Source organism: Bufo gargarizans, chromosome 9, assembly GCF_014858855.1.
Source record: "Bufo gargarizans isolate SCDJY-AF-19 chromosome 9, ASM1485885v1, whole genome shotgun sequence".
NCBI lineage: Eukaryota > Metazoa > Chordata > Amphibia > Anura > Bufonidae > Bufo > Bufo gargarizans.
Genome location: NC_058088.1, coordinates 22,450,071 through 22,522,159, shown reverse-complemented (window position 1 = coordinate 22,522,159; position 72,089 = coordinate 22,450,071). Strand labels below are relative to the sequence as shown.

Sequence of the window (72,089 nt, the reverse complement as noted above, 5' to 3'; positions counted from 1 at the left end):
ATTGACATACCCTGACGAGGGAGGTCATAGAAGCCCCAAATTCCTAACATACATGTATAAAAAACACGCCAACCCAGCACTTCCATCTTGCCTCCAGCCGCAAAACTCCAGCTCGGAGACACCAACTGATGGACGCCTCTCTGAACGAACCAAAAATGCCCCAACTATGAGAGTCCAGCCCCCCTCATGGAGGCCCTCCCATTTTCCACACCATCCAAGACCACCAGCTTCTATGACCTTCCCCCGCCAACAAGGCGCAGCTTGACTCCTTCCTCAAGCCTGCGCGTTCCTCCACATACCCTCTCAATGCCACCCTGCAGGCCCAAGGACCTCAAATCAATTCCCACCGCGTTCAAATGAACCCCGTCGGCCCTCCAAAATCCTCCGGTGCCCGCTTCCAAATCCACATGCCGCACCACCACCACCCCATTCCTGGCCACAAACTTATCTACCGCCCTATTCACTTTTATCCGCGCCTTATTCACTCTCTCAACCGACCTGGCTTCCCGCCACGACTGCCGATACACCATGTCCGACCAGACAGTTATCATCCCCAGGAACAACGACCACAACCGCAACAAGTCGAACTTTATATCCTTGATCAATTCCCGACATGACCTTGCCCCCAAGTCATTACCCCCCACATGCAGCACCAGGATATCCAGGGACCTATCCAGCCGCGCATGCCGATGTACCTCCCCCATCACACTCCCCCACAACATCCCCCTACGCCCAATCCATCTCACCACCGCCTCCTCCTTACTAATCCCCAACTGCCGTCCGTTGTGCCGGACATCGGCCCACAGAGCCCCCCAAAAAACAAACGAATGCCCCAGGATCCAGACTAACGCCGCCTCACCACCTGCAACAAGAAGAGATGAAAAATAAAACACAGACAAACTCGGTATGCATAACACAACTCACAAACCCCCCAAACGCACGTATGACTTGAAACTAACCGATTCCCACCTCCCAATCTTCTTAAACACTTCGTCCCCCAGACCCATTCTTGCAGCCTCAGTCGCCGCCCCAATCCGGAAGGAATGACCCGTGAAACCTCTGGAGTCCATTCCCAATGCTGCCAGACATTTTTTGAACACTGCCACAAATTGGAATCTGGACAAAGACGAACCATCCTCATGCCGCAACAAAGGACCCTCACCCCCCCCAGCTAACCCCCGCCCGATACTCCCTCAAACAACTGCCCGGGCAAACCAAGCACCCTGCTATCGCATACAACGACACACTACAACCCTTGCCCTCCCTGTCAGTCATAGATAACCTAATTCGCACCACTACCCTATCCTCATACAAATCAACATCCTCACCCCCCAAACCCCCCGAACTAACTATGCTCCCACTCACCAACTCCCCCAACCGGAAAGCCCCAAAAAAGGCCAACGAAAAAGCCAGTCTAAACAGGCGAACCTCACTAGCTGATCTACAAACCGACTCAACACAAACCCCCACCTTTAACAACAAATCAAAGGAAACCGGCCTCCTACCGTCCGCAACCCGACTTCCCCTCCGAAAACCCTTCAGCACCTGTTTCACCCAAAAAGTTTTTGTAACATCTGGAAGACCTCTCAATCTAAAAACAAAAACCAATCCAGCCAAACACCGGTTAACCCTTGCCACCGACCAACCCTCCTCCACTATATGCCCCAAAAACAATACGAACGGGGCCTCCCCACCATCAGTCCCGACTCCCAAACTTGCACACCACAGCTCCCAAGAACGCCACGCCTTACCATAGTCCAACCAGGTACCCTCACTTAACGACTGCCTAAACAAACCCGCTATAGTACCTCCAAGAGATCCCAGAGCCAAACCGGGCACTCCAACCCCTCCTTCTCTGCCTCCGGCGCCAGCTGATGAAAACGCTCCAACTGCAAACGAGAAAGAGAATCAGCCACTCCGTTAGCAACTCCCGGCACATGCACTGCCACAACCCACGTGTTCAGAGGCAAACACAACAGCACCAAATGCTGTAACAGCCGAACCACAGGAGGGGAAGATGCCGTAAGACTATTGACCGCCTGTACAACACCCAAGTTATCACAATGCCATCTCACCTTCTTGTCCCTGAACTTATCACCCCACAGCACCACTGCCAGCACTATAGGGAACAATTCGAGCAAAGCCACATTCCTCACCCATCCCCTCACAAACCACCCCTCCGGCCACATACCGCGCACCACTGCCCCTCACAGTACACACCAAAACCTACCCCCCTAGCTGCGTCCGAGAACAACTCTCAACCACCTCCCCCATGACCAATGCCCTACCATTAAGCTGCCCCAAAAACCCATCCCAAACCTCTAAGTCCCTCCTCAACTCCTTTCCCAGCCGGATAAAATGGTGACCCGACACCACGCCCGCAGTCGCCGCCGCCAGTCTCCTACAAAATATCCGGCCCATCGGAATAATCCTACAGGCGAAATTCAACTTCCCCAACAATGATTGTAACTCTTTTAAACGAATCTTCGGCCCACCCCTTGCCGACCTCACCGCGGCCTTCAGATCCACCAACTTGTCCTCAGGCAACCTACACTCCATCCTAACCGTATCTATCACTATACCCAAAAAACACAGCTCCGTAGTGGGACCGACCATCTTCTCCGCCGACAACGGCACCCCAAATGATTCAAACACCGACCGCAACGATGCCAACAATAACCCGCACAACCTGGAATCCGCTTGACCCAAACACAGGAAATCATCCAGGTAATGAATGATTGAATGACATCCCGCCACATCCTTCCCCACCCACTCCAAAAAGGAGCTGAATTTCTCAAAATACGCGCAAGAGACAGAACACCCCATTGGCAAACACCTATCAACAAAATAACCCCCGTCCCAAAAACAACCCAACAGATGTAAACTATCCGGATGAACCGGCAAAAGACGAAACGCCGACTCGATGTCAGTCTTCGCCAACAGGGCATCTGGCCCCAACTTCCTCACCCAGCCAACCGCCATATCAAAGGACATGTACACCACCGAACATAACTCCGGATCAATCCCATCATTCACCAACGCCCCCTTCGGGAACGACAAATGGTGAGTCAGGCGGAAAGCATTCGGCTCCTTTTTTGGAACCACTCCCAGGGGGGAAACCCTCAAGTCCCCCAAAGCTAACTCATCAAATGGCACGTCCATCCTCCCCAAAGCCACCTCCCTAGCCAATTTCTGAGTCACCACCTCCGGGTGCAGCAACGCTGACCTCAAATTCTTAAACCTCCCACCTCCAGACTCTATAGGACAAGACGGAATCACAAACCCCTCCTTAAAAACTCCCCATCCGGGTATCTACTTAAATACTGTCCCATCACTCCCACCCGCACTGGCGTCCGCCCCTTTTCCAACCGCCTCACCGCCCCTTGACCTTGGCCCCCGGAAGCAACGACTGGCCCCGTGACTTCCCCCACACACCGAGCATTCGTGCTTAAACTTACATTTTTGACCGAACTTACAACTCCCCTCGTTGAATAAAAAACACAAGCCTTTGGCAGAAGCTGCCGCAAAACTTGACTGCCCTGCCCCCCCCCCCCCTCCCTGTTCCCCACGAAAATGCTGCCTCTGTCTCCCTGGCGCCATCACCCTCATCCACAACCCTATATCTTTATGGCTCCACCGCATGCTGGAGCGGACCGCCTTCCTCTGACGAAACTGCTCGTCGTATCGCAACCACCCAGACCCCCCATAAACCCTATAAGCCTCCCCTATCGCATCCATGTAGAAAAAAAGAGGAGAACAACTATCCGGCGCCTTCTCACCAATCACACTCGCCAAAATAGCAAATGCCCGAAGCCAATTACTAAAGGTACGGGGGATCAGCCTATAACGCCTCTTCTCCTCCTCCTCTTTCTTACCCACATCCTTCCTAACAACATCCAGGTTAAAGCGTTCCAATGGGAGAAGCGAGAAAATATCCACATATTCCCCCTTCCAAATCCTGTCCCTGATCTCCTGCTTTAAGTGCGCCCCCAACGGGCCCTCAAAGCAAACACATACCTCACCCCTCGCCGCATCATCCACCCACGGCCTATCCTCCTCGCCACCCACTTGTGTTTGCACGGAAACCCCCCCACACCCATCCCGCTCGTCACCCCCCCAGGCCCGACCCCCCAGATGCCAGCCCAGATCCACCCGCCGCCGCCACGCCCCCATTCCCCCTCCCCATCCCCCATGCTTGCAAAGGCCCAGCCCCGCCGGACCCGGACCCCATACCAGCCAGCCCGCACAGCAACCGCCCCAAACCACCAATTAGCTCGGACTGACCACCCCCACTGACCCCCACACCTTGTAATACTAATATTAGAGTCCCCAGTGTTGCTTCACCTGGCTGCCCGGGCGCTGTGATCCCCGCAGCCGTCAATCCGGAATCCACCTCCGACCGCATCGTCATGAACTCTCCCGCCGGCGAAGAACCTTCACTGTTGCCTGGAGTCCCAGCACCCTCAGGGCTGGACGCGTACTTTTCTGACCCGGAAAACGGCCCGTCGGACCCTGATACAGGACCAGCCAGGGGCTGTCCGTCATCTGTAAGAGACCTGTGCACCTGCTCCGCTTCACAATGCACAGCCCCGTATTTCCTGGCGCCGCTTGCTCTCCCACGTCGAGCAGGCAACCCCCCCACCGACAGAGGAGAGGAGCCCACAGTGCCCGGTCCAGCATCCCCGCCGTCAGCTGCCGCACGCGATGGAGGGGGCCATCCCCCTCCCTTCACTGAGTCCCGCCGTCCACCTGGATTCCTCCCGAGCCGGGAGGACTTAGGAAGGGGCTGAGAATGTCCCCCATGGCCCGGAGGGTCCCTAGAGGGGCTCCTTACACGGCGCTGGACTCTGGGGGTGTCCTCTGCTATCAGGCGCGCCGGCGGCCTAGCCCGCCACGGCCGTTTCTCCCTTGGCGGTGGGCAAACTGCACCCACCGCCTCCCCCTGCAACAAGCCGGCTACCTGCTCCTGAAGCCAGCCCGACCCACGGGCCTCCGCCGCTGCCCGCAGCCTCGCCAGGGCGTCATCCACCTTGGACATAGTGAGTCTCCAGATGTCCTCTCTCCTGCGCTTCCACTAAAATGGTGCCGGTCCGCATGCGCCCGCCCCCTTTATAACCTACACCCCCACCACTCATACTCCCGCCCCTACACACTGACCTTAACCCCTACTCGCCCAGCCCTGGCACCCAAAACCCCTCATGCCGGCCTACCTCTAGATTTATGGGGAAAGAGTCAGTAAAAGTTGTATTTTATTCATTTAAATTTCTGCTAATTTTGGGCTTTGAAGTCCAGGGGGTGGTCCTATCAGTGATTGACAGCTATCTCTGTCATAGAGGGAAGACTGTCACTCACTGATAGGACCGCCTCCTGGACTTCAAAGCCCAGAATGAGCAGGAATTTAAATAAATAAAATACAAGTTTTACAAATTCTTTTCCTATAAAACAATATTGGTCTGCTCAGCTCCTCCTGCTTTCTAACATGGTACCTGTGGCTTACATTGATGGCAGCTTCCCTTTAAAGACCAACCCTGGTCAATAAACCCGCGCAATTAATTTTTACGACGCAAATGTATTTTTGGATGCTGTAATAGTAGCCTTGACCCAATTAGACTAGTAGAACATGTAATATGTTAAAACATTAATGGTTTATGCTGACGAACACAAATAAAACGTCTATTTCAAAGTCTATTATTATACAGTTACCACAAGTAATTAGTTAGAATAAAAAATAATTGTACTTTTTTTTATTACTACAAGCCTAACAGTTCTTTATCTGCTAAGTGACTAGCTTATTTTGAGTCATAACCTTTTTATTTTTCTCTGTTTTGCAGGCCAGGTTGTATTTTTTATGTAACAATTTTGGGAGTGAATGTAATTTGTGCTCGGATCGGCTCATTACGAGAGAGTCCCCTACCTAAGCCTATATTCCCCCCCCTACCTAGAAGCAGCAGAGTTATGCCGGAACTGCTTATCGAAGGGTAGCCTAAAGGGGGCCACACCAATGATGAGTCCTGAGAAGAAGGGAGGGCTTCTGGGTGGGTCGAAAGCATTCGAACCGACAAGTGGGGGCAGGAGAGCCAGGTTTAAATAATTAAAGCCCCGCCTCCCCTCACACAAACACGGCACTCTTTAATTGCCTACCACTTGTGCTCGGATCGGCTCATTACGAGAGAGTCCCCTACCTAAGCCTATATTCCCCCCCCCTACCTAGAAGCAGCAGAGTTATGCCGGAACTGCTTATCGAAGGGTAGCCTAAAGGGGCCAAAAGAACCATGCATAGGAGTTTTGAAAGACTTTGATAACAGAAACTACAAAACCAAAACTCGGAAAGCCAGTGACATTTTGTATTAAGGATCCGGGATATAACGCATGGAACACGCGGAACTCCAACGACCCAACCGTTTGATTACATGTACTGGTACCTTATGCATGGACGCCGCAGCTGCTGCGCCCCTGTGGAAGGAATGTCCTGTGATCGAGAGAGGATCGACCCCTGAACCTGTTAACTAAACCCGAATGTGCTGAATACCTGCCAGGTATAGTTAACAGTGCTATAGGACAGGTTTAATTGAGAGTGGCAAAAAACCCGACGAAGCCCAATAGGTGAGTGATAGTCCCCCCGGCCAGCAGCCGGGTAGGTGTTCATATTTCTGAAACAGGCGCCAAGCTGTCTTGTAAGCCCTCAGGGTATTACTGGCCAAGGAATTGGCCATCAGTCTGTTAGCTATGGTGAGATGAGAGACTAGTCCCAGCGCAGCTGGGCCTGGTGAGGAATTGGCATTGGCAACCGATCTGCCCCTGGACAAACCTGAAAGAAAAAGTGGAAAAAAAAAATTTTTACATTTTTTTTTTTAACGGAGAAGCCATGCGTGAGACTCTAATGGCAGAGTCATATGTGTAAACCTAAAACTGAGAAGCCATGCGCGAGAGACTCTAATGGCGGAGTCATATGTGTAACCTAAACGGAGAAGCCATGCATGAGAGACTAATGGCGGAGTCATATGTGTAAACCTAAACGGAGAAGTCGTGCGTGAGAGACTCTAATGCCAGAGTCATCTGTGTAAACCTAAAGCGGAGAAGCCATGCGCGATAGACTAATGGCGGAGCTATGCGCGAGAGACTAATGGTGGAGTCATATGTGTACACCTAAAACGGAGAAGCCATGCGTGAGAGCCTCTAATGGTGGAGTCATATGTGTAAACCTAAAACGGAGAAGCCATGCGTGAGAGACTCTAATGGCGGAGTCATATGTGTAACCTAAAACGGAGAAGCCATGCGTGAGAGCCTCTAATGGTGGAGTCATATGTGTAAACCTAAAACGGAGAAGCCATGCGTGAGAGCCTCTAATGGTGGAGTCATATGTGTAAACCTAAAACGGAGAAGCCATGCGTGAGAGACTCTAATGGCGGAGTCATATGTGTAACCTAAAACCGAGAAGCCATGCGTGAGAGACTCTAATGGTGGAGTCATATGTGTAAACCTAAAACGGAGAAGCCATGCGTGAGAGACTCTAATGGTGGAGTCATATGTGTAAACCTAAAACGGAGAAGCCATGCATGAGAGCCTCTTACGGCGGAGTCATATGTGTAAAACTAACACGGAGAAGCCATGCGTGAGAGCCTCTTACGGCGGAGTCATATGTGTAAACCTAAAACGGAGAAGCCATGCGTGAGAGACTCTAATAGAGGAGTCGTATGTGTAAACCTAAACGGAGAAGCCATGCGTGAGAGACTCTAATAGAGGAGTCGTATGTGTAAACCTAAAACGGAGAAGCCATTCATGAGAGACTCTAATGGCGGAGTCATATGTGTAAACCTAAAACGGAGAAGCCATGCGTGAGAGACTCTAATGGCGGAGTCATATGTGTAACCTAAACGGAGAAGCCATGCGTGAAAGACTCTAATGGCGGACTATATGTGTAAACCTAAAACGGAGAAGCCATGTGTGAGAGACTCTAATGGTGGAGTCACATGTGTAAACCTAAAACGGAGAAGCCATGCGTGAAAGACTCTAATTGTGGTTTGAATTTTTTTATTTTTTTTTAAACTATAAACCGCTTACGCAGCTCCAGTATGGGCACAGCTCTGAGTACGAGCATGAAGAGCATGGTATCACCTGCACGGACTAACTAACATCCTGTGCCTAAATGACCCCCTTGGAACCTTCTGTACGGCCGGCAGCAGGAAGCCAGCCACCGCCTATGATCTGCTCCCCCTTACCGAGCCTGGTACTCCTTCCCCCGATCCCTGCCTACCTAACGGCACGGCGGCCCGTGCCAGACTTTATTGAAGATGAGGAGCGGGGAAACGGTGTCCTGCACCTTTACCCCCAGCCGCGTGGGGAGCTCACGCTGCTCCCTGGCAGAGCTCACCAGTGCGGGGGAGCCCCCCCTCAGCAAGGGCCGACCCACCGCCGGCTGGACACTCGTACCACGTGGGGAGCAGCGCCGCTCCCTGGCGATGTGCACCGGATCAGAGGGAGCCCTTCCTTTACCGTGAGCCCCAGCCCTCGCCGGTTTGAATCGTGTGCCGCGTGGGGAGCCACATAGCTCCCTGGCATTATGCGCCGGTGCGGGAGTGCCCCCCCTAGGGGCTGGTTATTGTGACTGGAACCCGCTGGGAGACTGAGGTCTGACCGGACCTACCTGTGACCGAGAAGGCTGACCCCCCAGGCCGTGGCTGACCCGCGTGCGTAGACGTGACGCAACTACCTGTAGATGCCCACCCAGTGCCTGTAGTCAACGGGAGTGCGACCGAGTCTGTGGATGTGACCGACTGGCCCCTGTAGTCGTGAGGGGACCCTACCTCGGGAGTAGCGGTAACGGACCATCGCCTGTAGACGTGGTAGTATTACCTCACGAGTCTGTTGACAGGAGACTAATGCCTGCAGTCGTGGCAGGGCTTTATAACGAGTCTGTAGTCGTGACAGACTAATGCCTGCAGTCGTGGCAGGGCTTTATAACGAGTCTGTAGTCGTAACGGATTTGTGCCTGCAGTCGTGGCAGGGCTTTAGAGCGGGTCTGTAGTCGTGACAGACTGATGCCTACAGTCGTGGCAGGGCTTTATAACGGGTCTGTAGTCGTGACAGACTGATGCCTGCAGTCGTGGCAGGGCTTTATAACGGGCCTGTAGTCGTGACAGACTGATGCCTGCAGTCGTGGCAGGGCTTTATAACGGGTCTGTAGTCGTGACAGACTGATGCCTGCAGTCGTGGCAGGACTTTATAACGAGTCTGTAGTCGTGACAGACTGATGCCTGCAGTCGTGGCAGGGCTTTATAACGGGTCTGTAGTCGTGACAGACTGTTGCCTGCAGTCGTGGCAGGGCTTTAGAGCGGGTCTGTAGTCGTGACAGACTGATGCCTGCAGTCGTGGCAGGGCTTTATAAGGAGTCTGTAGTCGTGACAGACCTGGCAAAGCAACATTCCAAAGGCCACGACTGTAGGCGCCACCCTGTAAGAGATGCGCCAGAGGCCTGGCCATAATAGTCCACCATCCCCCGTCCCCCAAGCCTATGCAGGAGAAAAGGAGGGGGTTGGCCCACGCCTGCACCACCCCTGACTCACCTGGCGGCCATGACAGCCACAAACCCCACAGTATCGTAAGTTAGCCAACCACCTGTGGACCTGAATAAACAAGGACAGACATGTGAGTGAGCGCACGGTGGCTGGGTGACCCTTCACTCCTGCCACCGCTCCTTTGCTGTCCACCGGATTATTGCGACTGCGCCCGAACCAACCCCCTGACTCGCCGTATGGGCTTGCGGGCGGCCCGGCTGCGTGCGCAAAGTGACGTGGTCAGCCCCCCTTTTTGGAGCCCTCTTTATATTTGATCCTTAAAACATATCCCAAATATATAATATTTTTTTTTTTTTTTTTTGTCCTGCCTTAGTACCTAGCCACTGTGCCTGAGCAAGGAGCCCTGCACCTGGACTGCAGTACCAGTATGGGCCTGTAGGTGTCGCCCTCTATCAAGCCAGGGCCTGCTGGAGCGCAGCAAGCCAGTGAGCTGCGCTGAGGAGCCGACGGCCGGCGTGACCGCTGCTCTGGGTATGTGAAGGACGTGTGACCCGTCGCTGCTGAGCCACAGATGAGGGGTGCCCGCCTGGGGGACGCTGCACGTGGGAGCGGGGGTGCTTGGCGCGGGGCCTGGAGCGGATCGGGGTGCCTGTATCGGGGTGCCTGGAGCGGGGTGCCGGAAGCGATCGGGAGTGCGGGCAGTCGCCAGCGCGGCTGGGGCCCGGCGGCACGCTCGGCAGCCCCCCATGTTATACATAGCGAGACGGGTGTGCAGCCACCCTGCCTACCTAATCACCGAAGCGACGAGCCCGACGCAGCCGACCACCCGATTCTCCAGTGACGCACGCACTTCTCTGGCACCAACCCACGAGCCGATTCGAAAGCATTCGAACCGACAAGTGGGGGCAGGAGAGCCAGGTTTAAATAATTAAAGCCCTGCCTCCCCTCACACAAACACGGCACTCTTTAATTGCCTACCACTTATTGTATAACTTTTATTAATACTTTGGGGAGGGGTGGAAATAAGACATTCTGACATTGTTTTTTGGGGTTTTCTTTTTGCGACTGTGTGGTATAACTGTATTCTGTGCGTTAGTACAACAATAACAATTATACCAAAATTATGGTAGATTCACATTTGCAGTCAAGGATGCATTTGAAATGCATCCTTTGTTTTAATACCAGATCATATAATAAAACTGGATAAAGTCAGATTTTTTTTAAAATGTTTTACTGCTTTTGTACAATAAACACAATGAAAAATAAGTGAATAAATAGATGATTTTGTGTGGCCATAGCCATAACAATTTTATTTTTTATCAACAGTACTATGTGAGGGCTTCTTTTTTGTGGGACTAACTGGAAGCCCTATCATGAGAGGAACACATGTGGCCGCAGGATGTCCTGCACATATCACTGAGCTGTTAGTGTCCCTCGTATCACTACTAGGGGTGACCGACTACCGTATATGATGGCTGCCCAGATCATCACACCAGCAGTTGGGGCAGTGTATAACTCTAAAGCAAGGCAGGACTGAAGCGCTTACCACGAGGCCTCCATACTCCAACCCGACCCTCGTCGGTTCCCAAACAGAATCTGCATTTGTAGGTAAGGACAAAACAGTTCCAGTTTGTAGCAATCCAGGTTTCTCATTCATGACACCACTGGAAAAGAAGTTGATGGTAGCTTGCTTTCAATGGCAGGACACATAATGTTGAATATTGAAAATCTTGTGTTGTGTTCAAATTTCATGGACTTTGTAGAAGTCAACCATGCTATCGAGTTCAGCAACAATAAGACCTCTAGGACCCCTTTATCTGATCAGGAGGTTGACCTTCACTAAACCTGTTCCCAATGGAAACTAGATAGAGGCTCCTTTGGGTATAAGCTCAGCTCTGGTCACCGCTTCCAGGCTCCCTTAAACACAATCCCAGCAGACTCCCCAGAACTGACTCCTCCAAGGCTGGTAATTCCACAGGCTGTGCCACTTTCGCAACAGCCCAACAAGCTGTTGTTTTCTGCAGCTAAGATTTTCCAGCAACCATACTGTAAAATGAAAACGACTTTATAGTCAGCTCTCCGTCTGTTCGTCATAAACACCCTTCAAACCTCGTCCAACAAAGCTGTCATACTGCTGCTTTGCAGCGGTTCCCCTTAGTGTTTCATCTATCCACAGGCTCCATGTCTGACTTCCCGGACTCCAGTCCACTGTTTCTTTCACAATGGACAAGCTGTTCCACCTCCAGTCCACCATTGCCTATCCAGGTGAATAAGGCTTCTTTTGCCTACAGTTTACCAACATACCCTTGATAGACAAGCCCAGGCCTAACATTCTCTCTAGGTGTTCCTACATTCCTTTCTTTATTGCAAACCCCAGTTCTTCTTGCCCTGAATGTCACCATTGTAGCAGGGCACACCATTATCGCCTGTCAATACCTAACCAACATCAGACTCATGCTCTGAGGACACCTGCTCCTGCCCTTTCACCACCAACCTGATCCACAAGGTGCCTGAAAGGTGTAAGGCGATAGACAACACAACACAGCATTTTCAGAGTAGTATGGACCCAAGGATCTCCTTGTGCCACCATACAGCCTCCATTCATATGGCTCTGCTGTGCACCTGAGGGCTATATTTCTCAGATCTTCATCCAAATGCTGTATTGGTCCTCAGCAAAGGGTTAGATCGGTAGACTGGGAAGTTTAGCAGTACATATACAAGGACCTACTGCCATATTGGATTTTTTAATATATGTATTGGAGTCTGGAGATGCAATCTTTGTTACTGCTGCCTTTCTGTATGGGACACTAGAAATGATGATCCAGTGGTTTTTCTAAATACAACCCTGACTTTTGATTATGCTAAACATTTCATGAATCATAATTACCCCCATTTAGTCACAGCAGAATTCTTATTTGTTTTTATTTGCTCTATTCCCAAAATCATGCGCCGGTAATTGGTTTATGTGGGAGATTTTATGTATCCCCTTGAGGAGCTCATTCCTGATAAATGGAGCTTGGATTCAGACAAGACGGAAATCATGATACAAAATGAGCTACAGGAGACTTGCTTCATTTGTGACATTCGTGATTATAATGACCCTCAGCACAAGACACCGGCTGTAGGTTTATACTTAAAAGTGTGCGATTATTTTCTTCCTTCAGAAGTAGTGATACTTTACATTGTATCAGGGGTAGTCGGGAGTGCTGGAAATTGTAGTTCACCGGCAGGCTGAGAGCCACAGATTGATGACCATTCACACATGACTGTTGGAGGACAGAAATATAAGGTTATACATTATAAGTAAGTAAACCATGTAGTTATCAGTAAGCTGGGCTGCATCTGTGCCTCTAGTCTTTGTTGTCTACACTGTTCCCGACTGCATTTTTTCTTACTTCGTTGTATTTTATGCCTGCTCGTATACATTTAATAGATCCAAAGTCATCACCTTAAAAACAAAACAGGAATACAATCACTAATTCCAGGGGTGGACTTCTCTGGGTGGGTGGATACGGGGGTTAGTACACTAGGGAATATTTTTAAAGATCAGATATTACTTCCCTTCTCACAGATTATGGAAAACTATGGAGATGATAAGATGGATTTTTTATAAATATCTCCAGTTGAGACATCTGCTAAGCACTATACGGCACCTCCCTGACTCCTCCACAACCCGCTTTGAGAGTTTCTTTTCCAATCCAGCTTTGATTAAGTGAGGGTTGTCCAAAAGTTATCAGGCGATTGTATCCTTACACATACCAGAGTCACTACCATTCCAGTCTAGATGGGAATTAGATCTGAAACATTGCTTCTCTACAGAACAGTGGCAGTATACACTCACCTAAAGAATTATTAGGAACACCATACTAATACGGTGTTGGACCCCCTTTTGCCTTCAGAACTGCCTTAATTCTACGTGGCATTGATTCCACAAGGTGCTGATAGCATTCTTTAGAAATGTTGGCCCATATTGATAGGATAGCATCTTGCAGTTGATAGAGATTTGAGGGATGCACATCCAGGGCACGAAGCTCCTGTTCCACTACATCCCAAAGATGCTCTATTGGGTTGAGATCTGGTGACTGTGGGGCCATTTTAGTACAGTGAACTCATTGTCATGTTCAAGAAACCAATTTGAAATGATTCAAGCTTTGTTACATGGTGCATTATCCTGCTGGAAGTAGCCATCAGAGGATGGGTACATGGTGGTCATGAAGGGATGGACATGGTCAGAAACAATGCTCAGGTAGCCCGTGGCATTTAAACGATGGCCAATTGGCACTAAGGGGCCTAAAGTGTGCCCAGAAAACATCCCCCACACCATTACACCACCACCACCAGCCTGCACAGTGGTAACAAGGCATGATGGATACATGTTCTCATTCTGTTTACGCCAAATTCGGACTCTACCATTTGAATGTCTCAACAGAAATCGAGACTCATCAGACCAGGCAACATTTTTCCAGTCTTCAACAGTCCAATTTTGGTGAGCTCGTGCAAATTGTAGCCTCTTTTTCCTATTTGTAGTGGAGATGAGTGGTACCAGGGGGGGTCTTCTGCTGTTGTAGCCCACCTTTCTTTCCCATTCTGACATTCAGTTTGGAGTTCAGGAGATTGTCTTGACCAGGACCACAACCCTACATGCATTGAAGCAACTGCCATGTGATTGGTTGACTAGATAATCGCATTAATGAGAAATAGAACAGGTGTTCCTAATAATTCTTTAGGTGAGTGTATATTCACATTACCTCCAAATGCATCAACCACTTAGAAGCATCAAGGGAACTACTATATAGGTGGTACTCTGTGCTGTATTGACGATTCAAAATATTCCCACAGACTTCCCCAATATGCTGGCGTTGCACCAAAGAGGTTGGGATGTTGACACATGTTTGGTGGTATTGCTCTGGTCTACAGAACTTCTGGGAAAGAATAGCTCATCTATTGAGACAAGTAGTTGGTAATAGGATTCCATGGGGCCCTGAAGTGGCTTTGTTATCTCTAGGGTTAGAGAACTTGTCCCATGTCCTTACGGTAACCAGGACGTTAATTGCTCAACACTGGAAGTAGTAATTGGTAAGGTGCAATATAACTACACAATGGAAGGGATTATTGCCGACCATCTTGGCAAATCAGCCATTACCATGGAGAAGTGGGAAAAATGGTCTGTATTTATGAGATCACACAGGGACTAAAAGGTCGTACAGGGTGATTATTATGTTTTTCTTTTGATCTTTAAGTTTTTCTTTCCGTCTTCCCCCTTTTATTTTCTTTAACTCTGGATATGCAATTTTCAAACCATTTTTGTTCCTACATTGCCTTATATAAGGAATAGTGTAAGTTGTAAACAAATCCCATTTATGGGACGATGGAAGTGGCGCAGACACCAATGTCATTCTACTAGGCAATTTGTGGTTATTGTTACATTTCTTTTGGAAATATGTTTTGACTGTAACTGTTTATGTTCTACAAAATCAATAAAGAATAAGTAATAAAAAAAAAACAAGAACAGCAACTATCTCAACCTCATTCACCTCCCATGCCTGCCCTACTGGTGGCCAGGTCCTGGAAAATGAGAGAAAAAAAATATATGAAAAAATTCCCATACGTTCTTTGCCATAGTTTTAAACCAGGCATGCTTAACCTGCGGCCCTCCAGCTGTTGCAAACCTACAACTCCCAGCATCCCTGAACAGCCTACAGCAGGGCATGGTGGGAGTTGTAGTTTTACACCAGCTGGAGGGCCACAGTTTGAGCATCCCTGTTTTAACCCTTTTCCCTCTTTAGTGAAAAATGTATTGTTCCTCCTCCAGCAAATTCTTTAACCACTGACCCTGAGATTTGAAACAGAGGAAATCACTGCACCATTTCCATATGAACAGCTGCCGCGGGGTATAGTAAAGTCTGTGTAAAATACTAAATTGGTTTAAACAGTGTGCTAAGCTTAGGTAGAATTCAATTAACTTACTTTCATACCATCCGACTCGGGTATATCCCAAATTTGCTTTACTTTTCATTTCAATCCTGGAACCTCATTTTTTCAAAAGTGACATATATAACCTTGGAATTATTCCTTTTCTTCTTTCCATATAAACTTTTTCAATTTTTTTGCCTCATTACGTTGAAAATAAAACAACTATTATCTTTCCTCATGTGAATTGAAAGCTATCAGAATCAGAGTCATGTGGTCATGTGTAACCCCTCTAGTAGGTAAAATTATATATATATTTATTTTTTTAATCCCCACTCTTTAGAAAATAATATAATTGTGTGGCTAGTAAATATATCTTAACCACCTCCCGACCGCCTAACGCAGATATGCGTCCGGGAGGTGGTTGCTTTACTCCTCCTGGACGCATATACGCGTCATCTCGCGAGACGCGAGATTTCCTGTGAACGCGCGCACACAGGCGCGCGCGCTCACAGGAACGGAAGGTAAGCGAGTGGATCTCCAGCCTGCCAGCGGCGATCGCTCGCTGGCAGGCTGGAGATCCGAATTTTTTAACCCCTAACAGGTATATTAGACGCTGTTTTCATAACAGCGTCTAATATACCTCCTACCTGGTCCTCTGGTGGTCCCTTTTGTTAGGATCGACCACCAGAGGACACAGGTAGGTCAGTAAAGTCGCACCAAACACTACACTACACTACACCCCCCCCCCGTCACTTATTAACCCTTTATGAACCCCTGATCACCCATGATCACCCCATATAAACTCCCTGATCACCCCCCTGTCATTGATCACCCCCCTGTCATTGATCACCCCCCTGTCAGGCTCCGTTCAGACGTCCGTATGATTTTTACGGATCCACGGATACATGGATCGGATCCGCAAAACGCATACGGACATCTGAATAGAGCCTTACAGGGGGGTGATCAATGACAGGTGGGTGATCACCCATATACACTCCCTGATCACCCCCTGTCATTGATCACCCCCCTGTCATTCATCACCCACCTGTAAGGCTCCATTCAGACGTCCGCATGATTTTTACGGATCCATGGATACATGGATCGGATCCGCAAAACACATGCGGACGTCTGAATGGAGCCTTACAGGGGGTGATCAATGACAGGCGGGTGATCACCCATATACACTCCCTGATCACCCCCCTGTCATTGATCACCCCCCTGTAAGGCTCCATTCAGACGTCCGCATGTGTTTTGTGGATCCGATCCATGTATCTATGGAGCCGTAAAAATCATGCGGACGTCTGAATGGAGCCTTACAGGGGGGGTGATCAGTGACAGGGGGGTGATCACCCTGATCACCCCCTGTCATTGATCACCCCCCTGTAAGGCTCCATTCAGACGTCCGCATGTGTTTTGTGGATCCGATCCATGTATCCATGGATCCGTAAAAATCATGCGGACGTCTGAATGGAGCCTTACAGGGGGGGTGATCAGTGACAGGGGGGTGATCACCCTGATCACCCCCTGTCATTGATCACCCCCCTGTAAGGCTCCATTCAGACGTCCGCATGTGTTTTGTGGATCCGATCCATGTATCCATGGATCCGTAAAAATCATGCGGACGTCTGAATGGAGCCTTACAGGGGGGGTGATCAGTGACAGGGGGGTGATCACCCTGATCACCCTGATCACCCCCTGTCATTGATAACCCCCCTGTAAGGCTCCATTCAGACGTCCGCATGTGTTTTGTGGATCCGATCCATGTATCCATGGATCCGTAAAAATCATGCGGACGTCTGAATGGAGCCTTACAGGGGGGGTGATCAGTGACAGGGGGGTGATCAGGGAGTCTATATGGGTGATCACCCCCCCCTGTCATTGATCACCCCCCTGTCATTGATCACCCCCCTGTAAGGCTCCATTCAGACGTCCGCATGTGTTTTGCGGATCCGATCCATGGATCCGTAAAAATTATACGGACGTCTGAATGGAGCCTTACCAGGGGGGTGATCAATGACTGGGGGGTGATCAGGGAGTCTATATGGGTGATCACCCCCCTGTCATTGATCACCCCCCTGTCATTGATCACCCCCCCTGTAATGCTCCATTCAGACATTTTTTTGGCCCAAGTTAGCGGAAATTTTTTGTTTGTTTTTGTTTTTTCTTACTAAGTCTCATATTCCACTAACTTGTGTCAAAAAATAAAATCTCACATGAACTCGCCATACCCCTCACGGAATCCAAATGCGTAAACATTTTTAGACATTTATATTCCAGACTTCTTCTCACGCTTTAGGGCCCCTAAAAAGCCAGGGCAGTATAAATACCCCACATGTGACCCCATTTCGGAAAGAAGACACCCCAAGGTATTCCGTGAGGGGCATATTGAGTCCATGAAAGATTGAAATTTTTGTCCTAAGTTAGCGGAAAGTGAGACTTTGTGAGAAAAAAACGAAAAAAATCAATATCCGCTAACTTATGCAAAAAAAAAAAAAATTCTAGGAACTCGCCAGGCCCCTCATTGAATACCTTGGGGTGTCTTCTTTCCAAAGTGGGGTCACATGTGGGGTATTTATACTGCCCTGGCTTTTTAGGGGCCCAAAAGTGTGAGAAGAAGTCTGGGATCCAAATGTCTAAAAATGCCCTCCTAACTTGCCCTCCTAACTTGCGACAAAAAATAAAAAATTCTAGGAACTCGCCGTGCCCCTCACGGAATACCTTGGGGTGTCTTCTTTCCAAAATGGGGTCACTTGTGGCGTAGTTATACTGCCCTGCCAATTTAGGGGCCCAAATGTGTGAGAAGTACCTTGCAATCAAAATGTGTAAAAAATGGCCGGTGAAATCCGAAAGGTGCACTTTGGAATATGTGCCCCTTTGCCCACCTTGGCTGCAAAAAAGTGTCACACATGTGGTATCGCCGTACTCAGGAGAAGTTGGGGAATGTTTTTTGGGGTGTCATTTTACATATACTCATGCTGGGTGAGAGAAATATCTTGGCAAAAGACAACTTTTCCAATTTTTTTATACAAAGTTGGCATTTGACCAAGATATTTTTCTCACCCAGCATGGGTATATGTAAAATGACACCCCAAAACACATTCCCTAACTTCTCCTGAGTACGGCGATACCAGATGTGTGACACTTTTTTGCAGCCAAGGTGGGCAAAGGGGCACATATTCCAAAGTGCACCTTTCGGATTTCGCAGGCCATTTTTTACACATTTTGATTGCAAGGTACTTCTCACACATTTGGGCCCCTAAATTGCCAGGGCAGTATAACTACCCCACAAGTGACCCCATTTTGGAAAGAAGACACCCCAAGGTATTCCGTGAGGGGCATGGCGAGTTCCTAGAATGTTTTATTTTTTGTCGCAAGTTAGTGGAATATGAGACTTTGTAAGAAAAAAATACAAAAAGAAAAAATCATCATCATTTTCCGCTAACTTAAAATAAAAAGTTCTATGAACTCACTATGCCCATCAGCGAATACCTTAGGGTGTCTACTTTCCGAAATGGGGTCATTTGTGGGGGTTTTCTACTGTCTGGGCATTGTAGAACCTCAGGAATCATGACAGGTGCTCAGAAAATCAGAGCTGCTTCAAAAAGCAGAAATTCACATTTTTGTACCATAGTTTGTAAACGCTATAACTTTTACCCAAACCATTTTTTTTTTTTGCCCAAACATTTTTTTTTAATCAAGGACATGTAGAACTATAAAGTTAGCGAAAAATTTATATATGGATGTCGTTTTGTTTGCAAAATTTTACAGCTGAAAGTGAAAAATGTCATTTTTTTGCAAAAAAATCGTTACATTTCGATTAATAACAAAAAAAGTAAAAATGTCAGCAGCAATAAAATACCACCAAATGAAAGCTCTATTAGTGAGAAGAAAAGGAGGTAAAATTCATTTGGGTGGTAAGTTGCATGACCGAGCGATAAACGGTGAAAGGAGTGTAGTGCCGAAGTGTAAAAAGTGGTCTGGTCATGAAGGGGGTTTCAGCTAGCGGGGCTGAAGTGGTTAAAGAGTCACTACACGTTCACACAATTTAATTTAATAGAGAATGGTGTAACTAGCAGTGCTAGCTGAAGTCCTGAGCCTGATGAACAAACTGCTTCTACACTGCTTTTGAGGACTAAAGGATCAACCCCTGTGTCTGTAAGTCTGATCTTCCCCCGCCTTATCTGTTCTGTGAGCTCCAGAGCTGAAAACAAACATAATGGAAGTAAGGGAAAGAACATCACAGAGGTGCAATGCTGGCAGATTTCACAGAAGAGGTACGTTACCTGCTTCTGAGTGAAATGCATCTAGCTGTACAACTGAAACAGGGAATAATGGGGCTGAAAAATACTTTAGGAAAGCCAAATAACAGCTGTTCCTTTACAGTTATGGTGTACAAAGAAGCACAGCTATTATGCAAACTTTTTTAAAACTTGGCAAACTTTAAAATTAAAGCCAATGCTATTGCCCTCGGTGTTAGCTGCACAGTACTCAATTAATTCTTGTCTTCGGGCATCAACTTGGCAAATGAGGTTCAATGTGGACAAATGTAAAGTCATGCATCTGCGTAGTAATAATATCTTTGTGCATATGTCCTAGGGGATGTAACACTGGGAGAGTTACTTATAGAGAAGGATTTGGGTGTCCTTGTAGATGGTAGATTAAATAACAGCACAATGTCAATCAGCTGCTTCTCTAGCAGAATGTTGTCTTATCTCCTCCACAGATTTATTGTGTAGCTATGCACAGAAACAAGTATTAGAAGAGCAAATTCTTCATATGCATTACTGTCCCATGAAGACGTCATATTATACACAGGATTAATAAAATAGTCCTAAAACTGAGGCATAAACTGCCCAGTCTCGATATGTGTCTCAATTTGAACATATGGATCTTAAGAATCAAACCTTCATTAGTTTCATTCTTCTTGGCCTATCAGAGAGCCCATCTCTCCGACTGCCCCTTTTTTCTTTTTTCATGGGAGCCTACATTATCTGTGTTATGGGCAACATGTTAATTTTTATACTCATCTCAACTCAATCTCTACTTCACACGCCAATGTACTTCTTATTGGTGAACCTTTCCTTTGTAGACATTTGTTTAACCTCTATCACCATCCCTCGCGTTCTTTCTAGCCTCCTCTCCCAGGATTTGTCCATCTCTTTTCATGGCTGTTTTGCTCAACTCTGCCTTTTCCATATGGTGGGTAACATGGATAGTTTTTTGCTGGCCATCATGGCCTTAGACAGATATGCTGCCATTTGTCGACCGTTGCATTACACAAACATCATGAGCAAGAGGGCATGCATCACCCTGCTGATGTTCTCATGGATTATAGTGAGCCTTCACTCAACTCTTTTTACCACCACAACCTTAACTCTTTCCTACTGTGGTCGGGTAATCCATCACTACTTCTGTGATGTCCCAGCTATGCTCTTACTTTCCTGCACAGATACCTCTCATCAGCAATTGGTCCTCTTCTTCTCAGCCTCACTAATTGTCACGTCACCCATGTTGTTCATCCTGTGCTCCTATGTTCTCATCATTAGAGCTGTGCTGAATCTGCATACCTCCAAAGGACGCCAACGAACCTTCTCTACGTGTTCCTCCCACTTGACTGTCGTCATCTTCTTCTACACCTCAATTATTTTCATGTACTTTCGCCCAAGTTCCCTCTTTTCTCCAGCCTACGATCGAGTCATAAGCGTGGTTTACAGCGTCATAGCACCAATGCTCAACCCATTTATATATACCTTGAGGAACAAGGAAGTAAAAAATGCTGTAAAGAAGTTAATACAACACAGTCTGAAAAATCATCAGAAACTGATGTAAGAAGATAAGGACTGAGAATATTTCTCGTAAAATATTTTTGATAAATTTTTCTTATTCAACTTGAAATCTGAAATATATTTTGTTAGCATTTATATATGTGAAATCTTTGATTTGGTAATGATTACTAGATATAGATGTCTAAAACCATCATAAGGTTAAGTTTAAATTTGACAGGATAATTATAATTAATGCACATACATAAATAGTGAGGAAAATGTGAGAGTGAAAAGTGCTGCTGCAATTTGAAAGAGCATTATAAAATAAAATAAATGTATTATTTATGTAATTTATTGTATTCTAAGGGTATTTTGAAGTACTGATTAGTTCTGTCCCTTTAATTCTGTTCTGTAATGTAGTACCCATCACCCATTCTGCTGATAAGACCACATTCCTGAGTGATCTCAGAGACATGCAGGCTGCACACTGGAGGGGCGAAAATGTTTAAACTCTGGGACACACATACATTCAGGGGACTCCACCTTAATCTTCATCCTAGGTAGGATGTAAGTATTGATTTTCCCTCTCTTTTGTAACACCCTGAGGTGTCGGTCATGTGTTATAACTTGGAAGACAGCCATGTGTTATAGCATAATCGGCGGATCACCCCATAATATTGCCTGTTTTGGCTAGTGATGTATTTACTTTTTATTATTCGGTAGTTGATCTGTCTGTGTATATTATATTTAATCACACTTAGTAAATATATTTATTCACTTAGCCTGTGTAAGCTTATTCATTCTCAAATATTTTGAATTTGTTATCTTACATTTATACAGTATTTATGCTACATAAAAGAAGTGAAGGACCACAGCTAATCAAATAGTGATATAGATAAAAAAATATAAATAAGTGTCAGACTGGCCCACCGGGGAACCAGTGGGCCCAGGCTTTGGAACGATAGTGAGCCCCAAAGGTCCAGGAGAAAAAAAAAAAAAAACATTTAGAGCCACCTTTAAAGACAGTCATGTTTTACTGGGGTCTATTTAAAAAATTTAAAAAGTTATCGCTCTTAAAAATCATTCAAAAAAATTCCATGCTAGAAAATTCAGATGCTGCTCCTTCCCAGTTTACGACCCAAACTGGGGGTTATCTTTTGTGAAAAAGAAAGTTTGGGCCTAAAGCACCATTTTCTTGTAAAAATAAAATGTTTTTTTCATTGTCACAGCCAAGTGTTATAAATTCTATGAAACGCCTGTTGGGTAAAGGTGCTCACTACCCCACTTAAAAATTCCTTGGGTGGTGTAGTTTACAAAATGTGGTCACTTTTTGGGGATTTTCACTGGGGGGGTACCTCAGGGTCTCTTCAAATGCAACATAGCGCCCTAAGACCATTTCAGCAAAATCTGACCTCCAAAAACCATATTGCGCTCCTTGCTTTCTGAGCCCTGCCGTGTGCCAATACAGCGGTATACGAACACATATGGGGTGTTTCTGTAAACTGCTAAATCAGGGTAATAAATATTGAGGTTTGTTTTGTTGTCAAACCTTGATGTATTACAGGAAAAAATTGATTAAAGTGGAAAATCTGCAAAAAAAAAAAGGGAAATTTTGATATGTCACCTCTATTTTACTTTAATTCATGTGGAATACTTAAAGGGTTAACAACATTTTTAAAACCAGTTTTAAATAGTTTGAGGGTGTAGTTTCTAAAATTGTGTATTTATGGGTGGTTTCTATTATGTCAGATCCTCAAAATGACTTCTGAACTGAACTGGTCCTTAAAACAATGGATTTTTTAAATTTTAAAAAAAATTTAAAAAACTGCTTCTAACGTCCTAAAAAAATTAAATTACATTACTAAAATGATGCCAACATAAAGTAGACATATGGTGAATGTTACTTAATGAGTATTTTATGAGGTATCATTGTCTTAAAAGCAGAGAGATTCAAATTTAGAAAACAGTGATTTTTTTCAAATTTTCGTTAACTTTTGAATTTAATTTTTGAAAAAAATAAAGGTGAAATATATTGACTCAAATTTACCATTAACATGAAGTACAATGTGTCCCAAGAAAACAATCTCTGAACGGCTTGGATAAGTAAAAAGCATTCCAAAGTTATTACCACATAAAGTGACATATGTCAGATTTGCAAAATTAGGCCTGGTCAGGAAAGGGGCAAATGGCCCGGTCTGGAAGTGGTTAAACATTACGTAATATTGTGCTGCCATGATGCTCACTACATATTAAGTTTGCGTGTGGTCAGACTCACATATAACAATTGACAGGGACAACTCACACAGTATATCGCCCCAATGTTGTGACATGATATGGCATGGATGATTTCAAATTCTCATTCACTTGTCAAAAAATGTTTCTTCTTCCAATGTTAGGGCCGGCTACACAGTCCCCACATGGGTGGCACCTACATAATGGATTCATCAACAAATCTCAAAGGTTTTGTGACCTTCTGTATGTAATAGATAGACAAATAGAAAACTTCTATAACATATTTTCCATGAAGAGAATATCCCAATACTTTTCTAGTGCCTGCTGCATCTCACGACATGTGGAGTTGTATGAAGAGATTAATCTGACTTTATTGTCTTCATGTGATTTATCCATCTACCGTGCGTCATGTTGGTTCGCCTTACATTTCTGGCTTTCAAATGTCCCCTTCTGATCGAATGTTTAATGTAGCCTCTCTGCCTGATTCTTTCCTGTAAATCCAAGGCTTGGCTCACAAAAAGATTATCCATGGGACATATTCTCTTTCTAAAGAAAGTGTGTCCGACCATAATACTACCAATCAGTTTGCATGGGTGACATGAGGTTGCATGTAATAAGGTATTTACAGCAATGCTTTTCTATGTGCATCAAAATATACATCCCCATGGTGGTCAACCTGTTGAAGGATATCCAAAAAATCCATATTTATGCATCCCACTTTGTAAGTAAGATCATTTGCGTTCATTGTCTCCATAAACTGTTGAACTTCATCTGATGTTACTTTCCAAATGATCAATAAGTGGACCTTTTCCACCATTGGCGCAGGTTCTGTCAGGAAATTTCTTTTCTGCCACCACCCCAGGAACAGATTTTCCTATGAAGGCTCACAGAATTCGTTGAACAAAAAAAAGTTTAGTGCAAACTCAAGAAGTTGTAATACAAATTCACTGAACTCACCATCAATATCCGACATCAAAGAAGGGAACTGACTGACTCCAAACCACCAGAGTGTTAAATGGGTGAATAGATACTCCAGGTCACCTGCCACTAGGACCTTAGCATCTTCCAACAATATCCCATCTATTTTGCTCAGTATGTCACTGGTGTCCTTCAAATGAGGTGGCAGATTTTCGTAAAATATGATCAAAACATTTGCAAATGAGTTTATATAATTATTCAAACCCGATATAACAGTGTGCCTTGGTGGATGGGTCACATTTTTGTGGATGTTTGGCAAAATATTAAATGCTATTGTAGGGCTGTCAGCATAGAGATCGTTTATCTGTTTTGTGGTAGTGTCTGCCGTGGACAAAGTTCTGAAAATTATAATTTGAGTTTAGAAAGGGTGTGTTGAATATTAAATGTTCACAATAGTTAGAGTCATGTAGTTGTCATAAAGCCTCCCTTTCGTACATTTTGGTGGGCCAGGTAACACTTTTGTCCAAGGGTTTGAAGGTAATATGTATAGTTTCCCCCAATTGATTAGGGGCTTAGATTTTTTAGTTGTCTGCACGTTACGGGCCCTTTACATTGCCCGATGTATCGGAAGATTCATATGGATGCTCGTTAGAGATAATCTGCCAGTATAAAGGTGCCACTGGATGTTGACGCATGGAAATTGGAGAGCTGCAGCGAGGAGCTAAGGAGATGGATCCATCGGCAGGGGGAAGGCAAGTATGAAACCCTTTGCAAGCCCAGCCAAGTTTAGGGGGTCTACCCAAAAGATCCCCCAGGATGAACAACCCCTTTAAGGAGAGCTATTTTGCATACTTTTTCCTGGGGCCATTGCCCTAATAAATCCTCATCCTCTGGATCTCCAGAAGAAGAATAAGTACTTTTAAGTTATAAGGTTTTGGGTTTGGGACTGTCCAATGAACTGGACAAGAAGTTTTTTTGCTTTTTAAATGGGACTTGTTCTCGTTGGAATGGGTAAGCCTTACAAATGTTTTGCAATTTGGAATTCATGTGTTGGGGCAAATACATGTAGAAATTATTTTTAGCATGGGGACAAATCACCGGAAATACGATTACTCAGTGTTACATTTAGTGCCACATAAAAGATGTGATCACCCAACAAATGACCGTTTTCTCATTTGCCTGGTGATTTGTGCTATGTCTACATGGGCCCATGAATGGAAATGAGCTTTGTTCAGTCCAAATCATTTTCTCCTGAAAAGGGCCCTTCTCATTCTGCTGCCGTATTAGCAGATTTGTGTAAGAATACCTTTCCTGTATTGGAAGTCTAGAGATCCAGGGAGACACAATCTTTGTCACTCCTGCTTTTCTTTCTGTCCGGGTCCACTAATGATCCAATGGCCACTGTAATTACTACCCCGACATTTCGTTTTGTAAAACATGTAGATGATCCATTTAGTATACTTAGTAAATGACCCCCTTTTAGTCACAGCAGAATTTTTATTTTTATGGTTTATTTGATCTATTCCCAGAGCTACATAGTTGTAATTGCCGGTAATTGGTTTGTTTGCGAGATGTTGTATCCCCTCGAGTGGCTCAAGGTTGATAAATGCATTTTGGATTCAAACAGAACGAACGGAATTCATAATGCAAAATGAGGAGCAGGGAACAAGCTTGGCTTGTGACGCTCATGGCTATAATGACTTTCTGCACTACTGGTTTGCGGACAAGACAATTGATTTTCCCTTTCCACAGAAGTAGAGATACTGTACTTTGCATTAATAAATAGTCTACATCAAAGGACTCTAACTCCAGCTTTCCAGCATGCTGGGAGTTGTAGTTTTGCCAAGTGTGGAGAGCAACTGATGTACATTCCTATTTAAAGGAATACTGTCACCACCTCGGTGAGGGCAGCATATGGTGACGGCACACTGATTTCATTGTTGTATTTGTTAGGTGTCTCTATCATTTAGCTTCTCTGAAATGTACAGTTTACAGTTTAGCTACAGCTCTGGCATTGAGCTGTCTGTGAGGAAGGACCTCCTTGCAGGATGGGACATCCACAGTTCACGACTGCCTTGCCCCAAAATGTTCTTCATAGTGTTTCTTCATTCACCACAGATCTTCTAATACATTTTTAGGTCAAGCAAAAAGTTTATGGGAGGAAAATTTTGCATAAAGCTGGTTCTCCAAGTTTTTTTTATATCTAGACCTCCAACCAGTTTGATTATTACGCTTCTCAGAACTAATCTTTAGAGAGAGGTCAATCCAACATTTACATCTTTGGATAGTTCTGCAATCTTATTCTCGTCAAGAATCTTTTCATTATATGTAAATTTCCATGACTGTCCAGCAATTATACATGTTCCGTTGATAAATACATACAGATAATATGGTCCTTTGATGAGACCTGAAGACCACAATGTTCTCTTATCTGTAGCTTTCATTACATTGTGTTCTCTACCTTTGCACTGCAATGGGCTATAAGAAGGGCACAGACTCTTTATGCATCGATGTCTGCCGATCCCGTGAAGGCTCCATTTTGCATACAGAATTAATTCTTCATCAGTTGTACCAGTCTTGAGATCTTGCGCTCAGAAGATATGGATCTGAAAAATCAAACCTTTATTACTTTTGCTCTTCTTGGCCTCTCAGAGAAGTCGTATCATCGACTGCCACTGTTCTCATTTTTTATTGGAGCCTACATTCTGTGTATTATGGGCAACATGTTAATCCTTATGCTCATCTCAACCAGTGGCGTTGCAAGGGGGGTGCGGGGGGTGCGGGCCGCACCGGGTGACACCAGTCTGATGGGGTGTCACCCACCGGCCGCCGGACTGACTTACTATGTGTATTCTGACTGAGCTGATCGAGTGAAACAGCTCAGTCAGATAGCCGGCAGCAGCAGGCAGTGTAATAGGAGCCTACAGTGGAAGCTAGCCCCGCCCCTCCCGCCCTCCAACCAATCAGAGGCAGCCAGCAGTCCAGCACTGACTCACAGCACAGGGGGAGTCGCAGGGACTCAGAGAATCGTCTGAGTTTATTAGTTAAAAGAATCGTGTCACTGAGTCCCTGCCAGGCTCCCTGCTCTGCGGCTCCCTGTCCCCTGACAAGGAAGGGGGGGGGGGGGGGGGGGGGTGTATTGCATGTAGCAGAGCTGTGTGTGTATAGGGTGCTATAGGGGGGTATAGATTGCATGTAGCAGAGCTGTGTGTGTAACTGTGTGTGTATAGGGTGCTTGTAGCAGAGCAGGAAGCCTGGCAGGGACTCGGTGACAGGATTCTTTTAACTAATAAACTCTTAGACAATTATCTAAATCCCTGCAATAACTATACAGTGTAATTACATCAGTCTGCTCCACTGCATTCACTGCAGCAGAGCTGTGTTTGCCAGGAGCGAGTCCCTCCAGACCTTCGGTTCACTTGAGAGCCGACTCATGCGCATTGATCTTCAGTTCACTTGCTTCTGCCGGCTCAGGAAGTGAACCGAAAATCCGATTCATGAAAAAGATCCGAACTTCCCATCTCTAAATTGTGTAAGCCTACGTGCCAGCCTACGTGTGTGCCGTGCGGTGCGTGCGGTGCTCAGGCCCAAGGAGGCGTGACTGAGTCCGTCAGTGGGGCCGCGGCGGATGGCAGCGCCTGTGCAGCTGTCTGGAGGACTCTGGATGGAGGGAAGCGAGGAGGTGGAGCTGCTCTGCTGTGGCCTGTAAAGCTGCCTCTCCAGGCTGGCAGCAGAAGAACACAGAGAAGACTGAGTGAGGCACAACTTGTTGGCCGACCCTGCTGGACTGGAGAAGACAACTTAAGGCTGAGACTGGAGCCAGGACCCGACCCCACTCCAGCCGGACCCCAGTGATATATCAGGTACAGTACTACTGATCATTCTCAGCCCAGAGGAGCTGCTGAGTTGATTGGATGGGGGGGGGGGGCTGTATTGTAAAAGAGGGGGAGAGAAGAGATGGGGGACAAAATGTACAACGTGTCCATGCTATGGAGCCTGGAGGGGAAGAAAAGAAGTGTGCCACCCCCCTCCAACATTGTCGGTCATCATGTCACCGCACCTGATGGTGCAGACTCCAACATTGTCCCCCATTAGGGAGCATAATGGACAGGGGGCTGACAGCTGACATGGGGGGCATGATGGATGGGGGCTGACGGCTGACATGGGGGGCATGATGGATGGGGTCTGACGGCTGACATGGGGGGCATGATGGATGGGGGCTGACAGCTGACATGGGCATGATGGATGGGGCATGACGGCTGTCATGGGCATGATGGATGGGGTGCTGACGGCTGACATGGGGGGCTGACATGAGGGCATGATGGCTGACATGAGGGGCATGATAGATGGGGGCTGACGGCTGATATGGGGGCTGATTTGAGGTATGATTAACATTGGGGGTCTGACCTGAGGTATAATGGAAAATATTGTTTCTTATTATACTCCTCTAAAACCTATGTGCGTCTTATAGGGCGAAAAGTACAGTCCTCAAACCAGCGATTGAAGTAGAGCGAAGATACCAGGACCACACAGAGGAGAAGCCAGCTGCTGCAGACAGAACCAGGACCAGGTGAGCTGCTGCCGAGATGTAGCTTCGCTTGTGTTGCCAAAAAATCCTTGCACCTGCCCTGGTCACGTCCGCGTGACAGCAGTGACTCACTCACACAGGCGGCCCGCCCAGTGTCTTCAGCTTGTCGTCCTCCTCCAGTGGCCAAATCCTGCGCCTGTGCCGAGGATCTGGGTGTTCGCGCCTGCACACTGGTTTTCCGATTACTAGCAGAAGCATCGGAATATCCAGTGCGCAGGCCCGTACAGCGACACTCCTGCAAGCGCCGCATCGGAGGGCTGTTGGAGCTGCCAGCCTGCCTACCTCCTGACTTTGGCAATAGCAATATTTTTACTGCACAGTACGTGTCCCCTATATTTATATATAATAAACAAAGAGTCCCACAGTACATAATGTGGGCAAAATATACCTAATTACATAACATTCCCAATAAATAAACTTATTTTTATGTGAAAAAAGGCTATTTTACATTTTTATTAGTGATACTCTTTGGTGCCAGGGGGTGTACCCTGGCATTTTTATTATGGTACACCACCTGGCACCAAAGTGTATCACATAAAAAAAAAAAAAAAATAGCCATTTTTCACATAAAAATAAGTTTATGTATTGGGAATGGTATGTAATTAGGTATATTTTGCCCACATTATGTACCACATTATATAACTAAATTATTATTAACTTAGGCTACTTTCACACTTGCGTTCAGAGCGGATCCGTCTCAGACGAATTCGCTCATATAATGCAGACGGCGGCTCCGTTCAGTACGGATCCGTCTGCATTATATTGTTAAAATATTTCTAAGTGTGAAAATGGCCTCAGACGGATCCGCTCATATAATGCAGGCGGCGGCTCCGTTCAGTACGGATACGTCTAAATTAGATTGTTAAAATATCAGACGGATCCGTCCAGACTTTCAATGTAAAGTCAATGGGGGACGGATCCGTTTGAAGATTGAGCCATATTGTGTCATCTTCAAACGGATCCGTCCCCATTGACTTACATTGTAAGTCTGGATGGATCCGCACGGATCCGCACGCCTCCGCACGGCCAGGCGGACACCCGAACGCTGCAAGCAGCGTTCAGGTGTCCGCCTGCTGAGCGGAGCGGAGGCTGAACGCCGCCAGACTGATGCATTCTGAGCGGATCCGCGTCCACTCAGAATGCATTAGGGCTGGACGGAAGCGTTCGGGTCCGCTTGTGAGCCCCTTCAAACGGAACTCACAAGCGGAGCCCCGAACGCTAGTGTGAAAGTAGCCTAAATTATTGTACCACATTATATAACTAAATCATTATATAACTAAATTATTGGTTATATGACTAAAAAATTATTGCTTCCAGGGGTGACACCATTTTCTACCGCACTGGGTGACACCAGCCCTAGCAACGCCACTGATCTCAACTCAGACTCAACTCCACACGCCAATGTACTTCTTGTTGGGGAACCTTTCCTTTGTAGATATTTGCCTGACATCCATCACTGTTCCTCGGGCTCTTTCTAGCCTCCTCTTCCAGGACCTATCCATCTCATTTAATGGTTGTTTTGCTCAGCTCTTCTTGTTCCATATGGTGGGTAACATGGACAGTTTTTTGTTGGCCGTCATGGCCTTAGACAGATATGCTGCAGTTTGTCAACCATTACATTATACAACCATCATGAGCAAAAGAACATGCATCACTCTGCTGACCTTCTCGTGGATTATAGTAAGCCTTCACTCAACTCTATTCACTGTCATGACTGCAACTCTTCCCTACTGTGGTTGGTTCATCCACCACTACTTCTGTGATGTCCCAGCCATGTTCTTACTTTCCTGCACAGATACATCTGCCCGGGAAATGATCGTCTTCACTGAAGGATCACTAATTGTTATGGGACCCATGTTGTTTATCTTGGGCTCCTATGTTCTTATCATAAGAGCTGTTTTGAAACTGCGTACTTCCAAAGGACGCCGACGCACCTTCTCCACGTGTTCCTCCCACTTAACTGTTGTCATCTTCTTCTATACCTCAATTATTTTCATGTATTTTCGTCCAAGTTCCCTCTATTCTGCAGCCTACGATAGGGTCATAAGCGTGGTTTACAGCATCATAGCCCCAATGCTCAACCCATTTATATATACCTTGAGGAACAAGGAAGTAAAAAACGCTGTGAAGAAGTTAATACAACGGGGCAGGAAAGATGGTCAAAAATGGGTGAAAAAAGCAGAAGATGAGGACTAAGAATAGTTTTATGTAATGTTTTTGATTAATCTATTTTAATGATGACCTTATATTATTAAAAATGAATGATTTTTCTAACCCTTTTATGACAGGGCGAGTTTCCTTTTTTCTTTTACATTTTTTACTCCCAACCTTCCCAAAGTCATAACTTTGTTTACATAGCTGTATGATGGCTTGTTTTTTGAGGGACAAGATGCTCTTTCTAATGGCACTATTTACAGTTGCATAAAATGGGGTGGGAGGCGGTTTTAAAAAAAAAATTGGGTGAAATTGGAAAAAAACACAATTCCACAACAGTTTTTTGGGGTTTTGTTTTTACAGCGTTCTCTATACCATAAAACTGACCAGTTACTTTCATTCTCCAGGTCAGTACAAATCTGGCAACACCACATATGTACAGTGAGAAACAGAAGTATTTGAACACCCTGCGATTTTGCAAGTTCTCCCACTTAGAAATCATGGAGGGGTCTGAAATTCACATTGTAGGTGCATTCCCACACTCAGAGACAGATTTATTTTTTAAATTCAGGAAATCACATTGTATGATTTTAAAAGAATTATTTGTCTTGCACTGCTGAACAGAAGTATTTGAACACCTGAGAAAATCAGTGTTAATATTTGGTACAGAAGCCTTTGTTTGCAATTACAGAGGTCAGACGTTCCCTGTAGTTCTTGACCAGGTTTGCACACACTGCAACAGGGATTTTGGCCCACTCCTCCACACAGATCTCCTCTAGATCTGTCAGGTTTTGGGGCTGTCGCTGAGCAACACGGAGTTTCAGCTCCCTCGAAAGATGTTCTATTGGATTTAGGTCTGGAGACTGACTGGGCCACTCCAGAACCTTGATATGCTTTTTACGGAGCCACTCCTTTGTTCTCCTGGCTGTGTGCTTCGGGTCATTGTCATGTTGGAAGACCCAGCCATGACCCATCTTCAATGCTCTGACTGAGGGAAGGAGGTTGTTGCTCAAAATCTCACAATAAATGGCCCCATTCATCCTCTCAGTGCAGTCGTCCTGTCCCCTTCACAGAAAAGCACCCCCAAAGCATTACAGCACCCCTATCGGCATTACAGCCGGTTGTAGACATTTGCCAGGCACCCGGCGGCTCCACTCAGGAGCTCTATCTTTAATGTCCTGACCGCTGACTTAAATAGCTGTATTGCGGTCGGGAAGGGGCAGTAACAAAAAAGGTCTAAAACAATCCTGGGAAACGTGTCAAACTTACTAGTAATAATAGTCTATACCAGAGATCAGCAACCTTCGTCACTCCAGCTGCTGTAAAACTACAATTCCCAGCATGCTCCGTTCATTTCTATGGGAGTTCAGAGAAGAGCAGAGTAAGTATGCATGCTGAGTGTTGTAGTTTCACAACAGCTGGAGTGCCGGAGGTTGCCTACCCCTGGTCTATACAGTGGTTCCTCAATTTACAATATTCATTGGTTCTGTGACAGGTTACCTTTACTGTGATGGGTTGGATCTGAGTCTGAGGCATCGTATGTTGAGTCTAGTTTCAACTTATCATGAAAGCCCAGGGAAGACCATTGTATGTTGAAAATATTGTATCCTGAGGCCATATCTCCAGGGATCATTGTATTTGATAGATTTGGTATCTTCAGAGTCCGAGATGTTCTTCAAAGTCTGACATATGTTTCTCACCTCAGGCACAGATGGTGGATATGGGAGACATTCCTGGTTCTTTAATAAACGTCCTACATTGACTGGACTTATTTGTCTAATTCTTGGTATAAATTGCCATTACAATAGAAGATAATCGGTGTCTACTACTCTGTGTGAATTAACGAAAAAGCAGTGTGCATAAAGGTAGCTGTGGATGGATATCTTTAAGCCTTCTAATACACCTACATTTATTTGGCAACACCCTAAAAAACAAGCACTTTTTTTTTTTTAAATACTTGATACATGTTTTTGGGGGGTTTCTGTGGCATTTTAGGTTGTTTTTTTTTCAAATGGTGAGTTTTCGTCCATATTTTTTGTGGTATTTTTTTCATAAGTTCTTAAACAGGAAACATCCTGAGTAGATCTGTAAAACAAAAATTGTGAAAACACCATAAAAATGCAACACACCTTGGTATGTTTGTTTTTTTCAAGCAAAAGCAGTAAAAAAAAATATATGAAAGCATTTCATAATTCTAATAAATTTACAGCTAACATCTGGATTCTGCATTTTCTACCTAAAATTTCAGAGAAAAACTTGCTACAAATGTGGTGCTTTTGAAAAAAAACTAAAAAAAAACTGTGTGAAACAACCCTAAAACAAATTTTGTTCTCAGTAATTTATTATAACATTTCCACAATAAAAACTATATGAAAATCTACATAGACCAAACATCAAGTTCTGCATGTGGCCTGACTTACGAGAGGAGTCCTACATTTCAGCAAATTGCTCTTATTTCACAGATTTACTCCTAAAAGTAGCAGTGTCTTTTATAATAATTTTGAATATGTGGTTCCTGTGAGAGCGGACAATGCAGTTGCCCAGTAAAGGCTGTGCAGAGCCAACAGGAGGACTCCTGCCTCTTCATTCCATGAATGGGGTCACCACAGCCAGTCGGGGACTTGTGGTCTATCTTAATGAGACAACTGCTTTTACCTCCAAGTAACATAATTACTCTACAATATTTTGTCATTACATGTACAAGCGAAGACATATCTGTCTGGTGCTCTGAAGATTTATGACTTCTTTTTGATACTGATGTTTATCCGTGAAGACACTTTATGGTTTTTTGGGATCGTTATCATCATTGAAGGTCCTGTTATCACACTTGGCCCAGGAAAGTTCATCCTAGTGTCCTATGTGTTGTACATCAAACCCAGGTTTAAGGCTAGTTTCACACTAGTGCTTTTAGATCCAGCAGGGAACAGCTTCCTGGATCTCTCTCTGGTCCAACATTGCTACCACGTTGCCATCCAGCCCTATAAACAATAATGGGGACCGGCCAAGATCTGGCCACAATTTGGCAAATATGCAGAGAATCAGCTAGATGATGAAGGGAAATCCCCAGTTTGCGGCAGGATCCCTGCCAATCCCAGTTATATTTAATGGGGCCAGCAGGTATCAGGAAGCACCCGGCAATGGTGGATTAAGACAATAGCCTTAGGCGATTCCCCTTCACCACTGCCACCCTGACACTCCATGTCTCACCACCTTTGATAGCATTGGCAACTGGCTGTTTCCATCTCCCTTGTCAAAGGCTTTTCCACCTTACATACAGCGTCCAGTCATTGCTGACAGTGTCATACTGTGTAGAGACACAAGGAGAATAGTAGCACCCGGTTCTCATTTAGACCTGGGCTACATTGAAACTTTTTCTATACTTTTTGATAAATACATGAGAGGTACAAACCCCTCTTAAACCCAGTGAAATAAAGGTGACATTCTCTGTTATTTTCTTCTTCATCTATGCCAAACCACCATGACAACTCCTGCTGATTACTGAAATCTTCTGCCAAAACAAGAGACCCCAGACCTGATCCCCAGCCAGTGCTTAGCAGCTACCCACGGATCTCTACTTCCTTGTCTCAGCTCGACACACAGAAAATACCTGGCGATGCCCACTCGGGCAATCACTGGGTCACAGCTGCAGTCAGAGATTGGCTGAACAGGCATTTTCTGCCATTTCCGGTGTGTCAAGCCAGAGGATAGATCATCAGAATTTAAAGGGAACCTGTCACCTCAAAAATGCATATAAAACCGCCAGCATTACCTTATAGTAGCCCCCAGTCTATTAATGATGTATTAGATCCGGTAATCTGATGCTCCATACATGACAAAAACGATGTTTTAATCGCCATCAGCCCTATCTTCGCCGGTCAGTCTGAAGTCAAGGGGGCAGCGGCGTCCATGCTTCATGTCAGAATAAGCATGCCCCCTAACCGTCCCCTCTTCTGTGTGATTGACCTCCTGCACTGCGGCCTGGGATCGCGTTAGTCTCACGCATGTGCGATGCACTCCTTGTTACTGCGCGATCCGGGCTCCCGCAGTTAGCCGGGTTTCATCAGCACACCGCGCATGCGCGAGACTAACGCGATCCCAGGCTGCACTGCAGGATGTCAATCACACAGAAGAGGGGACGGTTAGGGGGCATGCTTATCTTGACTTGAAGCATGGACGCCGCTGCCCCCTTGACTTCAGACTGACCGGCGAAGATAGGGCTGATGGCGATTAAAACATTGTTTTTGTCATGTATGGAGCATAAAATTACCGGATAAAACGCATCATAAATAACAGACTATAAGGTAATGCTGGCGGTTTTTATGCAATTTTGAGGTGACAGGTTCCCTTTAAATCTTGAAAACCTCTTTATAAGGACAGGGCGGTTTTCTGTTTTTACAATTTAGTTTTTTACTCCCTGCCTTCCAGGAGCCATATGTCCTTTATTGTTCCATTCACATATAGCTGTATGAGGTTTTTTTTTTTTGTGGAACAAGTTGTACTTTTAAGTGGCACCGTTGGGGTGAAATAAAAAATAAAAAAAACGCAATCCTGTCATAGTTTTGGGGTTTTATTTTTATGACATTCACTATGCAGTTAAATTGACATGTTACCTTTATTTTATGGTTTTTTATGATTGCAGTGATACCACATTTATATTGTTTTTCTTGTGTTTTAATACCTAAAAAAAGAAACATTTGAAAACATAAATTTTTTACTTTGCATCAATATATTCTGACCCCCATAACTTATTATCACTTTTTATTCACTTTTTTGTGAGATGAACTGATGACAAAGCGGAAAATTGTCCATTTTGATTTTTTTTCCCCCGTTACGGCATTCACCGTGCGGGAGAAATACATTTATATTTTAATAGTTCAGGTGTTTTTAAATGTGGCAAGTGCTAATGATCTAGATTATTTTATTTTTTTATTTAGTTTCAAAAATTATTTATTGGGTTTTAAAGCAATGAATGTCGACAACATACTGCCAATACACCCCACGCAGGGGGGATATAGCATCAACATACACAGCATCTATATACGCATAGCATATACACTCACCTAAAGAATTATTAGGAGCACCATACTAATACGGTGTTGGACCCCCTTTTGCCTTCAGAACTGCCTTAATTCTACGTGGCATTGATTCCACAAGGTGCTGATAGCATTCTTTAGAAATGTTGGCCCATATTGATAGGATAGCATCTTGCAGTTGATGGAGATTTGAGGGATGCACATCCAGGGCACGAAGCTCCCGTTCCACCACATCCCAAAGATGCTCTATTGGGTTGAGATCTGGTGACTGTGGCGCCATTTTAGTACAGTGAACTCATTGTCATGTTCAAGAAACCAATTTGAAATGATTGGAGCTTTGTGACATGGTGCATTATCCTGCTGGAAGTAGCCATCAGATGATGGGTACATGGTGGTCATGAAGGGATGGACATGGTCAGAAACAATGCTCAGGTAGCCCGTGGCATTTAAACGATGGCCAATTGGCACTAAGGGGCCTAAAGTGTGCCCAGAAAACATCCCCCACACCATTACACCACCACCACCAGCCTGCACAGTGGTAACAAGGCATGATGGATACATGTTCTCATTCTGTTTACGCCAAATTCGGACTCTACCATTCGAATGTCTCAACAGAAATCGAGACTCATCAGACCAGGCAACTTTTTTCCAGTCTTCAACAGTCCAATTTTGGTGAGCTCGTGCAAATTGTAGCCTCTTTTTCCTATTTGTAGTGGAGATGAGTGGTACCCGGTGGGATCTTCTGCTGTTGTAGCCCACCTTTCTTTTCCATTCTGACATTCAGTTTGGAGTTCAGGAGATTGTCTTGACCAGGACCACAACCCTACATGCATCGAAGCAACTGCCATGTGATTGGTTGACTAGATAATCGCATTAATGAGAAATAGAACAGGTGTTCCTAATAATTCTTTAGGTGAGTGTATATACACAGAAGAAAGTAACTGGATATAATAAACAATAAAGAACGGTACTAATAATCTAATATCAAGTCAAATATACAGACTGCGATATATGCAGACAGAGTATATGTATTCCTAAGTGACTTTGTATGATTTGAACACTTATCACAGTTGAACATAATAGTGTAAGTCTGGAACGGCATAGTTATGGTATCCAGAGAGACCATATTTTTAAAAATGCATGACCTTATCCATATGAATGGCTGTAAATTTTTCATAGAGCATTATTTTATTGATCCGTCTAACGACCGCTTCGAAACAGAGGGTTGATTTTCTCGACTGTTGTGCAATATGGATGCGAGTTGCTATGAGGACGTGTTGTCGGAGAGGCATTAGTGAGTTTAGGGGCTTTGTCTCCCAATAGTAATACAGATAAGGTGAAGTCAGTTGGGGCAGCTATAACTGAATGTATAAGGTGGCGGACCCTATTCCAAAATCTGTTTACTATCGGGCAGGACCACCAAATATGTAGATGCTAGCCTCTTTCCAAACGACCCCTAAAGCACTGATCCGGAACATCTGGATAGATTGTGTGCAGTCTAGTAGGGGCCGTATATGCTCTATGTAGAAGTTTAAGTGATGTTTCAGGTAATGAAACTTGCCAGCTATTTTTGCTCAAAAAAGTACAGCAGTGGTGCTAACGTTCTATAGGCATGATGGTATTCATATCAGCCTCCTACTGTAGCATAAAAGGTAATTTATCTCCATATTGGGATCTGTGGATGTCCCCATATAATCGGGAGAGGATGTCGGGGAAGTGGAGTGGAATTTGCATATGGATTCCATAACACTCAATTCTAGCTTAGGGGAAGGGCTCGTTAAGGATGGAATATCTGTAGTTTTCTCCATCACTCTTCGGGTGGAAGTTTGTATAGGGTATTAAAATAAGAAACATATCAATTTGCCGTGTAGGATGAACTCATGTAACGTAGTGAATTTATGTGAGTGCCACCACGCAAATTTAGAGGTGGCCTCCCCTGCAGGGAATGCTGGATTGGAGAATATAGGTGTCAGCATAGAGGGCTTTGACTCTAGCTTATATTTGAATCACATTTGGCGCCATAGGAGCATTGAAAAGAAGGTAAAAGGAGCTATTTGTTTTATTTGGGCAGGAAGCGAAACTTCAGTCCAAAAGAGGGTTGGCCAAGTAACCGTTGGGAATAATAAAGTCTCAATGGAGGCTTTAGGACCTGCTAATATTGGTGGTAGCTGGGCAAGTCTCGCTGCTTTGTAGTAAGCTGCTATATTAGGTACAGCATTCCTCCCACTTGTTTATGTAGGAACATCATCTTTGTAGCTATGTGTGGACATTGAGGAGACCAAATAAAAGATTTGTTTCTGTAGGGTTTGAATCACTTGTTGTGGGACCGGTATCGGGAGGGTTCTAAATACATAAAGGATTTTAGGCAACAAAACCATCTTCACTGCATATATTCTGCCAATCCAGGATAGGGACAGGCATATTTTTATTTTTATAATGTGGAAAGTGAAGTATTTTGATTTTTGTCCCCTTAGGGGTTTTACAAATGCGATCGTTAGGTTGCTTGTCCTATAAACTGCAATAAATTAACATTGCAGCCAATGGGAGTTGAGCTATGTTCCACAGAAACAGGAGTCCTTCAAAGAGACTAAGGCTACCACAAGGAAACACTCCCAGGAAAAGCCCAGTCAGATTCCATGGTCACAACTGACCATGGCCTTTGAGAGCTTAAATGTCTGTGATCCTCATTATCGACGATCACCGATTTTAGATCCGGGGGGTCTGCTGTTTAAAACAGAAGAAATCCAGTGGCTACAGCACCTTCTTTGTTCAAGAGCGGGCACCATTTTTAAAGAACAGACTGTCTCCGTACATGTATAGTGCATGGTCTGAAGGGGTTAAAGTAATACAACCATGATGAGACCAAGTATTAACATGTTAAAGAACATACTATTACTACCATAAAGGGGTCAATTAATACCACCATAAAGGGCCAGGTAGTACCATCATAAAGGGAAGAGTAATTTAACCATAAAGGGGTCAAGTACTGGTCCTAACAGGTACTTGGTACCTTTATGGTGGATTTACTTGGTGGTACCTACCAGAAGACACCAGCTTCCCTGAAACAGTGCCTGTGTGGTTCCCTTTGCACCAGTGCCCCCTGGGTCCAAAATTACCTAAAACTATGGGGGGAAGCAGCATTTTCTAATTGAAATAATGCTTTACATTGTAACATTTGCTGTTTGCCAACTTCATCACCTATCACAGTGGACACAAGGGAGAAAACTCCAAATGGATGGCATCGCAGAGATTAGACCTGGACTTCAAGTGGAGCAAGTTGTTAGCATTATCCCCAAGAAATATCAGAACTTCACTGACTCTGGGCAATATTTTTCCATTTTTCATTTTGGAATTTTATTTGCAGTTTATTAATTTCATTTGATATTTTCCTTTTCCTTAACCTCCAGTCACTGGAGGTTTCAATTCTTAATTGGCCTATATGGGAAATGTTGGGATCCTCTGGGGTTCTCACAGTTGGACATGCCTAGTTCTAAAGGGAGAAGTTCTGCTCCTCTGAGGTTTTGCTAGTTTTATTAAAAACATCCATTATTGCTTTAGATGGATCATCTTGGGGACTGTCCCTCGTATTGTGCACGATGTACATTCTGAATATATAGGCTACATAATACAGTGAGATCACAGAGGAGACAATGGTGGACGTCATCAAAGGATCATATACAAGTAAGGGAGTCAACATCTTCTCTTGTCCCATTATAAGATTTGTAACTCATTTCTTCATGTGTCTCTGAGCATTAAACGTTGGTAAATTATATGATCCATCTGATTCTTCATTTTCACTCATAGACAAAGCCAGGATTTGGAAATGTCAGTAATACCAATGTATTTATTGACATTTCCATCTAGAACCAAAAATGATCCAATAAGTAGATGTCCTAGAGTTGTCCTTTTCTAAATTCACCCACCTCTTAGATTGTCGGAAAGCCGATGTAAATTGCCAATATTTGCTCATCTTGGTTCTCCATTAATTGGATCAGTTCACCTATCTGACAAAATAAATTTAACCCAATGCATTCCAATTGCTGTATCACATATTGCACATTGTGCATTTAGTGAAGAGTTTGTTATGGACTGGGGATCCATGTTCCCAGCAGAAACAGTGTTGAACTAAAGACCCTTGGGCCCACCAGAGGAATTGATTCTAAGGGTCCGTCCTCTGTGCATACGGGACACACAGACATTTTTGCATGCATTGCACATTCAGGAAATATAATCCATATGATTTATTAGGCAGTGGCATGCATAAGGTATATGGCACCCAGGGTGGAAATTTCTCTGGCTCCCCCCTTCCCCCCATGAAGTGGATGTGGCTCAGCTGCAATACCAAGCACAGCTTCTTTGTGCTCAAACCCCCCCCAAATTCCCAGTCCAACCCTTTCCCCCAGCTCAACTGTTACAGAGATATTTGGGTACACATTACATACAGCACTATCACACAGGGTAATACAGCGCCCCATACCTCTTACATCCAGTGATGTCTCCTCTGATGTAGATGTTCTCTTTTCCCATCTTCTCAGTCTGTCTTGATAAACTCTGTGTTACAGCTCATCTCTGCAGAATTTAACACACAAACATCTAAGATTCCTCACTTTTCCATCATCTTCCCTCTCCTGGTGCCCCAACATTACCATCCTGCTACCCTTCCCCCTCCATACTGTGCTCTCCAATGCCCTCAAATACTATACTGTATAGTGCTCCTACATAATCCCCATTAGTAATGCCCTCTATATTGTGTTCAATAGTAATGCATCCACAGAACCCTTAATATTGATGCCCCCATAGGGACCCTAGTATAAATAAGGCCCCCTATAGTGCACCCAGCAGTAAAAATGCCCCCATCTATGGGGACCCACTGTAGACCCCTCAGTAGTAACAAGGCACTCTATAGAGCTCACAGTAGTAATAAAGCTCCTGATAGTGTATTATTTGAATATTTAATTTCCCCCTTTATATTGTTATAATATATGATGCTGACTGTATTATTATAATATTTAATAGCCCCCCTCCTTTATTGTTAGAATTTATATTAGCCACTTCTGTATTATTATGATATATAAAATTGCCCCCTCTGTATTAATATAATATATCATAGCCCCCCGTATTATTAGAAAATATAATAGCCCATCTCTGTATTATTATACTATTTAATGCTCCCCCCATTTTATTGGTAGATATATATTCCCCCTCTAGTATTAATAATGCTCCCCCACCACTATAGTGCCCCCAGTACTGCCACCATTAGCATGGATACATAAAAAATAAATACTCACCTGCTTTTTGCTCTCTGTCATTGTCTCTGTCCTGAGTTCCTCTGTCTCATAAAAGCAGTAGCAAGCACATCACTGTGCCCTCCTGTGCTGGATCTCGCGAGATAACATGATGAAGCATTGATGTTTTCTTGCTTAGATGGTGAAGGGCCCACTACACCTTTTGGAGCCCTGTCTTAGTATTTTGTCCAAATATGGGCTCACCAGAAGATCCTTTGGTAGTCCGGTGGGCCAATCTGACTCTGAGCAGAGATTATTCCAAGGAGCACTCTCCACCTAGTGATACTTGAGTACTACACCCTTGTGACAGACCATTTGGGCACTGTATTTTTTGGCCATATTGTTTTTTGCCAAACGTTCTGAGATCTAAAACATGGCTAAATGGAAACTGCAACAAAATTATTATTATTATTTTTTTACTTTTAGGGGAAGAGATCTTTTTCTTATATTATACGTTACCATTGGATGTGAATCTTCTATTTGTTAGAGAGTCCCATGTACACATGCAGCCATGAATGAGACACATGATGGGTTCATTCTCTTGGGTTTCTCCGAGATACCTCATTTTCGTCTCCTACTCTTGTTTTTCTTCTTCATTACATACATCTTGTGCATTGCAGGAAATTTATTTATTTCCTTCCTTATCCTATTACAGCATCAGCTACATACCCCTATGTATGTATTAATAGGAAACTTGGCAATGGTGGATATTACTTTTACCTCTATCACTATACCGCGGGCCTTGTATGGGCTCCTCTCTGGAGACACCTACATCTCCTTCCATGGATGTCTAGCGCAGGTTTTCTTCTTCCTGGCAGTTGGTAACATGGAAAGTTACCTACTGGCAATCATGGCTTTCGATCGATATGTTGCGGTCTGTCATCCATTGCGTTATATAGTGATTATGAAAAATAGAGCCATCATATGCCTGGTGGCCTCCTCCTGGGTCATCGTGAGCCTCCACTCAACTTTGTACACAGTCATGAGTGCTACTCATTCCTATTGCAGTTGGGATATTTACCATTTCTTCTGTGATTTACCCGTCATCATGTCATTGTCCTGTCCAGATACTGTAGGCACTGAACAAATGATTGTATTTATTGAAGGAACTACCTTCATCTTCAGCCCAGTGCTCTTCATCTTGGGGACTTATATTCTCATCATCCGAGCCGTTCTGAAGCTATGTACATCACAAGGGAGGCGGAAAACTTTCTCCACATGCTACTCTCACCTCACCATGGTCATCTTGTTCTACAGTACTGTCATATTTATGTATTTTCGACCAAGCTCCTTCTATTCTCCAACTTATGACCGGGTGATCAGCATAGTGTATAGCGTTATTATCCCAATGCTTAACCCTTTTATTTACAGCCTGAGGAACAAGGAGATCAAGTCTGCATTAAGGAAGATGATAAGTATAAGATTTCATCCAAACTAGTCTTAAGCATATGAACTTAACTTCCAAAAGGGCTCATGTCACATCCCGATTTGCATGTGTTATTTGTCCTGTCACTGTCTTGCCTCATTTTGTTTCTCTTGTCGGTTTTGCCTTCTTTCTTATGATTTTGGGAGTCATTTTTTTATTCCTCTGCTGATTTATAGACATGTGTATTGTGCCCATGTTTAAAGACTATGAACACCTTCAGAAGAAATGCTTTAATTATTGCATTCTACTCAATTTTGGTCTAAAAATCTTTTTTTCAGTTGGTCTTCATTACAAATTTTTATTTTAGTTTGATAATAATTTAAAATAGCAAAAAGGCAGCACTCAAAAAAATATAAAAATGAAAAAAAGTTTATTCAACCTTAGAGCCTTTCTCAAAATTGAATGTCACATATCCACATGGGTGAATAAACTTTTTTCATTTTTATATTTTTTTGAGTGCTGCCTTTTTGCTATTTTGTATACTGGGCAATGGTGTAATCCCTTCAGGCGTGCTCCTATTTTGCTATTCATGTTTACTTTTCTTTTCTATAGTGCTGCCATATTATTTGCTTTTTTGTCTAGATAATTTCGCTATAATGAGTGTTTCCGAGCTGTCAGGAGTTAAGAGACATATAGGGTACACATAGAGCCATCCCAGCAGCTTGTCTTGCCTTTTCATAGGTATTTAACATTTATATCTAAATATCCTAATTATAGTGGATATATAATTGGCCATGTGTGTTGTATTCACCATTGTGTATGTATTTTAAAGATGGCCGTAAGAAATTCATGGAAAGGACACTGTTCATAAGGTTTATTCTCTCATAGATGTACCAGTCATTATCATATGTACACGCCTAGCCGACAATATTTGGAAAATTCCAAGTTAGGAAGGTGTGTCTAACTGATAAGTTTACAGTAATCCAAATCAACAGCTCAAATTCCTGTTTCGGCTGCACAGGAAAAGGGGAGGGATCCCCACACAAAACCCAATTCAAAGAATTCCCAGCTGCCTTGCTTGCTTAAATCTTATATCTTTATTTATAAAAAAAATAGCCCTCTAACGGGACACGTTTCGGCACATATTGCCTTCCTCAGCCATGGCTGAGGAAGGCAATATGTGCCGAAACGCGTCCTGTTAGAGGACAATTTTTTTTTATAAATAAAGATTTAAGCAAGCAAGGTAACTGATAAGTTTGTGATCAAACCACACACACATGAAGGGAGAGGACAGCAACAGGAGAAAAAACAGGGGGAACAAGGAAAACACACAAAGAAAGCCCAGGAGAAAAATACCAATGACCAAAACAGACTTAGTCTCTGCACATCTGCATTCTCGGGTAACGTATAACTTTATTCCATGTAGTGTTGATATAAATTAATTAGCCTGATATTTAGAAAACTCCCCATTGTATGGTGGATGTATAGTGTTAAAAGTGCTACTTCAATATTGTCACTATTCAGTAAAGATGAATATTATTGAAGAAAGATCTAATATTGATTTCAGAGGAAACTCTCTGATTGGAATAATTCCATTCCATAGTCAATACCAGGCTTGATAATTTATAAGTTGTGTGGCAATACTACCCGATTATCCGAGATATGTCATAGTTTATGCAGAGCAAGGGTTCATATCTATCATTAACATTATAGAATTTTTTATCTGATAATTGTGGTCGAGACAAATCATATTACATTTTATGTTTGAGAGGTAGTGGCGAAATGTGGGTACTGTATATAATTGTGTGTTATTGCATATTATTGACTTTTATATTCATTAAGCTTTGATTGTATCTTAAGTTATTGTATAATAAATCATTAATATTTTTGCATAGACGCTTGAGCCATGATTTACTGATTGCACAAAATAATTAAATTAACAACGATATCTTTTTGAGGTGTTTTATATGTCCACCTCGAGGATCAATTCCCTCAGAAATTTTTCCTTTGATCCTTTCTTTTATATAAAGCATTTGCTTTATATCCCCGACAAGCTGCCTGACGGGATCTCTGTAAAACTGTAAAATGGTCTGCAGATACACTGAAAGTGAACACCGTAGATTGGGAAGTTGAAATATTTTAATAAAGACCAATTGAAAAAATATTAAAATGTAATGATAAAAAAAATTTACACCTGAAGGTGTTCATAGCCTTTAAGTATCCATAAAGGAAATGATACTATAATAAATTATTCAATCTTCTATATCTTATAACTGGTGTTTCACTAGTTTTCAGCCAAGACCGGAGGTCTTTATTATGATGGGTCTTTATTAAAACAGTTGTGTTTTTTTTTCATTTTTTTTTGGGGGAGAGACAGTGCCACTCCTGTCCAGGGTGTTTGGTATTGCAGTTCAGGTCCATTCACAGCCCGTTGGCCAGCATGTAATACCACATTTCCCTGCAGCAGTGGCTGTAGGGGACTATATGGCCAGATGAAGCTATCCTTAAAATGATAACTGGTTGCTGGGTCTAGCACTTGCACTACATCAGTGGTCGAGAGTTGTTATTATGGCCACTTCCTAGGGTCATTCTTAAAGGGGTTGTTAGGATCCCCACCTGTTAGCAACTGCAAATAGCTAATCTGGCCAATTCACATAAATGGGCGCCATATGATATTACATGTCCCCTGCAGAGTACCACTGCTTCCCCTTTCAGCTGCTGGACCTGTGGGTCCAGAATTAGGGACAGGTTGTCTTGATGATACAACCTATTGAAACATTGCCCAAAGGAGCCACAAAAGGTGCCACACAGCCCTGGCACCCAATCTCTGACTATACTTCTATAGTATTTGTACTGTTTTATTACCTGACTTACTGTACAGTATATCTGTCTCCTATCTCAGGACCAGAGGTCATACACACTCTGGCCACTTTGATAGAAGGTCACATAAAAGAGTTATGCCATCAATACATTTTTTTATTATAATTCAGCATTAAAAAAAATTACTTTTGTTATTTACTTTCTGTTACAAAAATGCTCCAGTTGTGAGATATTATCTTTATTTCATTATAATGGTGCCCTCTGGTGTTTAATCTGTATAGTAATGTGCACGTCCTCTTACTAAGGTGGATAGAGCTGCATTTACAACAAGGCCTATAAGGGCATGTGCCTAGGGTGTCAGGAAGGAGAGAGGCAGCACTTCACAGAGATAACCTTTGTGATGCTTCTCATATCTCCTTATCACTAAGTTTATTTTAGCTTCAAGAAGAGTTAAACCTCGCACTGCTTACCTACTGCTAATGTAACAGTAATCTCTTTAGGAAGGCAGTGAAAGGGCTAAAGGGTGTACTAGACCTATGAACACTCGTTAGCGATCATCTGGCAAATGCTTGTTCATCGGGCAATTGTGATTTTTAAGAATGCTTAAAAATCACAACGGTGCCGGTGGCAGATCACGCTGTGTAATAGCGATCCGCCGCCAGCACACCACTGCCCTGGATGCGGATGAGTGATGGCATAGTGATCGCTCCTCCTCATGCCACGGAGGACATGATCGCTGCATGTAATAGCAGCAGTGTCCTCTGCTAGCTGTCTGACGATTGCCAGGAGGGAATGTCGAATACACCCTTACGTCTCCTGACTTGTGGCTATAATAAACAAAAGTGATAAGGAGACATCAGAGCAGTCAGATAAGGAGAAAGGTGAAGCAGTCAGATAAGGAGAAAGGGGGAAAATCAGGCCTGGATCATAGCATGCACTATCCATTGATGGAGATGCCTTTGGACGTGGGCATTAGGGCTCATGCACACGACCGTTGTTGTTTTGTGGTCCGTTTATCACGTTGTTCCGTGTCTGAGTTTTTTTTTTCTTTGATTTAAGTCCCCTTTTGTCCTGTTATTCCACAAAAAATATCCATATGGTTTCCGTATGCGATCCGCTTTTTGCGGATCGGAAACAGTAACTGATTAAACACCAAACACATGAGCAATATGGGCTGGGCATGGCATTTCTACAGTATGGATCCGGAAAATACAGATGAAATACGGATGTGTTCCGTGTGTGTTCCATATTTTTTGCGGACCCATTGACTTGAATGGGGCCTCGGACCGTGATTTGCGGACAACAATAGGAAATGCACAACTTTTTTGCGGAACGGAAATACGGAAACGGAATGCACACGGAGTACCCTCCATTGTTTTTGCGGACCCATTGAAGTGAATGATTCTGCATATGGTGGTCCGCAAACAAAACGGAATGGAAGCGGAAAGAAAATATGTTCATGTGCATGAGCCCTTAGGCTTATATTTTACTGGCAGCTGTGTATTTAGATGAGAGATACATCAGGAAGGACACACCCCCTGAGCTGTGATAGGGAGAGAGCTACATCAGGAAGGACACCCCCCCTGAGCTGTGATAGGGAGAGAGCTACATCAGGAAGGACACACACCCTGAGCTGTGATAGGGAGAGAGCTACATCAGGAAGGACACACCCCCTGAGCTGTGATAGGGAGAGAGCTACATCAGGAAGGACACACCCCCTGAGCTGTGATAGGGAGAGAGCTACATCAGGAAGGACACACCCCCTGAGCTGTGATAGGGAGAGAGCTACATCAGGAAGGACACACCCCCTGAGCTGTGATAGGGAGAGAGCTACATCAGGAAGGACACACCCCCTGAGCTGTGATAGGGAGAGAGCTACATCAGGAAGGACAAACACCCTGAGCTGTGATAAGGAGAGAACTGCAGAAGAAAGGACACACCCCCTGAGCTGCCGATCTGAAGAGAATCTAGCAGAGCAATGAATGGGGAGATCTCTGGGTCCATGTGAGGTACAGGGCTGGTTCTAGCTTTCTTAGAACGAGATTGTCGTGTACTTTATGATGTCTGATTTCCATGTTTTACATCAGTAATGTCATAACCCCTTTAACTCATCAGTATATTTTGGGTGTATAGGATGAAAGTCAGAACCTGCTCCCTTCTGCACGCCAGGCATCCATCATGTTTCTTTATTATACATGATCCCTTGCCGTGAAATCCACAAGGAATGCTTCAAATCCACAAGGAACGCATCAGTTGCACATAACGAATCTCGGCGTCTGCCTCGTTAATGTTCGTAGTAATTGGGGAAATGCTGCACTCAGGAGAAAACCACATCTCCAATATAAAACCTAAGCTCTCTGGCTGAAAATTCCTAATAAGAAATAATCTTCATGTCTTTCCCCTCCCTGCCTTGTTTATCTTTTGACTACCTGCCTAGATGTAGTATTATACCGCATATACCTTCACATCCAGTTCTAAGTGTCTTCTTCCTCCCTGCTCTCCTGAGCCTCATTCAGCCTCTTTCTTCACTTTCCTCCTATTTTTGAGATTTCTAGTAATTTTCTCCACGTTGTCCACCTAACAAGATAATTATCTTCTTCTGTTCTCCTCAGGATCTGTGTCTACATTCATGAACATCTCATTTTTCCATTGTTTGAGAACATTTATCAGAGATAAAAGGCAAAGAGACTGAGGTAGGAAAGACAGGCGTGCCAGGTCTAATGCAGAGATCATAATAACGACTCTAAATGCTACAGAATTTTTTTTTCTTCCTATTTCTATTCTTTGGACGGGTGGTTTAATATAAGCGGTATAACAATTCCATGAGAAGAGGTTCTCTGGCACCCAGGTTTCCTGTTCTTCTCCAAGTGCTGCTGCTTTCTGTGTGTGTGTACTGTATGTACACACAAACCAATCAGCCATAACATTAAAACTAACAGCTCTGACCTATCAAGTCATGACCTCCACCAGACCTTTGTCCTTTAAGTCCTCTTTGTCATGTTCTTCATTCCTAAGCAGTTTTTGTAGTGTGGCTTGGGAACTATGCTGCTGAAAGAGGACATTGCCATTAGGGGGCACTGCTGCCATGAATGGGGTACTTGTCTGTACAGTGGTTAGGTAGTTGGCACGTATCACATTCATATGACGCTAGGAGACAAGGTTTCCTAGCAGAACATTGTCCAGAGCATCACACTTCCTCCACCGGCTTGTCTTCTTCCCATAATTTATCCTGGTGCCTTTTAAGCAATTTGCTCTACAGTCACTGTTCTATAGGATCAGACCAGCTAGCCTTCTCTCCACATGCTATCACCGGTTCACCAGATGTTCTTCTTGGACCACTTTTGGTAGGTACTAACCACTCTATACTAGGAACACCACAAATGACCAGCCTTTTTGGAGATGTTCTGACCCAGCCGTTTAGACATCACAACTTGGCCCAAGTCGCTCAGATCCTTCCTTAAATTTGCCCATCTTTCCAGCTTCTAACACATCAAATTTAAGAATTGACTCTTCACTTGCTGCTTTCTACATCCAACCCCAAAAAAGAAGCCATAGTAACCGGATAAGCAATGCTATTCACTGGTTTTACCATTATGGCTGATTCAGAGGTGCAGCTAGCAGGGAGTCAACAGAATTGGGGACACATGCATGGTGGGGGCCAAGCACCACTTGACTGTTTTGGTGTCAAGTTGAAATCTGCAGCAGATCCGTGAGCCATAGGCTCCCTACCCTACCATTCTTCATCTTGTATGCTGCAGGTTATCGAACCATGAACAGGATATCGCTGCAGCATCTGCGTCGTGCGCACTTTTCTGGTGACAATTGTGTCTGAAGCACATGGGTTATTATTATTTATTCAGGGGGCACTATTACCTTCAGAGGGTCATATATTGTGCATGGTCACTTTCTGGGAGGCAAAAAGGTCACATTTACTTTCTAGGGCACTTAGAGGGGTCATTATTAAAGTCTTCAGGGCACATAGTGGGGAGGCATGAATACTTTCTAAGGGGAACAGCAGTGAGCAATATGACAAAAGATGGCACTTATTGTGTGGTGCACCTTAACCAGAAGGAAAAGAGAAAGATTCCAGAGATGTGAAGTGTAAGTCATTGGATATCACTGCACTATAATCACATACCGGGTCTGTGTATACTGGTATCTACTACAGTATGGTGGTAATACTGGTCACTAATTATATTCCTCTTTGGCTATGAAAAACTCCATCAGAAGTATTATTTACCCTGCTGAAAAATATTTAGTGCAACCTCTGGTCTCATGTCCACCAGTGGATTATGTCTCCATGTCTCAGCCTTGTTGCTGTAGCCAAGATTGGGCCATATCCAGTTCTATGAAATTTAGAAATCCTTTCCCAAATAAGACTTTAGGAAGGAACTTCACAGGACTGGATCTGACCCTTTTTATTCTCTAAATCTCTGCATTCCAATCAATATGTTTTCTGAACCTGCATCTTCTGGCAGGACCAGTCAGTTATGTGTATGAGGACCTCCTAATTTACTCCTAATGGCAGATGTTGAAGGATGGAAGAACTAGGAGTGTTGAATTTCAACATGGCCGGTCCTGTGCTCCTGTGGGAGATAAGCTGGAGAAATCCATTAAAAGTGTGTGGGGATGTCGGGAGGTCTTACGTGGATAGTAACACCGAATTTTAGAATCTCAGAGAGAATTTTAGTTGGTGGATAAGGGAAGGTATTGTAAGACCAAAATGTGTTTTGATAGATGGAAAACTGGGAAGTTTAGAAAGCTGTTTGTCTAAATAGGATGTTCCAGTCGGTGAGGTTAGTACAGATTTTTGGTTTTGTGAAAAGGAGGTGAAGCTCGGAAAACATGGCTGGAGAAGTTGTATGTGTCGGACCCAATGAGAAGAGCTGATTGTGAAGCTCTGTTTGACTACTTATGACTCACAAGATATTAAATTGGATAACATGTTTGTCACGTTGGGGAGTGGGGGAAACCCCCACCGTGCGGTGTCAAAGGATAAAAGGGTATCAGCCTGGCCAAAAGGATTAATAAGGGAGCAGGTCACCCCCTACAGCGTCCCTAATCCTCACCGTATGAGCGGACCCCGATGGTAGGACGGCTCATACTCAGGATACCTAGAGACCCTGAGTCACCCTGGTAATCCCTCACCAAGGAGCCAGGAAGAGACGACCTGTTCATCCCAGTCATGAAGGAACAGGAGTCTCTATGTGAGGCCAGGCTGCAAGGAGAGGGGAACACATACAGCATATGGAGTTGGTTGGTGAGTCAAAACCCATAACAAACTTATCTGCCACAGACACACTGACTGGAACCCGTGCACAAGTGCTGCTGTCCACACCGACATTAAGGACACAGCACAAACTACAACCACACAGGAACCCAGGACATCCATAGCTGCAATAAACGTGAGACAGGGGAATGTCTAGCAAACATGCTGGACACCAAACATCACCAGCCGTGTAACACCACACAAGACATACAACACCCTGAACATAACCAACGCAAACCAAAAGATAAGAAGGGAAAGAGACCCCATAATAACATCAATGACCACAAGGGTGGCCCTCACTGGACAGATGGTAAAAGCCAGGGACAGTGAACCACCAGCATACACCAAGGCTGGAGGAACTCTGAGCTTCAGGAATCCAGCAGAGGCTAAATAGCCCAAGCAGCCACACACATAAACCCAGTGTTCACAAAACACTAGCAAGGGAGTTAAACCTTTCAACACCAGACAGAGGAAGGAAGCCACTTAAAGGGAAAGTACACACACAAGCAAACCAAACCACACGTTACCACCGGCAACAGCATGCGTGGCAACCATGTCACGGCAATCACCCAGAAGGCTGAGACACTGCCACTGCATGCTCTCACAGCAACACGTAAGTGTGGCAACAGTGTCACAGCGCAAACCAAAGGCCGTGACAATGTTGAAGTGGAAACAGGATTTATGGTTGGATTGGCCAAGAGAGATATAGAATGAAATAAGTGAAAAACTTAGCATAAGTAGCAAGCGTAAGTGGTAGGAACATCATTGAAGGTGCATCATAGAGCTGATTTGACTCTATGTCTGACATTCAGGATTTATAATACGAATAATGATAAATGTTATAGAGGGTGCGGTGAGAAAGGAACATTACAGCATATGTGGTGGGATTGTGATATCGTAGGTAGGTTCTGAAAGGAAGTCTGAGATGATGTATAAGGTAGTAGGAACACGAGTGACCTTGTTCCCTGAAGTTTGTCAGGAATGGACTTTGATAGGGTTCCCGAGAAAATTCATAATGTGATTGATCGTATACTGGCAGCGAGTAAAGCATACCTGGTGAGGAACTGGAAGAGGTCTGCTCTTACATTAGAGGATTTGACAGAGAGGATACATTTAACTAAATGTGGGGAAAGAGTAGATGCAGTTAGATAGGATAAATTGGCAAGATTTGAAGCAATATGGGGAATGTGGGACATATATCTGATCGATGGACAGGTTTAGCTTCCGATGCAATTGACGAGAGGAGTGAGAGAGATTAATAAAACATTTAATTAGGATTTTTTTTATTATTATTTATTTTTTTATTCCTGGATACCATTTGGATAGTCATATTTACTTACGATGATTTTAGAGGATTTTCTGTTTGTGTTTAGTTTTTATTTGTTTGTCTTTTGGAAAATTAATAAATTATATGGAATAAAAAAGTGGATAGTAACACAGTAACAGTTTGTGAGGCTGAGAAACAGAGATACCTACATCCAATTCAGCCTGTTCTCCTACAATAGGGATCTGAAACTACAACTCCCAGAATCCTCCTTTCAATTTTTTGGGAGCTACGAGAACAGATAAGCAAGTGTGTATGCTGGGAGTTGTAGTTTCACAGCAGATGGAGTGCCGAAGGTTGCTGAACTACAATGTTGATCCAGAGGAGGACAAAAAAAAAAACATGAGATAAAAACCTATTTTTCTAATTTTAGAGAAAAGAAACATCCCAATTCCAAATCTGACAGTCAAAATAACTCCCTCGATCAGCAACCGTTCTTCAGAATTACAGTAATTAGATCTCCCCTCAGACGTCTTTTTTAACTAAATAACCCGAATGTTGATGATTTTTCTGGGTCCTGTAGTCCGCCTATTCCATATATTATTTTAGTGGCTTACCATTTAAACTGCTCGATCTTGGCTATGTCTTTCTCGTACAACTCCTAGCAAAATTATGGATTCACCACACTTACGTCTCCTTCACACAAGCCATGCAGATTGCGTCAGGATCTGTTCAGGAAAAAAACTGATGGTTTGTACGCAGTTTCCATCAGTTCCGTTTGCGATTGCGATCAGTGTTTCAGTTTTTTCCATGCGGATGCCATCAGTTTTGATGAGTTTTTCACATGTGTAAAGAAAAACTGAAGCAAGCATCAGTGAAAGGCTACATGCACACAAACGTTGTTTGTTTCCGTGCCCGTTCCGTTTTTTTTTGTGGATAGGATGCGGACCCATTCATTTCAATAGGTCTGCAAAAAATTCGGACAGCACACCATGTGCTGTCTGCATCAGTATGTCCGTTCCGTAGCCCCGCAAAAAAATAGAACATGTCCTATTCTTGTCCGTTTTAGGCATTGTTACATACGGATGTCAAAACCGCAAAACACATACGGTCGTGTGTATATAGCCAAAAACACATTGCATCCAAATGCTTTCCATTTTTCATGCAAGTCTCATTGTACACATATAAGATGGCTTTCCGAAAAACAAACCAATCCCATTTTTACACTCATAAGACGCAGTTGCATTTCAGGTAAAGGACCAAGAGAGAACATAGATTTGGTGACGATGAAGTCCTTTTTCAGATTGATAATGCATCTTACCACAAGGCAAAAAGTGTTGAAGCTATTTTTCAGGAGACTTGGCCAGCAAATAGTCCATATTTCAAACCAATTGTAAATTTTCTGGGAAAATTGTTAAAAATTGGTCCATCAAAAGGCTCCATCCTGCAAAACTGATCTGTCAACTGCTCTTTGATAAAGTAGAGATCAGCCTGATGTAGATTATTAAAGTTAGTGAAGGCCAAATCTCAAAGAATTCAGGTCGAAGAAGAGCAACAAAGTACTTACTAGTTGTGACTCTTGTGTTGATCTGGATTTGGAACAACATATGCCATTAAGGAAAAATTCTTTACCTTCATTTGAGGTAGGTTTCTCGAAGATAGAGTATTCAGTTTTTTACCCTATTGTTTGTGTATTTGCTACAAAGTAAAGGAGCTCAGTGAAGATCCTCCAAGCATGGTGAATCCGTAATATTTGCCCAGAGTTGTACATGGAACCATGTTGGAAGAAAGCAGCCATGCTTCTCTAGTCCTGAACAACTCATAAAAACATTCAATCCTATTGGTAAAACTCCAGACCTGAGGGCTGAATAGACTGTGCTTTGCAGATCTTATGTTGGGTTCTTGGGTTGTCTTGTCTCCGTGATTTCACCACTTACTTTTGATGTTTTATTAATAACTAGAGTATTTTACTTTGTTAGATCTAGAAATGTTTGAGAAATAAGTAAAATTATTCAAGAGTTTATGCAAATGAAGAGTATTCATTGTATGTTGAACATTTGTTCAACTTCTTAATATACTTTGTGAAGCAATTCATTGCCATTTGCAAGGAATTGGGGTCAGTGAATGGTAATGGGTTAAAAACTCATGATGACATAGTCCTTCTCAAACAGCTAAAAGTTTACTACTAATGTTTACGGTCAAAACAATGTACGCTAAGCAGTATGCACTTAAAGGATTGTTCACTGCCAGGGTCCTTTCAAGCAGACGCCTCAGTGTGGTCGGAGCTGCGGTGGTAATCATACTTCATATCTGATCCCTGCTTGGTTCCGACTCTGCAGGTCCCAGATCTCCTTGCCTCAACATCTGGTTTGATGATGGATCACATGACCACTGCAGTCAATGACTGGTCGCAGTGTTCACATGTCATCCATGCATCACGTGAACCAGTTACATAATGCATGGCACTGCTGCAGTCAGTCAGTCATTGGCCGCAGTGGTCATATAATCTGGCATCCAAAATGATGTTGACACAGTCATGGAGCCGGAACCCAGCGGCAAGGATCAGGTAAGTGTGTTTATCTTTTATTATGAATGATTATGTTCTCCTTCTTATAGACAGATCCTGATTACTCCCTTTTAGTCCTTGGTTCTTCCTGTGATGTCCAATTTCTCTAGTGTCCAGTTTGTCCTTCTGGGATTTTCAGATGTTCCTTGGGTTCGGTTCTACCTACTTTTCGTTATCTTCATCATGTACCTGGTTGCACTCCTGGGGAACCTGGTCATCATCTCATGTATTGTGTATGACACAACTCTCCATTCTCCCATGTTCTTTTTCCTCAGTAACCTCTCTGTTGTGGACATTTGTTTTGTGTCCAGCACCATCCCAACCCTTCTCTCCACCCTGCTATCTGATGAAAGGTCCCTTAGCTTCCTGTCTTGTATCATCCAAATGTTTTGTTTCATCTCCTTTGGAAATCTGGAAAACAACATTCTGGCTCTCATGGCCTACGACCGATATGTGGCCATCTGCAACCCGTTGAGGTACAAGGCCAGCATGAAGAATAGTTTATGCGTTGTATTTGTGGTCATCTCCTGGCTGGCTGCTGTTGTTCACTCACTTCTCCATACTCTCATGATGAACAATCTTAAATACTCGGGAATAAAGCTTGTGAATCATTTCTTCTGTGAAATTGCCCAAGTCTTGTCTGTCTCGGATTCCGATACTTCTTCCAACTTCTACCTGATCCTCACGGAGGGGGCAGTGTCGGTTGGTGTCCCATTCCTCTGCATCATTATGTCTTACACATTTATTCTGGTGGCTCTCTTCCACCTTCATTCAACAGAAAGAATGCAGAAGACCTTTTCCACTTGCTCCTCTCATCTGACCACCGTCTGCTTGTTCTATGGGACAATTGCCTCCGTCTATTTTCAGCCATCCTCCAGCTCTACAGGTTTAAGAGAAAGAGCAGCTACTATAGGATATACTCTACTCACCCCGATGATGAACCCCATTATATATGGTTTGAGAAATAATGCAATGAAGAAGGTCATAAGAAAGGTTTTCCAGTAGACGGGCACTGGTATCATTCATTAGGTCATCCACCACCCGGTGTCACCAAATCCTTTATTGTAAATTACTGACAACAGTCACTGTATAATGATGACTAATGAATAAAAGAGACGTTTTAAATAACCACTAATAGATTTCATCTATTTGTTATTGAGAGGGGGCATTATACCAGTATTATAGTAGTTATATTCCTGTACACAGGAGCAGTATTATAGTAGTTATATTCTTGTACATAGGAGCAGTATTATAGTAGTTATATTCCTGTACACAGGAGCAGTATTATAGTAGTTATATTCTTGTACATAGGAGCAGTATTATATTTGTTATATTCTTGTACATAGGAGCAGTATTATAGTAGTTATAATCTTGTACATAGGAGGCAGTATTATCGTAGTTATATTCTTGTATATAGGAGCAGTATTATAGTAGTTATATTATTGTACATAGGAGCAGTATTATAGTAGTTATATTCTTATACATAGGAGGCAGTATTATCGTAGTTATATTCTTGTATATAGGAGCAGTATTATAGTAATTATATTCTGGTACATAGGAGCAGTATTATAGTAATTATATTCTTGTACATAGGAGGCAGTATTATAGTAGTTATATTATTGCTTATAGGAGCAGTATTATAGTAGTTATATTATTGCTTATAGGAGCAGTATTATAGGAGTTATGTTCTTCTACATATGAGCAATATTATAGAAGCTAAATCATTATACATAGGAGCAGTATTATAGTAGTTATATTCTTGTACATAGGAGCAGTATTGTAGTAGTTATATTCTTGTACATAGGAGCAGTATTGTAGTAGTTATATTCTTGTACATAGGAGCAGTATTATAGTAGTTATATTCTTGTACATAGGAGCAGTATTATAATAGTTATATTCTTGTACATAGGAGCAGTATTATAGTAGTTATATTCCTGTACATAGGAGGCATTATCATAGTAGTTATATTCTTGTACATAGTAAGGAGTATTATAGAAGCTAGATTCTTATACATACGAGCAGTATTATAGTAGTTATATTCTTGTACATAGGAGGCAGTATTATAGTAGTTATATTTTTGTACATAAGACACAGTATTATAGTAGTTATATTCTTGTACATAGGAGCAGTATTATAGTAATTATATTCTTGTACATAGGAGCAGTATTATAGAAGCTAGATTCTTATACATACGAGCAGTATTATAGTAGTTATATTCCTGTACATAGGAGGCAGTATTATAGTAGTTATATTCTTGTACATAGGAGGCAGTATTATAGTAGTTATATTCTTGTACATAGGAGCAGTATTATAGTAGTTATATTCCTGTACATAGGAGGCAGTATTATAGTAGTTATATTCTTGTACATAGGAGCAGTATTATAGTAGTTATATTCTTGTACATAGGAGCAGTATTATAGTAGTTATATTCTTGTACACAGGAGCAGTATTATAGTAGTTATATTCTTGTACACAGGAGCAGTATTATAGTAGTTATATTCTTGTATATAGGAGCAGTATTATAGTAGTTATATTCTTGTACATAGGAGGCATTATCATAGTAGTTATATTCTTGTACATAGTAAGGAGTATTATAGAAGCTAGATTCTTATACATACGAGCAGTATTATAGTAGTTATATTCCTGTACATAGGAGTCAGTATTATAGTAGTTATATTCTTGTACATAGGAGGCAGTATTATAGTAGTTATATCCTTGTACATAGGAGCAGTATTATAGTAGTTATATTCCTGTACATAGGAGTCAGTATTATAGTAGTTATATTCTTGTACATAGGAGGCAGTATTATAGTAGTTATATTCTTTGAAAATTTTCTTTTTATTAAGAAAAATGGCAAAATGACATACTATACCATCACGCAGTGATAGACAGAGATTGATGAGTAGCATACATCGTTTACAACGTACATAACAGATATGGATAGTGTAACCACATCACAAAAAGCTAGTACAATATGCTATTTACCTATATACCTTTAAATGCACACTAGTCTTGTAGCATGTCTAGCAATTGTAATAACACCGAAATAGAGGGGCAGAAAGGTGGGAAAGTCAGGGAGGGGGGGAAGGAAGGGGTGGAAGGAGAGAGGGAAGGAGAGAGAGGGGAAAACTGAAAACAATAATCCTTCCATGACACCTGTACATATATTGCACATCATACAGTTAAAATACAAATTAAATTCGAGTCATATGAGCAGGAACTATGCACCATTAGTTCTGCCATGATCCTGACTACCTGACAATAATGCATGAGTATTACACCATCTAGTGAGCTTCTGAATCGTTGCCTCCAAGCGGAGCCGACCCCTCATCTCTAAATAACAACCATGGTGTCCACAGCTTGACATATTTATTGTGGTTCCTGTCCTCCCAGCTCGCAAGCTCTTCCATACGGCAGATATGATCCACCTTGTTTAGCCAAGCCTCCACAGTAGGGGGCTCCGTACACAACCAGTGCTGCGGGATAAGCAGTCTCGCAGCCTGGAGTAACTGGGTAACTAAGCATCTTTTAGAGGGAGAAAAAGAAGGAGTTGGGAGCCACAGGAGCACAAGGGTAGGAGGCACTTCAATGGTGACTTTTGTTATCTTCTGGATAGCGGACAAGACCCCCTCCCAATAAGGCCGTATTTTAGGGCAGAACCAGAAGATGTGGGATAGAGTCCCTGTATCTTCCAAACATCGCCAACACCTGTCATCCTGTCTCATGCCCCTAATAAACATTTGTTTTGGAGTTAAATACCACTGAGTAAGTACTTTATATGTGTGCTCTTGCACCCTAGTGCACCTAGAGAAGCCGTGAGAGTGTGCGTGTATTCTCATGATATCAGTTTCACTCAGCTCTACTCCCAGCTCAGTAGCCCAGTGCCTCAGGTATTGCGGCATTCCAGGGGAGCGGGGGTTGACCAAAGCCAGATAGCATAGAGAAATCAGCTTGCGCGGAAAGGACTCGCATGTTAAAACTTTCTCAAACCATGACTGGGTAGGCTTATGTCTGTTACCATCAATTAATGGTTTGGAGACCGAGTTGAGCTAGATGAGCTCCAGGAAGTTGCATGATTTAATAAGGCTATGTAATGGATGATGAGCCGCTATGTCACCCGCAGTCGCCCCTAAGAACTCCTCAGTTGTAAACTTGCTCAGTTTTTGCCATGTCGTGGCTATCTGTTTAGCATTGGGCCTTGTAGCAAAGGGAAGAAGATCAGCTGGCATAGAGGGAGAGGGGTTGTTTAAGAGGTTAAGCCTGCCGGATAACTGTTGTATTACTGAAGCAGTGCCTCTAAGCAAAACTTGTGATCTGAGATTAGAAGTAGTGAGACCCCAGAGGCCCGCCCTCTGGACAGAGGAGAGTTGGGCCATCTCTAAGTCGCAACCCCAAGTATGGAGTCTACTGGCATGTAGTTGGATCCATCTTTTCAAATGAATCGCCTGGTAGTATAAGAATGCATCCGGCAAACCAAACCCCCCCGTGCTCTTACGTTGTATCAACCTGCTATGTGCCAATCTGGCTGACTTCCCCCCCCACAGGAACGTTCTAAATAATCTCCTAACCTGACAGAAAAAAGACATGGGGAGAAAAATGGGCAACATCTGCAGTACATAGAGGAGCTTAGGCATAATGAAGGCCTTCAAAAGGTTCTTCCTACCCATCCACGAAACATATGGAATTTTAAGTGAATGGAGCTGTTTCTGTATCTCGCTCAAAAGGGGCTGATAATTTAAGCTAAAAGTTTGGTTTAAATCCGCCGGCAGCTTAATTCCTAGATAAGAAAGATGAGACTCCTGCCAGATAAATGGGGTTGTGCCCTTCAGAGAGGAAACCACTTTGCTCGAAGCAGAAACGTTCATTGCTTCAGACTTCGTATAGTTAACTTTAAAATTAGAGATCCTCCCGTACAGTTCAAAAAGGGATAGAAGATGCGGAAAGGCCTCGACAGGGTTTGAGATCATAACCAGGAGATCGTCCGCATAAGCGGCATTTATGTACTCTACAGAACTACCTCTGACCTTTAGGCCCCTTATACCGGGGTGCTCTCTTATAGCTTGCAATAATGTCTCCATTACCATGACATATAACGTAGGTGACAGAGGACAACCCTGACGGGTCCCATTGGTAATCGGAAATGGTTGAGAAAGTGTACCATTCACCCTTATTCGGGCACTAGGTTCATGATAGAGAGACATGACCGCATTTTGGAATTGTTCTGGAATGCCGAATTTATGCAAAGTTTTCCTCATATATCCCCAGCTCACCCTGTCAAAGGCCTTTTCCGCATCCACACCCAGAAGGACTAGTGAGGCCTTCTCCACTTTAGCTAACTGCATTGCTGACAAAACCCTGCACGAGTTCTGGTTTCCCTCTCTTCCAGGCACAAACCCGGCCTGGTCCGGATGAATCAGCTTAGTCAGAAGGGGAGCAAGACGGGAAGCTAGTAGTTTTGCCCAGATTTTGACATCTACATTAAGAAGCGATATCGGCCTATAGCTGCCACACTGGTTAGGATCTTTACCTGCCTTTGGCAAGATTGTGACTGTCGCCTCCAGGGACTGCTTATGAAGGGTAGAGCCACTTAAGATGGAGTTGCACCAAGTGACCAATCGTGGAGACAGAACTGAGGCCATTTTTTTATAATACCCCACTGAATACCCATCAGGTCCCGGACATTTCCCCATTGGCATAGAATTCAAAATCTTTTCCACCTCGTCTAATGAGACTGGGGCAGCGAGTTTTTCCCTATCACTAGTCTCTAATGTAGGTAAGTTGAGATCCTTCAAAAATTTGTCCGCCGTCTCCTCAATGTCAACCTCTGAGTCACCCTCTGGACATTTTAGACCATAGAGCTTGCTATAGAACTTGTGGAATTCCCTGGCAATATCTGAGGTTCTGTGCAAAAGTTCACCATCCCTATCCTTAATTCCGGCTATATACGAAGCATCTTTCTTCTGCTTAAGGAGCGCCGCCATAAGCTTTGTCCCCTTGTCCCCGTGAGCATAAAACCGGAACTGAGCATACTGATAGGACTTCGCCTGATGATAATTAAGGTGGTCTTTAAGTTTTTTCCTAGTTAGTGCCAGCTCCTTCTGGGCCTCAATCGTTTTAGACTTCTTATGCAGGGACTCCAAGGCTGTTATCCTCTCTAACAATGAGTGAAACGTTTTTTGTCTTTCTTTCTTTTTCCTACTGCCTAAGGCAATCAATTCCCCCCTTATAACCGCCTTATGCGTCTCCCAGACGGTGGTGACAGAGACGTCGTCCGTGGAGTTCTCCACAAAAAATTGTTGTATTTTTGTCTTAATGTCCCTCACTACCTCCTCATCATCAAGCAGAGTTTCATTCAATCTCCATTGTCGAGAAGGCTGGGGTAATTCAGAGAACACCACGGACGTCGTAACAGGAGCGTGGTCCGACACCGTCATAGGATCAATGGTGGAGCTGCTCACCAAGCCAGCGTGGGTGTCAGTAATGAAAATATAGTCTAGCCTGGAATAAACCTTATGTGGGGCTGAAAAGAATGTGTAGTCCAAATCTGTAGGGTGGGTCAGTCTCCAGGTGTCCAGTAGATGAGCCTCTGCTAAATGCTTGTTAATCCTACCAATAGCTGCTTGAGTCAGTTGAGAGGAATGATCAGAAGCATCCATTAGTGGGTTTAAGGCCACATTAAGATCCCCCCCTACCAAGCAAATACCCTCTGCAAAAGCGGACAGTTTAGACAGTGTGGACCGCAACCAAGCCCCCTGACCCCGATTGGGGCCATATAGACTCGCTAATGTTACAAGTGTAGTCCCCATCTTACCCTTTATGAACATAAAGCGTCCCTCTGAATCGGTTAGAGAGGAAGTAAGGGAGAAGGGGACCCTTTTGGAAATGGCAATCCCCGCGCCCCTGGAAGCTTTGGCATGAGAGCTAATGAACCACTGACTAAAGTAAGACTGTGAGAGTTTGGGAACATGACCTAACTTGAGGTGCAGCTCTTGAAAAAAACAGACGTCAGTGCGCCTCTTTTTCAATAATCTGATTACCTGCGAACGCTTCTGAGGGGTATTAAACCCCCTCACATTAAACGAGGTACAGTTAACTGCAGACATCATGGTAGAGGTGCATACAAGTATTAGCATACGGTGAAGAATGTGTACATGGACAGGAAAACAGGGGGAACAAACAGGGTAACGCCTTGCTTTGAGCAAGTGCCTTTGTGCCTTTGAGCCAGAAGGTTGCTAAAAGTAACAACACAGAAACTTCTTCAAGCCCAATATGGCCAAAGGGGATGATGGAACTCCTTGCAGGAGCACGGGAACCACCGGTGACATGGTGGGAGCAGGCTGACATGCTCAGTGTCAGGCAAATACTACTCCTGGTCACAAATCAGGGTCCCCGCCCCACAAAGTGTGCCAAATAGATATCACCTCTGTGTGGACAAGCCACTAATTTGACTGCCGGAAAGAATCTGGCTATACATACATAACCGGGAATAGCAAAACAGTATATGTATTCTCTTAGTACCCGCATAAAGAATGCATTGCAACCATAACTACTATGGGGTTCACCCATGCCAACAGTAAGCGGGTGCAACCGCTCAACATGTGCCTGAACGGCACTAACTTGAACCATTTTAATTGCGCTCCAACCCCTTAAGAAGCATTAACTGAGGAGCTTGCATTAACATAGACCCACATACGACCTGCTGAAAATGTTCAGGTAATTCTCCGATTTGCTCTTGGGCCTTTCCTGGATGGCACCTTCGACCATCTGGAGCATTCAGGGAGTTCTGGGAGCGGGACGCCAGTGTCCGCCGAGGGCAGCCATGATGGTATGTCCTGTGGCGTGGTGTTCAGCAGCTCCCATGCTGCCGGCAGATCACTGGGGGTTCGAATGGACCTCTTGCCGTCCCTGGAGAACGTAAGCCCGAAAGGAAAGAGCCACTTGAAGGGGATCCTGCTGTGGCGAAGAATCTCGGTGACAGGTCTCAGAATTCTTCTCTTGTTCAGGGTTGAAGGCGCGAGGTCCTGGAACAGCAGAATCTTGTTGCCGTCGCATTTAACCTCTCCTTTCTCTCTGGCTGCCTTGAAAATAGCAGCGGTATCAACATACCGCAAGAGGCCGCAAACTACATCACGAGGGGGTTCTCCCTCCCTGGGTTTGGGTCGCAGGGAGCGGTGTATGCGCTCTATTGTAACTGCAGCCGCAGCGTCAGGGCCCAGCAGGGATGTGAAAATGGCGGACGCAGCAGCGGGAAGGTCCTCATGTGGCACCGCTTCTGGCAGGCCTCTGAAGCGTACATTTTTGCGCCTGCTTCTGTTTTCCTGATCTTCAATCAGGGCATAAGCGTGATCCAGGGAGGACAGGTAAGCAGAGCTGTTGTCTCCTAGCACGCGGGCGTGTTCCAGGATGGCCCCTTGTGTAGTTTCAAGCCTCTCGACTCTATGGCCGATGTGTTTAATGTCCTCCTTTATTTCAGTGAGCTCCTGCATCACCGGCTGTATCACAGACATAAGCGCCTGTTGCAGGAAGCGCTTTGAGATGGGTTCAGCTGCTTCAGCTTGCGATCCCTGAGAGCCCTCAGTAAGCGGGCTGTCCGCTCTCTCAGCTTCCTCCATGCCGTCCTCAGGATCCGGCGGCGCCATCTTAGGTCGCTCTGCTACCGGAGCTACAGACCGCTTATTAAAGAATTTCTCCATTTCGGAGGGTCCCCGGTCTTGCTTGAGATGTTCAGGACGGTCACCGGGTATATATCTGCCGATTTTCCCCATGTTTATGCAGTCAGTACGCGAAATAAACCACTTTGTGAGGCTATGGAGAGGAGAGCTCTTCTCACATGCGGCCGATCAGGACGCCGGTCAAGCTCCGCCCCCCTATAGTAGTTATATTCCTGTACACAGGAGCAGTATTATAGTAGTTATATTATTGTACACAGGAGCAGTATTATACTAGTTATATTCCTGTACATAGGAGGCAGTATTATAGTAGTTATATTCTTGTACATAGGAGCAGTATTATAGTAGTTATATTCCTGTACATAGGAGGCAGTATTATAGTAGGTATATTCTTGTACATAGGAGCAGTATTATAGTAGATATATTCTTGTACATAGGAGGCAGTATTATAGTAGTTATAGTCTTGTACATAGGAGCAGTATTATAGTAGTTATATTCTTGTACATAGGAGCAGTATTATAGTAGTTATATTCTTGTACATAGGAGGCAGTATTATAGTAGTTATATTCTTGTACATAGGAGCAGTATTATAGTAGTTATATTCTTGTACATAGGAGCAGTATTATAGTAGTTATATTCTTGTACATAGGAGCCAGTATTATAGTAGTTATATTTTTGTACATAAGACACAGTATTATAGTAGTTATATTCCTGTATATGGGAGCAGTATAATAGTAGTTATATTCTTGTACATAGGAGCAGTATTATAGAAGCTAGATTCTTATACATACGAGCAGTATTATAGTAGTTATATTCCTGTACATAGGAGGCAGTATTATAGTAGTTATATTCTTGTACAAACCGGATTCCAAAAAAGTTGGGACACTAAACAAATTGTGAATAAAAACTGAATGCAATGATGTGGAGATGGCAAATGTCAATATTTTATTTGTAATAGAACGTAGATGACGGATCAAACGTTTAATCCGAGTAAATGTATCATTTTAAAGGAAAAATAAGTTGATTCAAATTTTCACGGTGTCAACAAATCCCAAAAAAGTTGGGACAAGTAGCAATAAGAGGCTGGAAAAAGTAATAACGAAGAGCTGGAAGACCAATTAACACTAATTAGGTCAATTGGCAACATGATTGGGTATAAAAAGAGCTTCTCAGAGTGGCAGTGTCTCTCAGAAGCCAAGATGGGTAGAGGATCACCAATTCCCACAATGTTGCACAGAAAGATAGTGGAGCAGAAAGGTGTTACCCAGCGAAACATTGCAAAGACTTTGCATCTATCATCATCAACTGTGCAAAACATCATCCGAAGATTCAGAGAATCTGGAACAATCTCTGTGCGTAAGGGTCAAGGCCGTAAAACCATACTGGATGCCCGTGATCTCCGGGCCCTTAGACGACACTGCACCACAAACAGGAATGCTACTGTAAAGGAAATCACAGAATGGGCTCAGGAATACTTCCAGAAACCATTGTCAGTGAACACAATCCACCGCGCCATCCGCCGCTGCCAGCTGAAACTCTACAGTGCAAAGAAGAAGCCATTTCTAAGCAAGATCCACAAGCTCAGGCGTTTTCACTGGGCCAGGGATCATTTAAAATGGAGTGTGGCAAAATGGAAGACTGTTCTGTGGTCAGACGAGTCACGATTCAAAGTTCTTTTTGGAAATCTGGGACGCCATGTCACCCGGACCAAAGAGGACAAGGACAACCCAAGTTGTTATCAACGCTCAGTTCAGAAGCCTGCATCTCTGATGGTATGGGGTTGCATGAGTGCGTGTGGCATGGGCAGCTTGCATGTCTGGAAAGGCACCATCAATGCAGAAAAATATATTCAGGTTCTAGAACAACATCTGCTCCCATCCAGACGTCATCTCTTTCAGGGAAGACCCTGCATTTTTCAACAAGATAATGCCAGACCACATTCTGCATCAATCACAACATCATGGCTGCGTAGGAGAAGGATCCGGGTACTGAAATGGCCAGTCCGCAGTCCAGATCTTTCACCTATAGAGAACATTTGGCGCATCATAAAGAGGAAGGTGCAACAAAGAAGGCCCAAGACGATTGAACAGTTAGAGGCCTGTATTAGACAAGAATGGGAGAGCATTCCTATTTCTAAACTTGAGAAACTGGTCTCCTCGGTCCCCAGACGTCTGTTGAGTGTTGTAAGAAGAAGGGGAGATGCCACACAGTGGTGAAAATGGCCTTGTCTCAACTTTTTGGGGATTTGTTGACACCATGAAATTCTGATTCAACATATTTTTCCCTTAAAATGGTACATTTTCTCAGTTTAAACTTTTGTTCCGTGATTTATGTTCTATTCTGAATAAAATATTAGAAGTTGGCACCTCCACATCATTGCATTCAGTTTTTATTCACGATTTGTATAGTGTCCCAACTTTTTTGGAATCCGGTTTGTACATAGGAGCAGTATTATAGCAGTATTATAGTCACTGCTTGAAAAAGATCCCATTGAGCGGATCGAAACGTCGCGTGTCTGGTGAATAAAGTCGTCTTTTTTACTTTTTACAACTTGGATGTGCTGTGGATTTTTCTACTTTTATATCGCTGGAGGTGGATCACCTCCTCAGCCGCTGGCACTCCGACCGTACCGTCCAGACAGCTGTGCTGCCCACATCCTTCTACCTGTATCAGTATTATAGTAGTTATATTATTGTACACAGGAGCAGTATTATACTAGTTATATTCTTGTACATAGGAGCAGTATTATAGTAGGTATATTCTTAACCAAATCTCTTTTTATTGAGACAGCAAATAGTCAAATAGTGCAACAGTATGACAAACGCCATACGCAGATGCCATCAGACAAGTGCAATCAGATATAATAGTATTCAAAACATATGAGGGGGGAATGAACACACATAAACAAACGAGACTAACAGACAGGGAGAAAGAAACCACACACGAGAAGAAGGGAGGGGGAGGTACAATAATGGAGGTGTCACTCAGTACGTGATAGAGTTGCTCAGGTCGCCGGGTGGCGATAGGCCTTCCAGGGACTCCATATGTCTAGAAAAAGAGGGCAGGTGTGAGATTCCCAGTGAGCCAGTTCTTCAAAACGACATATCTGATCGACTTTCTCTTGCCACATCAGCATTGTAGGCGCAGAATTGTTCTTCCACAGCACAGGGATCAGCAGGCGGGCAGCAGTTAGAAGTAACGTTGGCAAGTTGTTCTTAGAAGGAGTTAGGGACATATTGGGGCACCAGAGCAGGACCAATTGTGCGCTAAGTCTTATAGGGGAGCCGCAAATTTGGCCGATTAGGCTCTCAATCTGTTTCCAGAAGGGACAAATTAAACTGCAGGACCACCATATGTGAGATAGGGACCCCTTCTCTGTTCCACACCTCCAGCACTGATTGGGTATCTCGTGATTAAGATTATGTAGGAATTCAGGCGTTTTGTACCAACGTGTTAGCAACTTAAAGGGCTTCTGTCACCCCACAAAAGTCATTTCTTTTTTTTTGGATAGTTACATTACTTATAGCGCGATATATGAGAATATAATGTTGTCACTTACTTTGATGCGGCCGTTTCTTTAGAAAACGAAGTTTTATAATATGTAAATCCGGTCTCTACCAGCAAGTAGGGCGTCTACTTGCTGGTAGCCGCAGCAGAAAACCGCCCCCTCGTCGTGTTGATTGACAGGGCCAGCCGTGATCTCCTCCTCCGGCCGGCCCTGTCAGTATTTCAAAAATCGCGCGGCTGTGTTCATTCGGCGCAGGCGCTCTGAGATGAGGAGGCTCGTCTCCTCAGAACTCCCTCAGTGCGCCGATGACGTCTTCTCTTTCGGTGATGTCATCGGCGCAGGCGCACTGAGGGAGTTCTGAGGAGACGAGCCTCCTCATCTCAGAGCGCCTGCGCCGAATGAACAGAGGCGCGCGATTTTTGAAATACTGACAGGGCCGGCCGGAGGAGATCACGGCTGGCCCTGTCAATCAACACGGCGAGGGGGCGGTTTTCTGCTGCGGCTACCAGCAAGTAGACGCCCTACTTGCTGGTAGAGACCGGATTTACATATTATAAAACTTCGTTTTCTAAAGAAACGGCCGCATCAAAGTAAGTGACAAGATTATATTCTCCTATATCGCGCTATAAGGAATGTAACTAGCCAAAAAAAAAATATGACTTTTGTGGGGTGACAGAAGCCCTTTAAAGGAATTTTCCTGAATTTTGATACAACGACTGAATCCATGAGAATTGGAGAGAATAAATGCTTTTTCAGGTTCTGAGAGGTGGTACGAGAGTTCCTTCTCCCAGGCGGGTATAAAGGATAGTACTGGAGGTGTGGAAGAAAGTAGTCCCTTGTAAAGAGTTGACAGGAGCCTCTTCGGGGGGATCGGCATATCTAGTTTCTTTTCCAGCCAGGTGGGTACGTCAGTGCAGATGGGAGGAAGATTCAAAATTGCAATATCTTTGCGAAAGGCTGCAAGAGCCAGGAAGGATTGCTTTTGAACGTCAGGTAAGTCCTGAATTGTGTCCCATGCCAAGTCCCCAGCCGTGGATATAATATCTTGAAGGGTGTGGTCAGATAACCTATACCAAACACCTGAAGGGGCAGTGGTTTAAGGATGTACTAAGTTTTGTAAGAGGTGTAGAGGGAGGTGGGGACTTGGGAATCTTAGATCTTTAGATTTGTAGAGTTTAGCCCACTCAACGAGCATGCCCTTCCAAATGGGGGAGACAAAAGAGTGTGAGGGCGTACAGCTACGAACCCCCCAAAGGATGAGATTGTCCTTATATGTAATGAGGTCACGCTCCAGAGCTGTGCATAGGTTCGGGGAGTTTCGGGAAAAGAGGGAGAAGCACCTATTCAGGTGTGCGTGGCAGTGTAATACAGGTGGACATCGGGAAGGCCGAAGCCACCAAACCTCTTTTCCCTCTTCAGTGTAGAGTAGGCTATCCTAGATGGTTTGTTCGTCCAGAGGAAAAGGGAGAATCTCCAAAGCAGCTCCGTAAAGTATGAGCGCGGGAGCCATATGGGTAACGTCTGCAGCAGGTATAGGAGTTTGGGGACAATGAAGGTCTTGAGATAATTCTTCCTGCCTATCCAAGAGATGAAGGGAAGTTTAACCGACTGTTGGTGGGATTTAATAGAGTTAAGCATAGGGGTGTAGTTAAGGCTGAAGAGGTCATTTAGGTTGGCAGAAATGTGAATCCCTAGAAATGTGATATCACGGGTGGCCCATGCGAAGGGGGTGGAGCGTTTAAGCAACGCAACAAGAGCGGGTTTACAGGTGACATTCAGGGCAAGGTATTTGCTATAGTTGATCTTGAAATTGGAGATCCAACCAAACTCTTCAAATATAGAGTGTAGCCGGGGGAAGGATTTCTCAGGGTTGGTGGTCATTATCAGGAGATCGTCCGCAAACGCAGCTGTGAGGTGTGTGTGTGTGAGGCTCTCCTAAGACCTTCAATACCGGGATCTTGCCTAATTTTGCACAGGAGAGTTTACATGACTATCACAAATAGGGAGGGGGAGAGAGGGCAACCTTGCCTAGTGCCATTAGTAAAGGCGTTGACTTTGACCATGGCAGAGGGGGCCGAGTATAGAGAGAGAATAGCCGAAATAAGTTGGTCAGGAAAGCCAAATTTCGACAAAGCCAGGGACATATACTGCCAGCTCACTCTGTCAAAAGCTTTCTCTGCATCAGTGCTCAGCAGAGCTAGCGCAGTAGAATTAGTCCGTGCCCAGTTCATAAGATGAAGGAGGCGAACAGTGTTCTCATTGCCCTGTCTGCCAGAGACAAAGTCAACCTGTTCCTTGTGAATAACGTCTGGGAGGACTTTTTGGATCCGCTGGGCCAAAATCTTAGCCCACCATTTAATGTCCGTATTTAGTAGGGAGATAGGGCGGTAACTGCTGCATTGCAGCGGGTCTTTATTCTCCTTACTAATAATGGTGATATGGGCTGTGAGTAACTGGGGAGGTAGGTGGCCACCGTCCAGGAGATAATTACATAAAGAGCTAAATTGAGGAACCAGTACAGATTTAAAAGTTTTATAATAAGAGATGGTGAAACAGTCAGGTCCAGGACTACGACCGGAGGGGATAGTGGCTAGAACATTCAGGACTTCGGGGCCGGAAATGGGAGCTAGTAATTGGGAGGACTGGTCTGGGGATATAGAGGGAAGTTGAAAGGAGGAGAGGAACTTATTTGAGGCATCCGCGATGGAACAGGGAGATGAGCCAGGAGATTGTAGAGGTCTTCGTAAAAGGCACAAAAGGCTTTGGCTATGTCAGGGGTAGATTTAAGGTGGTTGCCCGCAGTGTCTTTGATTGCCGGTATGAAGGAGTCAGAATATTGCTGTTTGGTTAACGCCGCCATAAGCTTGTTCCCTCTGTCCCTGTGCGCGTAGGATTTAAAGCGTGCCCGTAGTAGTTTAGCCGAGGTGATGTTTAGCATATTTTTTAGTTGAGTTCGCGCGACCGAAAGCTCCTCCGCAAGGCTTATCGCTTGGGATTGCTTATGGCAGAGCTCAAGAGTGGCGATACGGGATAGGAGGGTAGATATGGCTTGGGCCCTTTGTTTTTTAATATGGGAGCCGAGAGCGATAAGCTCTCCACGGATCACAGCCTTGTGGGTTTCCCAGATTACAGCAGGGGAGGGACCTGCGGGGTTAGTACTGAAGAACTCCCGTAGGGAGGTGGCTATTCTCTCAGATGATACCTGATCCTGAATGATAGTTTCAATGAGACGCCAGTTCCATTCTCTTGTAGGGAGAGTGGACAGCGAGACCGTCAGAAAGACAGGGGCATGGTCCGACAACGTGATGTTGCCTATTCGGGTGTGTACAATCTGTTTAACATGCTCAGAGGAAATGAAGACATAGTCTAATCTGTGGTGTGAGGACTTGGCATGGGAGTAGAATGAATAGTCACGACCTGTAGGGTTCAGGGTACACCAGGTGTCAATAACACCCAGTTTACGCAGAGCCACCCTCAGGCGTCTAAGACGGACATGAGTGATAGCCGATCTCCCCGAGGAGGAGTCTAGGAGTGGGTCTACAGTCACATTAAAATCTCCCCCAGAATTACCATACCATGTTTGAATGCAGCAACCAGCCATGCAACCTGTCCCCTATTAGGCGCGTATATATTGGCCAGTATAACCGGTGTGCCTGCTATAGAGCCCTTCACAAATAAGTACCGGCCATCAGGATCCAAGGAGGAGGCTGCAACCGCAAAGGGCACCTGCTTGTGAATGGCAATACTGACACCCCGGCTAACGGAGGGCTGTGCGCACTGTGGAACCATTGAGTGAACTTTTTGGAAGGAAGATTGGGAATCTTACCTGCCCGAAAATGTGTTTCTTGGAAAAAGGCGACGGAAACTTTATCTTTTTGTAGCAGGGAAATCACCTGGGATCTCTTGCACGGCTCGTTCAGGCCTCAGACATTAAGGGAGGAAACTACAAGAGAAGCCATTTTAAGTCAGTAGGAAAGCACATAGCAATCAGAATCTGAGCGAACCAAGAAAGAACATTAGGAAGGGATAAGAGGACACAAAAGGGGAAACACATGAGGGCAAAAGAAGGTAGACAATAAGGTAGACAGTTAATCAAAATCACATAATGCAGAACTAAGAGCTCCACAGAGCGCCTGGGGATCCTTTCTCATCACGGACTGGTGCCGGGATCCATTAGGCGGGGGGTCTCGTAGAGCTGGGAGAGGCCAAGAAAAGGCCATCAGGTAACCAGGAATTCAACGATAAGAACAGCAGCAAACAAATCCCCTGTGCAGAGGGGGGTGGGAGGGGAGAGGTAGAGAGCACTCAGGAAGGTGAAGTCCTTAAGGAAGTAAACAAAGGCCTGAATACATCCAAAAAAGCTGTGTCAAAAACTAGGCGGCCCTGGTGCGTGTCCTGAACAGCAGAAAAGGAGAGATCCGTAACTTCGGAAGTCCGCTTCAGGAGAACACCGGAACTGTGTCCGGCAGAAAGTGATGATCATCTAAGCAGAAAGGCTTCAGCGATAAGGAGAGCGTCCCGCAGCAGCGGAGGCCCGAGAACTCTGACTGGGTCAGGATTTCTTCCCGGCAGGCAAAGGGACCAGGTGTCTGCTGTCGGAGGCGAGGGTATAGGATCTCCCTGGTCTGCCGGCATCCAGGACGGGATTTCAATCGTAGCTATACCCAGTGGGACCCAGGCCCCGGATAAGTCCTGAGGAGTGCGTATGGTGATCTGCCTTCCATTTTTGAAGACGGCCAAGCCAAAGGGGTACAGCCAGCGAAACTGGGTCCCGGAGGATTTAAGAACTTCAAGAAGCGGACCCAAAATACGCGGTGTATGCGTTCAATGACAATATTTTCCGCTCTTTCTGGATTCAAAAGATTCGCGAATATTTCTTTCACGATTTTTTCGAGAACTTCCGATGCGAATATCTCAGGGAGACCACAGATACGAATATTACGTCTGCGGCTCCGATTTTCCTGGTCTTCGATTCGCAGGAGGGCATCGTTGATAAGATCTTTATGCGATCCAAGTGCCGAACAGGTTTCCTCACCGAAGCGAATAATCGAGTCCTGCGAATTTTCCAGCGCAGCGACTCTCTGGCCAATGGATCGAAGATCTGTCTTTATTTCGGTCAAGTCCTGCTTCAGGGGAGCCAGGGCGGAATCCAAAATTTCGCGAAGGATCGCTTTTGAAAGATTCGATCCCCGCTTTCGATTTTTATATTCGGAAGCATCCGAAA

At 44.3% G+C, this 72,089-nt stretch overlaps 4 protein-coding genes across 4 annotated transcripts; all 4 read left to right on the top strand.

Moving 5' to 3' along the window:
- The first annotated feature begins 20,435 nt into the window (after positions 1–20,435).
- LOC122919730 (olfactory receptor 1-like) lies at positions 20,436–21,257 on the top strand. Its single transcript, XM_044268915.1, has one exon. The coding sequence runs from the start codon at positions 20,436–20,438 to the stop codon at positions 21,255–21,257; it is 822 nt and encodes a 273-aa protein (XP_044124850.1).
- Positions 21,258–25,036: 3,779 nt separating this feature from the next.
- Positions 25,037–31,127, top strand: LOC122919729 (olfactory receptor 1C1-like). Its single transcript, XM_044268914.1, has 2 exons — positions 25,037–25,099; positions 30,315–31,127. The coding sequence occupies exons 1-2, from the start codon at positions 25,037–25,039 to the stop codon at positions 31,125–31,127; spliced, it is 876 nt and encodes a 291-aa protein (XP_044124849.1).
- Positions 31,128–41,914: 10,787 nt separating this feature from the next.
- Positions 41,915–42,841, top strand: LOC122919728 (olfactory receptor 1G1-like). Its single transcript, XM_044268913.1, has one exon. It carries the CDS (start codon positions 41,915–41,917, stop codon positions 42,839–42,841), a length of 927 nt encoding a protein of 308 aa, XP_044124848.1.
- An 11,817-nt stretch (positions 42,842–54,658) lies between these two features.
- LOC122919727 (olfactory receptor 1361-like) lies at positions 54,659–55,693 on the top strand. The gene is made up of 2 exons (XM_044268912.1): positions 54,659–54,688; positions 54,764–55,693. The coding sequence occupies exons 1-2, from the start codon at positions 54,659–54,661 to the stop codon at positions 55,691–55,693; spliced, it is 960 nt and encodes a 319-aa protein (XP_044124847.1).
- The last annotated feature ends 16,396 nt before the right edge of the window (positions 55,694–72,089 follow it).

Coding starts and splice junctions, on each gene's coding strand:
- LOC122919728 (XM_044268913.1), top strand. CDS start 41,915: ATGAATGAGACACATGATGGGTTCATTCTCTTGGGTTTCTCCGAGATA.
- LOC122919730 (XM_044268915.1), top strand. CDS start 20,436: ATGTTAATTTTTATACTCATCTCAACTCAATCTCTACTTCACACGCCA.
- LOC122919729 (XM_044268914.1), top strand. CDS start 25,037: ATGGAAATTGGAGAGCTGCAGCGAGGAGCTAAGGAGATGGATCCATCG. Junction 25,100..30,314: donor CATCGGCAGGGGGAAGGCAA/GTATGAAACCCT, acceptor ATCTCAACTCAG/ACTCAACTCCACACGCCAAT.
- LOC122919727 (XM_044268912.1), top strand. CDS start 54,659: ATGGAGCCGGAACCCAGCGGCAAGGATCAG. Junction 54,689..54,763: donor AACCCAGCGGCAAGGATCAG/GTAAGTGTGTTT, acceptor ACTCCCTTTTAG/TCCTTGGTTCTTCCTGTGAT.